Source organism: Hemicordylus capensis, chromosome 2, assembly GCF_027244095.1.
Source record: "Hemicordylus capensis ecotype Gifberg chromosome 2, rHemCap1.1.pri, whole genome shotgun sequence".
NCBI lineage: Eukaryota > Metazoa > Chordata > Lepidosauria > Squamata > Cordylidae > Hemicordylus > Hemicordylus capensis.
Window position 1 is genome coordinate 344,640,878 of NC_069658.1, and position 72,089 is coordinate 344,712,966.

A 72,089-nucleotide genomic window follows, 5' to 3' on the forward strand; every position below is an offset into this window, starting at 1 on the left:
CCTTACATACATAACAGCATACAGAACAGAAAGCTAATAAAAGCCCTATTCAGTCATTAGGAAACCTAGAGAAGCTGTACTCGCAGCATCCCCAAAAGTGCCCCCTGCAAAGCCCTGCTCCCTGCTCTCCATAGCTGCAGTGTTTGTCTCTGCAGATACACACTGTACCTGTGAAAAGATTGTTCCTGTGACCAGAATCTTGGCAGACATTCTGATCATCGGAAGAATCTACAAGGACGTGGTCTCTGCAGATGAACACTGCAGCCATCGGGGGCAGCAGAAGTCCAGAGCGTAAGGGAAGGGCTTACAGGCACGCTCTTGTCTTACAACATCCCTTACAATATCAACCCACACCCACACCCCTGCTAACTGAGCAAAGAGGCACTTTTTAAAAGTGGGGGTTCTCTTTATTTAGCAGGGGGAGAGCAACTGGCCCTATCCATCCCCAGCACAGCATCTCTCCAGTGGCTGTCGCTGGTGTCTATCTTATGTTTCTTTTTTTTAGATTGTGAGCCCTTTGGGGACAGGGAACCATTTTTAAAATTTTATTTGTATCTGTGTAAACCACTTTGGGAACTTTTTGTTGAAAAGTGGTATATAAATAGTATTTGTATTCTTGGGGGTGCTGTACATGAGTACAATGTTACAAATGGAAAATACTTAGTCATTTCAGAAAATATCCCCATGACATTTACAGGTCAAACTCAGCAAGAAGTTCAAAGTTTCACGAAGGCCCCAAGGATCTTTATCCAAGGAAAATTAATGTTCTCCATTAATACTTCAAAATTCAAAACATTTTTTGCATATCAAATTTGGTAATATTTTTGCAGATTTCATGCTGTTATAATTTGGGGATAGTAATAATAGAATTCAGAAAAGTAACTCACAAAGTGAGATCGACTTTGGAAAGGAAAGGCATCCTTCCACCATTCCAATTGGCATAATATGGGTAGTTGTGAACACCTCTTCTTCTGCTAATGGCTAAAACTCTGGAATGCTTCCCCTGGCCCTATGACAGGGAGGGGCCCTGTCTTCTCTCACTTTTGTTGCCCGACTGATCTGTCTGAGTCCCTGCATGGGGAATCTGGCCCCTTCCCTTCTAATTCCCAAATTGCAACAGACCCCTTCCGTAAGTACTTCCTGTCAAATAATACCTCCACTGAGTCACCTATCACAAAGCATATTTCCCATCATTAGATACAGAGCCAGAAACGAGATCTCCATGTTTATGCAGCGTGACTTGTGTGTGCATTCTGTCTTGGAGTTCAAAAATCTGCAGTGCTGCTTTTCTGACAAGGCTACAATAGCTGTATCGAAAGCAATGGCTTTGTGCTATAGACATTTTTTGCTGTAGGAAGGGCATAGGCAATCCAGCTCATTTGCAGCTAGGGAAGAGTTGTGGCTCCAAAAAGGGAGTGTGTGGAGTCAAATGCTATAAGAAATCTCAGGATGCCTCTCCAAAGTGACTTCTTTCCCCTCTCTCTCTGCTATTAGACAGGGAATGAGAGCTATTCTTACAACTCCTGCCCTCTTGCTCTTTCTATAACCTACACGCCGCCCACCCACCCCTGTCAAATCCACTTCATCATTCCAATTCTTGCTCTTTTACTCATTGCTTTTAAAAATCCACTTCTAAAGGGTGTAAATCTAAATTCTAAAACATCTGCACAACACACACTACAATAAAATTAAAATGTTTGTTACATTAAAAATATAAGCAGGATGGATAGTGTATAATATGATTTTATTGCTGTGAGAAGAAAATGTCCAGGGTTCACCTTTGCATTTAAACTGAAGTAATCAGGTTTTCTTCAGCTGAAACGGATGCCCGCTAACCTCTAAGAATTCTGAGCAATTTGCTGTGGTGGTGTCTTCATTTCATTGGTTAATTCTCCAAAAGTATCAAAAAACTCCTCCATTTCCCTCTGAAGCGTTTCATTTCGCCTCTCTGCCTCTTCGCGTGCCATCTCTGCATTGCGTATTTTAATTTCCACCAAATTATACCACTTCCGTTGCTGACCCAATTTTGAATGCAGATCCTTAATCTCTAACTGCAGTTCTTTGTTCCGTTGCTCTAGGCTGTTGGCAAAAAATAGACATGGTAGTTTTTGCAGTCCTCTTTCCCTGGCTGCATCTTGAGATACCGAGATTGTTGAAACCTAGTGCTTTCCAAGTACTTTTTTTTTTGGGGGGGGGGGGGAGGTTTCCAAGTAATATAAAATATGAGAGACATTTTCACACATTCATCACTTGTATAAGCACATAGAAGATTGGAAGAAAATTGATATATTGCCATTTCTTTTGAGCAGTATGCAGCAGGTCTGTGGTAGGTGATGAGTGACTGTGAAAAGTATGTAAACCTCCTTCTGTTGCCCTTCTTTTGCTCCAGAAAACCAACTCCCCCAAACATACATGTGAATTCAGTCTATCACCCAATACATGTGGATTTATATTGTAATATATTCATTTTTGTAGTTCTTTTTGGTGAAAAATCTTACTGTACATACACTCCTGACTTTAATGGACAAAATACAGAATTTTAATTGGTCCTTTTAAAAAGCATCTCTAAGAGGAACTCTAGCAAATTCTAATCTATGAGACATAACAATTATTTTCATTGTTAATGTAAATAATTCCAGTTCAAGCCAACCAGTAGATGTGCCTAGTACCTATAAACCAACCCCAACTCCTTCACATTGCAATTAACACCTAAGAAAGTCAAGGAGGAAAACTCCAAATGCAGATAATTCATAGACTGCACTTTTTACCTGAGAATCTTATCTTCATATTCTGCCTTTTGCCTGGCCATCTGCTGCTGTATACTGATGAAGTGGCACTGCAAGGGACTGTGATTTGTTGAGCGGTCATTCCTTGAGAGAAAACACTCACTACAGTTGCTCATTTGGCCTTGTTCCAAGCTGTCTTGAAGCCCCAAAATATTCATTGTTGCCTTGTTGGCTTCTGCAAACTCTTCTGTGCAAGTAGGCCCAGTAAAAAGTCTTGAAACTGGCGTTTCTTCAGTCCTCGAGCCATCTGGGCAGCTCTTCCAGGAGATCTCAGTAATCTTGTTTATATCCTTTTGGCTTATCGGCTTCATTCTAGGTGAGAGGTGGTTTTCGACTTTCTTTTCTTTTCTCACCCCGGATTATGAGACTTCTCATTCTATCACAGCTGTCCAAACCTTCTCAGATGCTTGGAAATAGTCCACTTTATTGGAGCCTGGATCTTGTTTCATCCCCAGAGTCTGTATTTGATACGGAATGGGCAACGCCTCAGGTTGCTGAGTTTCACATGTCCTCTTGCAGTAAGGGCTTGTTCTTATCCACCAGAGACACTGCCCTTTTATTACCCGTTCTTTTTTTCCATATGCAGCTTGACTGACATGGGTGGGTGAAAAACTGACTTGCCCATGAATTGCTTCTTTCTTTCTTTCTTTCTTTCTTCTGCTCTTGGCTGTTGAACTAAAAGAGGAAATAAAACTTGGATCATCTTCCACAAGTACAAGGTCTCCTATGTCTTTGGTACAGACAATGGAAGAAGTATGTTCAATCTGTTTGGAATTTACTGTTGTATGGCTGGCATAGGGGAGTTGCATAAATGGAAAACACTTCCTGAGTAGCTGGTAATGTCCACTGTAATTGTGCCTGCAAGGTGAGCAATGGTTCTGTTTTTCATTATTTTTATGATATTGCTAAGCTTTTGTCAAGACCAGTGGTCAGAACAAGACATATTTACAAAACAAAATAACGCAGAAGTGAAGAATAATCAAAACATGCACATGGGCTTGTTGCCACCAAAGCAAAAGAATCAGCCCTCTCTATTGCATTCCTCTCATTGTTGGCTAACAAATATGGAATTTTTTGCTTATTTGTACCAATGATGCTTCTCGGGGAGGAGGCAGAGTTCCAAATACTTGGATATTATTTTCTTGTAATTGGAGCACTGAAATAAATCCTCCACTACCCTTTCCCCACTTCTAGAAAAAGACTGCTCTGTAACGGCCATTCAAGACAGTTGTGTGCATCTGCTGGACCAGAGAAGTGTCAAAGCTTAATATCTGAAAAATTTTTATCAGATCTTTCTAAATGCAAAATAGAATGCAAAACAGTGGTGCATCAGCTGGTAATCTCCCAGTTTGACTATTACAATGCACTCTACGTGGTTAGAGTGCTGGACTAGGACCGAGGAGACCTGAGTTCAAATCCCCATTCAGCCATGATACTTGCTGGGTGACTCTGGGCCAGTCACTTCTCTCTCAGCCTAACCTTCTTCACAGGGTTGTTGTGAAAGAGAAACTTATGTATGTAGTACACCGCTCTGGGCTCCTTGGAGGAAGAGCGGGATATAAATGTAATAATAATAATAATAATACGTTGGGTTGCCTTGGTACATAGTCTGGAAACTTCAGTTAGTTCAGAATGCAGCAGCCAGATTGGTCTCTGGGGCAACCCGGAGAGACCATATTTTTCCTGTTTTGAAACAGTTACACTGGCTGCCAATATGTTCCGGGCGAGAGAGAACCAGCGTGATGTAGTGGTTAGAGTGCCGAACTAGGTCCGGGGAGACCCGAGTTCAAATCCCCATTCAGCCATGATACTAGCTGGGTGACTCTGGGCCAGTCACTTCTCTCTCAGCCTAGCCTACTTCACAGGGTTGTTGTGAAAGAGAAACTTAAATATGTAGTACACTGCTCTGGGCTCCTTGGAGGAAAAGTGGGATATAATAATAATAATAATAATAATAATAATTGAAGTTGTATGGAAAGTCCCAGTCAGAAATTGAATCACTGCTAAACACTGTCCGTATATTCAGTAGCGATATAGCAATGGAGTTTGGACTAGACAAGTGTGCTGTATTAATAATGAACAGAGGGGAAATAACAAAAACAGAAGAAATAGAACCGCCCAATGGAAGCAACATCAAGAACCTGTCAGAGAAAAAACATTACAAATACTTGGGCATTCTCCAGGCTGATAACATCGCACACACTGAAGTGAAAGGAAAAATGGGAAGTGAATACATCTGGAGAGTTAGAAAAATCCTCAAGTCCAAACTCAATGGCAGGAACACCATACAAGCCATAAACACCTGGGCTATACCTGTTATCAGATACACTGCAGGAATAATAGACTGGACCCAGGCAGAGCTAGAGACGCTAGATCATAAGACCAGGAAAATCATGACCATCAATCATGCTCTGCACCACCGCAGTGATGTAGATAGGCTCTACATCCCTCGCAGCTCAGGTGGAAGAGGAATGCTGCAAGTCCATCAAACAGTAGAGGAGGAGAAAAGAGGCCTTGAAGAATATATCAAGGACAGTGAAGAAAATGCACTTCAAATGGTCAATAACGAGAAACTATTCAACACCACTGAAACAAAGCAGGCCTACAAGAAAGAACAAGTCAAGAACCGAGCAGAAAAATGGAAAAATAAGCCACTGCATGGTCAATATTTGCACAATATAAGTGGAAAATCCGACATCACCAAGACCTGGCAATGGCTTAAGAATGGCAACTTCAAGAAAGAAACAGAGGGTTTAATACTGACTGCACAAGAACAGGCACTAAGAACAAATGCAATAAGAGCAAAAGTAGAAAAATCAACAAGACTGACTACAAACAAAGGCATGACAAGGTAGCAGGGATGATACACTGGAACATCTGCAAAAAATACAAGCTACCTGTAGCCAAGAATTGGTGGGACCATAAAATTGAAAAAGTTGAAGAAAATGAAGATGTTAAAATACTATGGGACTTCCGACTACAAACAGACAAACATCTGCCACACAATACACCAGATATAACTGTAGTCGAGAAGAAAGAAAAACAAGATAAAATAATCAACATAGCAATACCAGGGGATAGCAGAATAGAAGAAAAAGAAATAGAAAAAATCACCAAATACAAAGATCTACAAATTGAAATTGAAAGGCTGTGGCAGAAAAAAACCAAAATAATCCCAGTGGTAATTGGCGCCCTGGGTGCAGTTCCAAAAGACCTTGAAGAGCACCTCAACACCATAGGGGCCACAGAAATCACCATCAGCCAATTACAAAAAGCAACAACTTCTTCTTCTTCTTCTTCTTCTTCTTCTTCTTCTTATTATTATTATTATTATTATTATTATCATCATCATCATCATCATCATCATCATCATCTTGTTTACACAGTCAGACAGGTGTTATTGACTGGTTTGTTTTATCTAGACATCGAGTCCTTCCCAAGGACCTAGGCTGGCTGAATTTGATTGTCTATGTTGTTGTTATAAATATCGTTGCAGAATATAGGCTGTTCCCAGTAAAGCTGCTTTTTATATGTTTGGCCTGGCCTTCCAGGGTTTTAATTAGTTTTAATTGTTTTAATGCTCTAACCTGGTTTTCAGGGTTTTAATTGTTCTGATTGTTTGTTTGTTTGTTTGTTTGAAGATGTTTTAATTGTTAATTGGTGTTTATATTCTGTTTTAATTGTTGTTTTTAATGGTTTCTGTAAGTCGAGAAGAAAGAAAAACAAGTTAAAATAATCAATATAGCAATACCAGGGGATAGCAGAATAGAAGAAAAAGAAATAGAGCCTTTTCTGATGGGCGGTATAAAAATCAAATACATACATACATAAAGTGAAGGGTGAACCTAAATGCATAATATCATGGAGCAGCCTTCACTTCTGCTGACTTGGACAGATCAGGTTGTACATATATATCATTCAATCTATTTTTATATTGCACTGTAGCTGTCCCTGGCACAATACCACTAAAAAAATTTTTTAAAGTCTGTTTAACCAGCTTATTGACTTAAAAAAAATAATTCCAAAGCGGTGGATATGATTTTTAAAACACACACACACACACACACACACACACACACACACACACACACTCTCAACAATATTAAAAGAAAAGCAGAATAAATAACAGCAAATTGGATGGGTGGGGGGACTAATAATAAAATAAAATCAGACTTAAAGGTAAAGTGTGCCGTCAAGTCGGTTTCGACTCCTGGCACCCACAGAGCCCTGTGGTTTTTTTTGGTGGAATACAGGAGGGGTTTACTATTGCCTCCTCCCGTGCAGTATGAGATGATGCCTTTCAGCATCTTCCTTTATTGCTGCTGCCCAGTATAGTACCAGCAGGGATTTGAACCAGCAACCTTCAGTGGCGCAGCAGGGAAATGTTTGACTAAAATCAGACTTACTGTTATTTAAAAGCTCAGGCAAATCAAAAGGTCTTAACATGGCACCTAAAACTTGGCAATGAAGATGTCAGTTGGTCCTCTCTGGGAAGGGCACTCCATCACCTTGATCCTAGTCAAGAACTGAAAAGGTTCTCTTCCCAGTTCCCACCCACCCAGAGGCGTAACTAGGGAAAACGGCGCCCGGGGCAAGCACTGAAATGGCGCCCCCCCCCCACCATACTACATTATACTTAGGTTTTTCCTCACAAGCGCCCGCCGCCGCCGCCAAGCCAGGCCACTGACTGGCCGCCAGGCGCCAGCAAAGCAATGGGGGGGGGCGCGGGCGGCGCGGAAGGGACCGCTCGTGGGGGAGGGGGCGCCGATGCGCTCCCTTGACTGCTGCAGCGCTGCTGCACTGAGCAGGAAACATTTGTATTAACAAAAAAATTTTTAAAAAAATTTGTCATGGCGGCGCCCCCCATGTGACCAGAAAAGATGGCGCCCGGGGCACGTGCCCCCCCTGTCCCCCCTATAGTTACGCCTCTGCACCCACCTCACTCAGAAGATGGGGCATGCATATAAGGATTTTGGATTAAGACTTTATCGCCCTAGTGGGTTTGTATGGGATAATACAGGGATCCTCAACGTTGGGCCCCCAGATGTTCTTGGACTTCAACTCCCATAATCCCTAGCCAAAGGCCACTGGGCCTGGAGATTATGGGAGTTGAAGTCCAAAAACATCTGGGGGCCCAACGCTGAGGATTCCTGGGATAATATGTAAAAGAAAATCCATAAATATGAAATAGATGTTCTGTCTTCTGATGCCAAGAATCATACTTCCAAGTATTCTCCATGGCTTGTTCCTATCTATCAAAGAAATAGCTATTTCTACCAAATAGAAATAGCTTCATCAATTGAATAATAAACTACTTCTCCCCACCGCCCAATGTAGCTTGACATGGGTGGGTGGAACCACCAAGCAATCTGTCCTTCATCAATTGAATTTTGAACCAATAATGTATAAAAGCACACTCATCGTAATATATAACATGCCAGCTTCTGTCTTAAGGAGCAGACGAGGAGCTCTTCTGTGAACACAGAAAAGTGATCTTGGAATTCTGTTTTGAGAAGATTATGGTGTAAGGGCTTCATATTATTTTTTATCAGGTCTGGAACCATTACAAGTTTTTAAGGGTTCTTCCTAAAGAGAAATTTCAGAGAGTTTTCACATTCCTATTTTGATGGCATTTGGCAACACAATTTAGCATTTCAAGGATAGATAAAGCTTGCTTGTCCCCATTATGCTTCCAGAATACTGATAATCCAGTTAATTGTTTGGCCTTTTGATTCTTTCAGCTGAATTCTATGAAATAAATCCCCAAATAGGAACAAAAAGGGTTAGTTTGTTCAGTATCAGTTCTCCAGGTCTTCCATCAAAAACAGTAATCTTAGTCTTGGTCCTTTCTACAGTAATTTGGGGGTTTTGTAATAATTTCCCAGATCAACCAGCAAAAATCTCAAGCACTCTCGTGCAAAGGAAAACAGAACTATACCATCTGTGCCAAGCAAGAGTGAAATGACCATAAACCAGTGGTACATATGCTGGTAACCTCCAGGCTTGACTACTGTAATGCACAATTGGTCAGAACGCAGCAGCCAGTCTGGTCTCTGGAATAGCCTGAAGAGACCATATAACACCAATCTTAAGAGAACTGCACTGGCTGTCAATATTTTACTAAGCAAAATACAAAGTGCTGGTTATTACCTATAAAGCTCTTAATGAAAGCGCCTCCTTTGTTTGTTATGAACCCTCCTGCCTATTAAGATAATCTGGGGAGGTCCAGTTACAGTTACCACTGGCTTGTTTGGTGGCTACTGGGACTGGGCTCTCTCTGTGGTTGCCCCAGGGTGCTGGAATGCACTCCCTATCAAGATCATAGCTTCTCCATCTCTGGTTATTTTTAAGGAGACTCTTAAGATGCACCCGTTTTCTCAGGCTTTACATTAATTTTAAATGGTTTGTTTTATATTGTAAAATTATTTTAATCATTTTATCCTGTTTTATATTTGTGGTATTTTAACTGATGTACGCTTCCTAGGGATGCACATATCCCTATATGTATGCGTCCTTATATATCAGGCGGTATATAAATATGATAAAGTTTTAACCAGATAGAACAGCCAAAGTCAGTGTAAGATAACTTTTGCCTGCAACTCTTTCCTCTAGATCAGGGTTACTTAAACTTGTTGGACTACAACTCCCATCATCCACACCCACAAGTTGTTCTAGTAAGAACTAATTAGCCGACTTTCCTTTCACTGTCTCTACATCTGGACTAAATTTGGTGCAAATCGAGGTCTACAAATTAGATCTCTTGTGTCTCAAATGTTCATGTGTCTGCCATCTTGGATCGGGGTGGATGTCATCATTACAAACTGCACCATTGAGGTGTCCCTGTGTGTCACTCACTACCACTCTTCCAAATTTGGTTCAAATCAGACAGTCCTCAAGTTAGTGCACTTGCACCTCAAAAGTTTGTGCATCCGCCATCTTGGATTGGGGTGGATGACATCATCACAAACTACACCATTGGGGCATCCCTATGTGTCCATTCAGCTGTAGCAAATTTGGTTCAAATTGATTTGACTGCCCACAAGTGAGTGTACTTGCGCCTCAAATGTTTGTGTCCAACATCTTGAATTGAGGTGGATGACATCGTCATAGTCTTTGCTGTTGAGGTATGCCTATGTGTCCCTAGAGCTGTAGCAAATTTGGTTCAAATTGATTTTAATGTTGTTTTAGAATATTGCTTTAAAAAAATTTAAATTGTTGTGTTTTAAATTACTTGTTTTTGTTTTTGACTACTGTTTTAATGTTGTTTTTGTCTTCTTGTGAACCACCCAGAGACATAAGTTTTGGGTGGTAGAAAAATATGTTAAATAAATAAATAATTGGTTAAGCGGTTCAAAAGTTAGCTCACTTGCGCATCAAAGGTTTATGCTTCCACCATCTTGAATCAAGGTGGATGGCATCATCACAAATGACACCACTGAGGTGTCCCTGTGTATCACTCACTACAACTGTATGTAATTTGTTTCAAATCAGTTAGAGTCCACAAGTTAGCCCACACTTGCACCTCAGACCACGCATCCACCACCTTAGATTGGGGTAGATCTCATCATCACAAACTACACCATTGAGGTGTCCTAAATGTGTCCCTACAGCTGAAGCAAATTTGGTTCAGATTGGTTAAGCGGTTCACAAGTTAGCCCACTTGCGCCTTATAATTGTACGCATCTCCCATCTTGGATCGGGGTGGATGACATCATCACAAATTACACCATTGAGGCGTCCCTGTGTGTCACTCACTGCAACTGTACCTAATTTGGTTTAAATTGGTTAGATAGTCCACAAATCAGCTGGCTTGCACCTCAGATGTTCATGTGGCCACCATCTTGAATTGGAGTGGATGACATCATCATACACCATACCATTTGGGCATCCCTATATGTTCCTGTAGTTGTAACAATTTTGGTTCAAATCGGTTAAACAGTTCACAAGCGGGCTCACTTGTGCCTCAAAAGTGTACTTATCAGCTATCTTGGATTGCCATCTTGTAGGGGTGGATTACATAATCACAAACTATGCCATTGAGGTGTCCCAACAACTGTACCTGATTTGGTTCATATTGGTCCAGGTGTTGCACAGTTGATAGCAGGGGACACACGGACACACACAGAGAAAGTTGGGTGATCTCATAAGCCTACTGGAAAGTTGGCTAAAAAAGTCATACTTTTTATTGTAATAGGCCTACTAGTTTACCTTTATCCAGTGGTTTAGCTCTAGTCGGAGGAAGGTGTCTCCCAACCTCCCACCCACTCCATATTAATTTATCCATATATGCCAAAGGCATAAAATATAAAAATTATTCAGTAAATTGTAAAGAACCAAAAATTTGGGGGAAACTAGCTGAGATGTTTCAGGGGGGAGATTATATGAGCCCATTCGTTGTATCTCTGTGGCATTAATGATAATGCTTGGTGTTTAGGTCCTAGGCATCTCATAAATGGATGTTAGGTGTGCACTAGGGGGAACTTAAGCCTTATCTATATATAATCATCCACAGTTAGACAAAAGGGGTGATAAGAATCAATTTAAAGTTCTTGGTCTTCTGGGAAATACCTGAACCCTTTGTTTTATCAGGTGTCAAAAGAGATAAATGTTCCTAGTTCTCTAACTGCTAAAAGCTTGGTTCTACCATAAATTTAATAGACATATATCTAATAAACAGATGAGAATCTTTTCTGTACAAACCAATCAATTTGTTCAATTTGTTTAAATGCTGCCTTTCTACAGAACTGTGCTCAAGAAGCATTTAGATAATATTCCCAACTCCCCTCTAAGGGATTGGCTATTTCTGGATTTTTAAAGAAAGCCATCAATACATGCCCATGAAACACAAATAAATGTTTTCCCTGCCCTCATACTACCGGTAGTTGCTTGGTATAACTCACTCCTGAAGGTATCGAAGTGGTGAGGGTGTTTCTTCAACATAGAAGTGTCAGCTTCCTCCTGGATTTTTAGAATTCCAAATTGCCTAGTCTTGTTTCTTGAGTGAAAACAATGTATTAGGAATCCTCCATTGTTCTGAATCTTGTGTAGTGCATGTGTGGTTGGCTGCAGTTTTCACTCAATTAATAACTCTCATCTCCCTATTGTCGATGGACATGTGCGCAGTGATAAAACTTCAGGAGAGCAATCTTGAAGTAATTATATATGCTGAATTGAGACTGTTTCCTTTATATTTTTACCAATATTCAAAGTACATGTACACTTTGGTAAAACACTGCACTACAAGTATCGTGATGCTATGTGTAGTATTCCTTTATTTTTTCCTTTCGTTTTTATCAATGCAAATGTGCACATCAGTAATGTTAAGGGGAGGAAAACATGGGAATGAAGAAGAGGATTGAAAGCTGGTGCAAACTGTATATGTGCCAGTCTGGAATTAGTTCCAGACATTTTCTTAATGATGAAAGAATTAAGAAGGTCTAGAATTTAGGAAATCTGCTAGTCTCTACCTCTATGCTTCATATGTAATCTTGGCAGATGTCTGGAAGGCAGAGAGATAAATTGGATTTTGCCTTCGCAGCAAATGAGTAATTTCCAAGTAATATAAAGACACAACTGCAAAGAATGCCAGCTGTTGCTTGCACATATGGGAAAGGCTTTTCTCATTCTGGAGCAGAACTTCCTGCCAGACAGCCTTTTTCAGAAGAATTGTCAAAAGCAGCATTTTATTTTATTTTATTTTATTTTATTTCTTTTTTGAACATGTAGTGTGCTAATGGTTCCAGAAGAGCTTGCCACTTGGACTGCTATAAATATAACTTTGATATTCTAGCATGCCAAATGGATTTAGGATGGATTGGAAGTTAAAAGGGTGATATTTCCCCTCGTTTTGCAAAGTAGGCAGAAATATCTTGAAACATGCAATCCTCAAGGCTTTCTCCATACTTCAGAAAGCCTTGCAGAAAGAATGTAGCTCATGCATTAATGTGTGTCAACAGGGTCAAGGAAGCAGCAGAGGAGACGAAATAAATAGAAGCCTGATATACTGGAGAAATTCTGCTGAAATTAAGTGGTCATAAAATCAGTACAACTTCAAAGTCATATGTGTAACCCTCCTTGCAAAAGCAATGGTAGCAACAATGGCTGGAGCCTCATTCATTTTGGCACAAGCCCCTCCAAGACACCGCAAGATCTCCACAAGAGATGTTTCAAAAGATGTTCTTTCCCTCTCACAAAACTGCCCGCAGTTGGCATCACTGGGCACCAGCTGGGGCCCATGCCCTGCAGGGAGCCTGCTGCTGCTGCTTCATCTCCTAGCTGTCTTGACCTTCCTGCCCTTCTTATCCACAGAGAAAGGGCAGGCAAGCACATGAATAGTAGGGATGTGCACAAAACCGGTTTGCCTGTTCAGTTCGAATTTGAACCAGGTTCAAACCAGGAGGGGGAGGTTCGGTTTTGGTTTTGCTCGAACCCCCCTGGTTTGGTTCAAATTTGAACCATTTCAAACTGGTTTGAACCTCCAAAAGTGGATGCAGTGGTAGCTGGCACTCATGGATACCTACCACCCAAACCCCAATGCAATTGGACACTTGTATGATTTTTTATGAATTTTTGAAATTTATTTTATTTTATTCTCATAGAGTATAATGAGACCTGAACCAGCCCATTATTCCCTATTGTGGAGCACCCATGAGTGCCAACAACCATCCAAACCCCGAAGCAATTGAACACTCCTACGATTTTTTTAATGAATTTTTGAAATATTTTTAATTATTTTTCTCATAGGGTATCATGGGACCTGAACCAGCCCATTATGCCCAATTGTGGAGCACCCATGGGTGACAACAACCATCCAAACCCCAAAGCAATTTAACACTCCTACGATTTTTTATGAATTTTTGAAATATTTTAATTATTTTTCTCATAGGGTATCATGGGACCTGAACCAGCCCATTATGCCCTATTGTGGAGCACCTAGGGGTACAAACATGGGGTGGGTAGTAGGCACCCAGGAGTGCCTACCACCCACAAAACCTCAAGGCAATCGGACACTCCTCCTCTGGTAGCATATGAGATTTTCAATGACATAGCATAAATCCACTCTCATTTGCAACCAAAGAATCTACACTCAGAACACCTCAGAAACAACAAAACCCAGTATCCCATGGGTTAGCAACCCATGGGGGTGGTTGGCACCCTCTGTACACTACACCACCACTCGCTCTGGGCCACCCCAGCACCCCACAAGTGCAGTTATGGGGCTGCTGAAACCTCCATGATTCTTCGTGGAAAACAACTTTAAAGACGCATAAACTTCAAAAATCACTTAAAAATCATCCCTTTGCCCAATTCCTTTCAAATAATTTGGGTAGCTTCCTTGCCCCCCTTGGGAACTAACACCCACCACTCTCTAGTCTAGGCCATCTCCTCCCCCACCCCACCCCCCGCGAAATGAAGCTATACATTTGCTGCAATCCGCATTATTCCCTATGAAGAATTCAAAAATACTTTTAAAATTCACCAATAATTGGAGTGTCTGATTACCTTGAGGTTTTGTGGGTGGTAGGCACCCCTGGGTGCCTACCACCCACACCATGTTTGTGCCCCTAGGTGCTCCACAATAGGGGATAATGGGCTGGTTCAGGTCCCATTATACCCTATGAGAAAAATATTTCAAATATTCATAAAAAATCATAGGAGTGTTCAATTGCTTCAGGGTTTGGATGGCACTCATGGGTGCTCCACAACAGGGTATAATGGGGTGGTTTGAGTCCCATTATGTCCTATGAGAAAAAATATAAATAAATTTTAAAAATTCATAAAAAATCGTATGAGTGTCCGATTGCTTTATGGGTTTGGGTGGTAAGTATCCATGGGTGCCAACTACTACCGCACCCACTTTGGGAGGTTTGAACCAGTTCAAAATGAACCACCCCCCAGTTTGGTTCGAATTCAAACCTGCAGCTTGAATCTGATGGCTGGTTCGGTTCGAATTTGAACCATTGAACTGAACCAGTTCGAATTCAAACCGGTTTGCACATCCCGAATGAATAGCATCAAGGAGGAGCTCAGCAACCACACTCAGCTGCCAGCTCATAGTCCTAGACTTGGTTTTGGCCAGGTGGCTTTGCAGCTCTTTTCCCAGTGGTGGCGGCGGTGGCGGTGGTGGTGGGTGTGGGAGGGGAAGAAGCTGTGCAGGTGGGCTGAAGAGAATCAACCCCACCCCTGCTCCTACCTGCATCCATTATTTTGTAAGCAGAAAGACCTTCAACTGCAATGAAGTGTGGCAGCTGGACAGAAAAAAAACCAGACTGTTCAAGTGCAGCTCCCTGCTATGCATTGTGCAATACTGCAGGTAGTGTAGGGATGTGCACAAACCTCAGTTTGTGCACAGGTTCGGGGCCAAACCGGTTCAGACAATGTTCGAACCGGTTTGGCACCACTGGTGGGGGAACGGCGAGTTGGATCTTTAAAAAGGAGAGCAGATCCTTATCTGCGCTCGACAACATGCAGCTTCCGGTGGGACGGCAGCAGTCGTTCTCTGTGGGATGGTGGTGCTCATCCCAAGAACCTGCGCATAGCTCCTAAGGTAGTGCTTAATTGCTGCAGACTCGGAATTTTCCAGACATAAAAAAATTAACACCTGACCTGTCCCACTTAAGTGGAAAGATTAGCTGAGGAGAGTGAACATGAAGTACGTAGCTGATGTGCCTACTGCATTTTCAAGCTCTATGTAACTCAGTGTTTCAGCCTATTTTTCCTGAATACAGTCATATTATTAAGCGAGCATTCATTCATATATATATATATATATATATATATATATATATATGATATCAATGTTTGATATAGTTTTGTTGGTGTTCTTTAGTTTGTTTGCAAATTGGTGAAAATTGTAAACAAAGATTAATCATAATTGTGATTTATATTTAATTACATATATTTAATTTTTTTTTTAAAAAAAAATCCTGTTTTCTGAAATGGCTGCAGATATTCATTTAACAACATTTTGAAAACAAATAGAACTTAGCAACTGTGGGTTTGTGTCTTGAACATAAAGGGGGAAATGGTCTTAATCCAGGTAGGGGCAAACATGCATGGGAACAGGCTTCTAGGCATGTGTAATTAGGAGGGTAAGGAACTGCAGACATGACTTGGTGTGTGCACAGCACAGCAGCACCCTGCTTTTGGATAGGATCAGGAGCTTTACGGGAAGTACTCGCTTCACTTAGGGTTGCCAGCCTTCCAGGACATGCATGCTGTCCCCAGGAATTGGTGTCAGTTTCTAGGTGACTTGAAATCAATTGTTATTGGCTCAATACTGTTAAAAATACTGGGAGGGGGGAAGGGTAGAACTCTGGGAACAGCTTCATTGAGAGTTGCCAATCCTAGTTTTATTGCATGCAATTGAATCTGAGCCAATGTCTCTTGAAGCGAATTTTCAAAAATGTAGAACTTAATATTGGCACAGGATGCTGATGACAATTTGCAACTCAAGCTGTTATTTTAGTACTACTATGAATATTTATATATCGCTCTTAAAGAGGTTTACATATACAAATAAATAATACATAAATAAGATGGCCCCTTGTCCTCCAAAGCACCCACAATCTAAAAAGAAACATGGCAGCTACCAGCAACAGCCATTGAAGGGATGCTGCACTGGGGTTGGATAGGGGCAGTTGCTCTCCCCCTGCTACAAAATGTGAAATGTGCTGCAAACTGAATTGCTAGTCAAATGGTTACAACACTTGGCAACAGGGCATCAGAAAGGCAACACAACAAAGACATGAGACATACAATTAATAGAAAAATGTGTTGTTTGACTTTCAGCCCTACAAGGCCAACTTGCAGACCACTTCAATCTCTTTATTATCCTCAAAGTGAGAAGGTCTCTATTGTATTATCAAAATGTGAGCACAAGGTGTCACTATTGCCTTTTATTTCCTGCAAGTCAGTCTGTGAAGAGATCAGCTCTCACTGTTCAAAACGTAAACTTTCTCACTAAAGTTAATAGGAAGCTATTTGCTCTGTTGCTTCTAAAGTTTGATCATGCTGTTAACTTTTAGCTACACTTGTGGAAACAAAGGTTAATATGACACTATCCTAGCTGAAGCAGGCTCATATCCCATATTTGAAGCCCATACAAATCCCCCTCCAGAGGAATCTGCAACCCACTTCCAAATCCACTTACAATTAAATGCACCATTCTAATTGCTTTTTGGATGAGGTAAATTTCTGTCACTCATAACGGATAATTGTTGGTCCTGGCAAATCATCTTGGTATGCCCTACAGACTTCCCACTGAACATGTGCAATCTCCTGACCTCTTCCATCTTTGGAAGCAATGACCACCACCCTGCTTAATCAATCAAAATCAAATCTTCCTGACAGAGGACTACGGTTAATAATAATGCCAACAATTGGTGGGACCATAAAATTGAAAAAGTTGAAGAAAATGAAGACGCAAAAATATTATGGGACTTCCGACTACAAACAGACAAACATCTGCCACACAATACACCAGATATAACTGTAATCGAGAAGAAAGAAAAACAAGTTAAAATAATCAACATAGCAATACAAGGGGATAGCAGAATAGAAGAAAAAGAAATAGAAAAAAATCACAAAATACAAAGATCTACGAATTGAAATTGAAAGACTGTGGCAGAAGAAGACCAAAATAATCCCAGTAGTAACTGGTACCCTAGGTGCAATTCCAAAACACCTTAAAGAGCACCTCAACACCATAGGGGCCACAGAAATCACCATCAGCCAATTACAAAAAGCAACTTAACTGGGAACAGCCTATATTCTATGATGATATCTATAATAATAACAACAATGATATTGATAATAAAATTCTGGCATCCCACAATGTCTGGATAAACAAACCAGTCAATAACACCTGTCTGACTGTGTAAACAAGAAATAATAATAATTAATGTGGCAAACAGACTTGGGTAAAGTATAGAGAAATATATATAATGATTATTTGTTTCTTTGTTTATTTTATTACATTTCTATACCGCCCTAACCAAAGACTCTGGGCAGTGCACAAGTAAAAAACAAACACCATTTAAAACAAACTGCTTAAAACACTACAATATAAAAATAAGCTTAAAACAGTTCAAAGCCATTTAAAACCAATTAAAAATTGATCTCCTCCTCCTCCTCCAGTATGTGACAGGTATAACTAGTAATCCAGAATAGAACACACATTAGCAGCCCAGATACTGTAGAATACTGTACAATTTTATATGTGAGCTTTTGCAACAGGACTCGAACACCACAGTTACTCCTGTTCAAATATCAGTTCTTTAGGCTGCAATCCCAAACACACTTACTAGAGGGTAAACCCCATTGAATAGTGAGACTTGCTTCTGAGTAGGCATGCATAGGATTGTGCTGTTAGCTCTTGAAAAATTGGCCCAGACACCTCTCTACCCTTTCCCCCAGTGCACCAAAAGTGAATGAAGATGTGGATTTATTTGACAAATTTAGGGCCTGCTTTTCAGCAATTGTTCTGAAACTCAGTTAGAAAAAGCAGCAATAAATTTATAGCATCCATGCAGTATTATTTTCAATTGCAGCTCCTGGAGAAAAATCCAGTACCTTCATTCAAAGTCAAGGGGGTTGCTTCTCAAGGGGGTTGCTTCTAATTGGTTTTATTGTGTTTTAATAGTTTGATTTTAATTGTTAACTTGTTTTAATTGTTTTTATCATGCTGTAAAATGCCCTGAGCCATTTTGTAAGGGCGGTATTCAAATTAGATAGATAGATAGATAGATAGATAGATAGATAGATAATGCTGCCATGTAGAAAGGCAGTACATTCCGAACAGGTTTCACAAAAGTTCAGTCTCGCTTGTAGTTCTGCCTTCACCAAATCTACAGTCATTCGGTTTCTTTTTTTCAAAGACAAGCTTGTCATCTGGCTGAAAAGAATATGGGGCTTTTAACATTGACACTGTGTAGCTGCAATGCCTGGAGAGAAGCACCAGAAAAATTTATTTAAGCATTTCCCCCCAATCAAATTCCTGGATACATTTCATATCCAGGATGACATTTTCCCTATATCCTGGACAGGGCATCTGATTCCTGGATTTTCCAGGCCAATCCTGGACATGTGGCAACCCTAAGGGAACGATATGTGCCATCTCCAAAGATTTGAGGACTTTGCTCATCAGGGTGCTTCAGGGCCATTCGTGCCCCATTCAGAAACATCCTCTGCCTAAGAAAAGAGTTGTTCAGTTAGCATTCATAATTTTAACCACAAATTTATTACAATATTTTAGCAATTCTTTTTCTTCACAGTAAAGCATGTACATTATAGCTCATACTTCTTTCCCCTCTGTAGAAGTCTTGACAATTGCTGTGGTGCCAGACTCTTCACAGCTGTTGTGAGAGAGACAAGACAATCTCAAGACAATGGCTCGTTGTAATAATCCAGTTTCGTTTCGAATAAGAAGGGAAGCAGAGTGTGTTTGTGGCTTTTTCTATCTTGTTCAGTAAATGCTTCATAAAATTCAACTCTTTGTTTTATAAAGCTGCATCGTCCAATGCATTCCCGCTGGTAAATAGAGGCCTTCTTCATTCAGAACATGCATACTTGCTAGTTGGAAAGTTATAAAGAAGTCACCCTAAATACGCATTAGCTGACTTTAACACATGAGACTTAGGCTGATGGATTTTTTTTTTTTTAATATCCGGATTCACCCTTGTGCATCCAAAACCTATGTGTAATTAATATAAGCACAACTGCATGAGTATATGTTTAGGTACTGTCACAGTACAACATCCTATAGTATGTCTGATGGCCTATTCCCTCTCCTGCTGCTTAGAATTATGAACTTGTTTCATAGTGCTACTTCCTGTAAAACTGCCTGGTTTGCATCCCCTTCTTAGTTCACTCACTTCTTTTTCAAATAAAATTCAACAAAAATTCAGACACATCTCTACTAGTAGACCATAGTTCCAAATGATATTGTTAGTGAATGTTAATAATTATTTCAGTGCTGAGTCAAGTATTAATTGCAGGATAAGATGGGGGAGAGGATAAAACATAAATATGAAGAAAATATATTTCAAATATAGATTTGAAAAGATATTTAGATTGTGAATTCAGTTTTGATGGAAGCTGATTGTCATTGGAAACGTGGTGGGTCCCGCCCCACATTTTCTTATATAAACTTATATAAACTATATATAACTATAGCATAAAGCATTTATCATCATAAAGCATTTCTGTTTCAGTCAATTCTCCCTGCTCAGTGATATATCATTGCTGCCCGTGTAAGGTGTTAAGGAGCACACAAAGATGTGGCTATGCAAACACCTGTTCGCTCTTTTCCATATGGTGAGCTTTTGTGTCTCGCTGAGCATTTTGGATGAAGCCTATGAAAGGGACCAGCTGTCCCTGTATACAAGAGGCTTCCTTACAGGAGATAACAAGATGAAAATGAATCCTATTGCCAAATTTGAAGAGGGAAAAGCCTAATTTTGTTACTTCCATGACGATGCCAGCAGCATATCAGTTTCTGCTATGTGGCCTGGGCACCTGTGATAGTGATCAGAATGGCATAACAGTGGCTCTTTGTAGGAAGCTAGCAGTTTCTTCATTACTTTATTCCAGGGCTAAACTACACATAATGTTCGTAAAATGCTTGATTTTAATTCCCAAAATAGCAGCTGCAGTGGTGGGGATCTGGATTGGGACCACTGTCTAGTGGAAGGGTGGCTTTAACTCTTTGCCTTTGGCATGGCCCCAATTCAGACTCCCCTGTGGCTACAGTTTAGAGAAGAAAAAACAAACATGCCAGGGCTAATCGTGTTAGTAATGTGCCGTGTAGTTCTGCTCTTGCATCTCACATTCTCTTGCCTTTACTGCATACTTTTCAAATGCTTTTTTTCCTGCAGCAATGTATTTTTTCACTTCTAAAGCATAACCTGTCTTCTTGGGAGGCCTTCAGGAGAGCCTTAAAGTATCTTGGTATCTCTTCAGCCTGGTTTTCAATTATATCTAGTTTTAACCTTAATTGTAATGAAATTGAATCTGGTTTAAATGCTTATTCTGTTTGAGTGTTGTTGTTGTTTGTTGCTGCTGCTTTCACCGTAAACAGCCCTGAGCCACTTCAGGAAGGGCTGTTTATAAACTGAATAAATGAATGACCACAATCAGGGCCAGCCCTAAGATAAATGGCGTGCTGGACAAGGAGTGCTTTCAGCACTCCCCACCACTCCAGTTAGTTTATCCATGTTTCCAAGTTATGTGGCTTGAACAAGGCTGCAAACCTAGTAGCGTAACAGGCCTTAATTGCTGCCTCCAGCGTTTTGCAACAATGCCCATGAAAAGGGCCCAGAGTGCAAAGGCAGCTCTGGGGAGGAGGAGGGGTAAGTGCTGTACAGACAAATAGTTTGCCCCCCCACTACCCGCCTCCCATTTCTTTTCAGAAATCTAATATGTGGGAAACAGCTTGCCTACCTATCAATGGCCCCATTTTTGTGGTTGCCTCCACTGCCAGAGCTACCTCTCCAGCTCCCGTTCCGGGATCCCACTGAAGTCTCCCCGGTCTTCTGCAGCTGCTTCTTCAGTCTTTCTTTCCCTCTCTCCTGTTTCCAGCCCCAGCCCCTTCCCGTAAGAGAGAAATTAGGCAGAGAAAGCACTTTCCTGGTTCTGCATTTGTTCTCCACCTAGCTCACTGCAGACAGTACACTTGGCAAACAGTGATCTGACAAGCTCAGCCCGGCACCCGGACGACTGCCACACTCGCTAACCTCTGAGTAGGAGTGTGTACGGAACCGCCACACTGCGGTCCAGCACTGGGGTGGGGGGTTGCTTTAAGAGCGGCGGGAGGGTTTACTTACCCCTCCCGCCGCTTTCCTGCTTGGTGCCGTAAGTAGTAGAGTAATTGGGGCGGCAGGATCCCTCCCTGCCGCCCCTTCCCCGCTGCGGCTCTGCAAAGCTCGGCAAAGCTCCCAGTAATGCTTTGCGCGGCGCACGTAACGCCGAGCTTTGCAGAGCCGCAGCGGGAAAGGGGCGGCAGGGAGGGATCCTGCCGCCCCAATTACTCTACTACTTACGGCGCCAAGCAGGAAAGCGGCGGGAGGGGTAAGTAAACCTGTTGGTTATTTTGGACTTTCAATACTATCAACCATGGTATCATTCTGGATCGCTTGGGAGATTTGGGACTAGGTGGCACTGCTTTGCAGTGGTTCCATTTCTATCTCTCCAGTAGATTCCAGATGGTGTCTCTTGGAGATAGTTGCTCTCTGAAATGAGAGCTATTGTATGGCGTCCCTCAGGGCTCTAGCCTATCTCCAATGCTTTTTAACATCTGCTTGAAACCGCTGGGTGAGATCATCAGGAAATCTGGAGCAGGGTGTTATCAATATGCTGATGACACCCAAATCTATTTCTCCATGACATCATCAGTAAATGGCATAGCCCCTGTAAATGCCTGCCTACAGGCAGTAGTGGACTGGATGAGGGATAATAAATTGAAGCCGAAACCATGCAATATGGAGGTACTCTTGGAAAGAGGTCATATTTCAAGGGCCATGATAGATCTTCCTGTTCTGGATGGGGTTGCACTCCTTGCAAAGGAACAGGTACGTAGCTTCTGGACCCAGACCTCACTCTGGTTTCTCAGGCTGAGGCTATGGCCAGGAGTGCTTTCTATCAACTTTGGTTGATACGATAGCTGTGTACATTCCTTGAAGACAATTATTTCAGAACTGCAGTACACTCTCCGGTAACCTCTAGGCTTGATTACTGCAATGTGCTCTACATGGGGTTGCCTTTGTTTGAAGTTCACAAACTTCAGTTGGTTCAAAATGCAGTGGCTAGATTGGTCTCTGGGGTTTCTCAGAGATACCATATCATGCCTGTTTTAAAGTAACTGCTTTGGCTGCCAATAGGTTTCTGGGTAAAATAGAAAATGCTGGTTTAGTGATCAGCCACCCCTCCCCTAAAGAGTTAATCGGAGGTGAACCCTGTTCTGACTGTCAGGCTGGTGAACTCCAGGGCTCAGTCAATCAGCACACCAGGTGGGTGGGACTTAGAGAGCCGTTGAGAGGAAGAAGGAGTTCTTTTTTTGTTAGAAGAAACTGGCTGAGGTTGCAGAGGAGGACATGTGTCCTTGAAGGTTGGCTGCAAGAAAATGTCTCTGCAAGTCCTGGAAAGCCAGGAGGTCAGGAAGCTTGAGTTCTCAACAGAGTTGGGTGAGTGCAAGAAAAGGAAGCTTTGGCTTTGGCTTCGGGAAGTTAGTTTAGGGGAAAGTTTGTTTAGTCAGACTTTGTGTTAAGACTTTCGGTTTCTTTTGTGTGTGGTTTGTATATCCCTGATATTGAACTATGATTGCTTACCTGTACAGTAAGCTTTAAAGTGTGCTTTCTCATTTTCCTACATACCTGTTCTTTGCAACTGGGTAACCATGGTTTTTAAAGTGTGCCACCCCAACATCATTTGGGGTGCTTTTTAAAGTATTCTTGCAACCTACTGAATATTTTTAAATGTTGAGAAAGCCTCAGACGGAAGCAGTCTGTAGCATTTGAATAAAACCGTTTTACTTTTTGTTATTTTCTTTTGCAAGCCTCTCCAAGTGGGTTTTTTAACTTGGGGGGGTGGGGGTGAAAGGAGTTTTTCACTCTGGTGCAAACACACCTCAAGCAGTCAACAGCTATCAGTTTCTCACCACATGTAGGAATACATGTGGAAGATTTTTGTACTTTTCCAATAGTAAAAGAAAGAGAGTTTTCCCTGGGAATTCCACCCCAAGCCCAGGGAGGTACAAGCAATGTAATAAGGGGTGGGTGGGTGATGGCAGCCATTTTTGAACCTACCAACACATACAGGAAAGTTTTAGGAGAAGCCTTGCCAGAAAGCTCAGCAGGGATGATTCAGCATGTTTCTTCCCTCACGTGAGCTTGCTCTGAGACAAAGGCTTTAAACCGCTACAGCTGGTAATTACCTTTAAAGCCCTAAGTGGCTTAGGACCAGGTTACCTGGGAGCACATTAAGATCTTCAAGAGAGGTCCATCTCCATATACCGCCAGCTCATCTGGTGGTGACTCAGGAGCAGGCCTTCTCTACAGTTGCTCCTGGGCTGTAAAATGTGCTCCCTATAGACATCTGTGGCTTAACATCTTTACTAAGCTCTAAAAGAGCCCTTAAGACACACTTTTTTAGCCAGGCTTTTAGTAATCTCTGAATGTTTTAAATTTTTAAATTGTTTAATAGTGGTTTTATTCTGTTTCTGTTGTGTTTTATTTTTGTGAACCACGTAGAGCATTCAGAGTCAGGCGGTATATTAGATAGATAGGTAGTTAGGTATATAGATAGGTAGGTAGGCAGGTAGATAGGTAGATAAGTAGGGGGTCTCTGTGCCCCCTGGGAGTGGGACACACTGGCTCTGCCTGATTAAATTCTTCAGCACTTGGCATTAATCTGTTATCTAAACTTCAGTAAGATGGGGTGATTCCTTGCTGTGATGACAGTCTCATGCACTGCAGTTGCCTGCATTTTATGTGAACAAACATTTGCACTTGCCACACGCGCATCCATCCCTGCCCTCTTGCCAACCACTTCACATATTGAGCTCCAGCCTATGAAAACTCCTCAACAATACTGTTTTAGTCTTCATGGTGTTGTAAGACTCTATACTCTTTTTGCTTGCAGACTACTGTATTTGCTTTTTGGGAAGGTTAATGTATTGCTCTGGATGTCATTTTGTTCCTTGCAGTCTACACCCTGCCTAGAAGGCACCTTCAAGGCCAACTTTCCGATTTCAAACTGGGGGAAATGCACTTCCTTTAACAGGGGACTCTTTCTGTGCTTTTGATTTAGGTTGAATGTGCTAAACTGAGATTACAGGAAGCTGCCAAGCAGACATGCCCTTAGGCAGCTTGTCATATTAACTAACATAAGAGTTATCGTTGTTTCCTCATAGGACATGGGGATAATCTTTCTAGCAATCGTCTGGAAGAAGGCACTGTTTTTGTTTTGTTGTTTGTTTTAGGGGTATTTCCAAACAGAGGGTTATTTTTGTGGGGTTCATTGGTTTTGTACAAATGGTTGGTTTTGTCCCACTGCTTGTGGGAGTTATTCTTGGGCATCTGCACCTAGCAGAATGAACTAGCACCAGAACTGCTATTTCTTATCTGCTGCAAGGTAGGCATTGTGGCCACCTCCTACTGTCCCTCCCATTTCGCTGTTTAATGTGCACATGTGCAGGAACACATTTTACTTTTTAATTTACATTTTGTTGTACACGTTCATTTACTGCATTTCTGGCATACTGACCTTCAGTAGCATTTCTTTCCCACCACAAATTTTGTCAAAATTCCCATGGTCCTTCAATTAAAAACAATCAAATGTCTATTTGTTTCCTGGACTTCACTGCAGATGTCTTAATAAATTACTTCCTGAAAATCCCACTTAATTGTTTTCTTTTCCTCCTACTGATTGTCACCCACTAATGACTTGGCTGCAATCCTATACACACTTTCCTGGGATTAAGACGCATTTAAATTAATGGGGCATACTTGTGAGTAAACATGCCCTGCTGGGACCACACTTCAATCCCTTTTATTTTTAATCCTAAATCCCTGTTCTTTCATTCTTTTCATTCAGGTAATGGAAAAAACGAAAGGATAGGTAGGGAGAATGTGCTCTGTAATGTAAATACGGCATATTTACACTGGAGCAGTGGATCATTAGGTGTATCTGAGGAAGAGGTCATGAAGATGGCTGGACTCAATTGTCTTCACCTCTTTCCCCAGTACTTTAGAGCCATGGACAAGAATGGGAAACCACTAAAAAGCTTATAGTGGGTCAGTGTCTTGACTGAACGGGATAAAAACTAGTTGCATGGTGGTAGAGCTTTGTGAAGCCATTATACTGAAGTATTTTTGGCCAGATGGCTTAAAGGGGTTTGATCCAGCTATGCTTTAAAAAGGTTTAAGACTTTGCTTTTGGGCATTTAAATCTTATCCTCCCAATTGTTGATATTGGAAGAATGACAGGTAACAATGCTGCAAATGCATACTCCTTTGATTGGCAAAAATAGGGGTGCTTCACACAATTGGTATGAAGCGCCGGGAGGGTCAGTGCAGGGAGAGCAGATTGGCTGCTCAGACAAGCAGCTGCTCCAGTCAGGCGCTCCTGTCCCCAGCTGCAGCTCTATCCGGAGCTCCGGGGATCGGAGGAAGGGGAGCACCGCTGTGCCCCAACCCCCCAAGCCCCAGTGCACAAGAGCACGGTGCCTTCCTGAGGTCTCCCCCCCACCCCGATTATGGTCGGTGGTCTCCCCCCACACCAGCACGATCGAAAAAACAAGGTTAACAGAGTGCTTGCTCTGTTAACCTCATTTAAGGGGAGGGATTGTAAGATGGGCTAGCCGCCAGGGAACCAACAGATGCCCACAAGCCCGGTGGTTCCTACAACTGATCAAAAATGGGCTGGTCTCTGGTAGCCCATTTTTGATCAATCATGTGAATAGCTTCATGGTCTCCTAATTCTTTGTCACACTGTATCAATGGCAACATCAACAATAATTTGGAGGGAGACCACAGATGACAGAGACAGTTTCTTTAACTAAAGACTGGATAAGGGCACTATTACATAAGAACACAATTTTTTTTTAAAAGGAGCAAAAGAGTGTAACACCAATCAAAAGGCCTGGAGAGGTGTGTGTGGACTTCACAAATTGGGGAGTGCAAGGAACTGCTCCGGGTGGTTCGGCTCAATTCAAATTTTAACTGAATTAAAACCGAACCACTGGTCCATGAGCTGGTTAATTAGAACCATTCAGCGGTTCGGTTGGTGCACTAGATCTGGGTTGACCCAATTGACCCAGTAAGGGATTCCCCTTTACAAGCAAAGGCGGAAACACTATGGGCTGAAAAGGGTGGGCAGGGGGGAGGTCACCTTACACACCACAGCAGCAACAGCTACTCGGTGCCAACAGCTCCTCAGCAGCGGCACACCTAGACCACACTGGAGGTTCCCCTAGTCCCCACCTGGCATCTCCCCCTCAGCATGGGGCAGCAGCGGCCCAATTCGGAACCACACTGATGAGAAGGGAGTGCCAGTCCCGGGCTACCACCACTAAGGACTGGCAGCAGCGCCTAAAATGAGCTCCTGTCCACCCTTTTGAACCCCATATAGTTCCACCTCTCCCACCTATGGAAGTAACCATTCTATTACAGGTTGTTTGATGGCTGTCCATATCTTTTCCTTTTCATGCAAAATTTTTGGACTGTGCAAAAGTTCAAGAAAGTACAGTCCTGAAAAAAATACCGCCCCCTCCCCACTATGAGTTAGATGACTAATCATGACCAAAAAATCCAGGAGGAGCTGTACATTGTCTGAAGCACCAGCAACATTGCCCATAGAAATCAGTGAAAAAGATGGAATATATCACTGTGCAAAAGACTCCTCCTCTTATAGGCCAACCCATCCCCTCTCCCTGGTACTTGGAGGTGGAGGAAGAGACCCTGGTAAGTCCTGAGCACTTGATTAAATTGCTCCTTACTAAATGTCACTCAGACAGAACAGTCATAATGTTGAATCATTACCATATCTTTGCCTGTGTAATAATAGCACTGGAGAGGAGGGAAGATAGCAGTCAATAGTAAAATCAATAGTGTATTCAAAGTTTCACATCTTCTGCCCAGGGCTGATCAAGAGCCAGCAGCTGTAACAGCAAAAATACTATTAATTAAGGGAAGCATTTACTATTCATGGGAAATGATTGGCAAACTAAGAAAACCCCTCAATTTCTCATTAATTGAGGGAGTTAATAAAGGCAAAAAAAGAAAATTATTTAGCCCAGATTCATGTTTCATGCACAATCCTGAATACTGCCAAATTTAGAATTTTGCACTTTGAAGAAACAGGCTGGATAGGGTGTACTTCCAGACAACGACGATATATTTTATTCTGAAAGGTTTCTACCCACTTTTTTCTGAAGATTCAGGGCAACTTACTTAGCATCAAAGAAATCTAATTAACAACAATCTATGAAACCCAAAATACAATCACAGCCCTAAAACTTACAACTGCAACGGAACACTAAAAACAATCAAATAATCAGAGAATCACCAGGACACAGAAAACCCAGGACAGAAGTTGCCTAAACACAGCAGAAATCATAATCAGCTTAGAAAAGCTTATTTGAACAGCCAGACATCTTAAGGTGGACAAGGGTTAGGGTCAGACAGATCTCTAATGGGAGGGAGTTCCAGCATAGTGAGAGAGCTATAACTGAAAATGTGTCTCTGTGTGTCCCCATCAGTTGGATCTCTTTGGGGGGCAGAATGCATAATAGGGCCTGTCTTCCAGATCTTATAAGGCAGGCAGTTACATATGGGAGAAGGTGGCCAGGCTCAATCCATTTTGCCCTTTAAAGGTAATACCCACCAGCACTTTTGATTGCATGGAGCAACAAACCTTTTCTGCTCACCCTATGCAAGCACTAGCTGCTTGCAGTGGATCACCTTGTTAAGGCTATAGCTATGCTGGGAAACTTTACCCGCTCATCTTTCCCCTACTTAATTACAGCATGACACCTATTGCTGGATCACTATCTGGTGAAGATTGAACTGAGGGTGGACTCACAACACCTCTGCAAGGGTGGGGGACCAGTTAGGATGGTCCACCCCCCACCCCACCCCCGGAGGCTTATGGATCCTGATGGATTCCTGTCGGCTCTGAGGGAGTTTCCTGCTGAGAGAGTGGACGATCCTGTTGACTCCCTGGTCTCCCTTTGGTATGAGGGGATGGGTCGGGCAATTGACACAGTCGTGCCTAGGCACCCTCTCCCAACCCGCGAAGCCCAAGCGACTCCCTGGTATACGTATGAGTTGCAACCAAAGAAGCAGGCTGGTAGACGGCTAGAGTGTTGTTGGAGGAAAACTCTGAATGACTGTGACTGAACATGGGCTAGAGCCCATTTTATGTATGTATGTATGTATGTATGTATGTATGTATGTATGTATGTATCTATTTGATTTATATACTGCCCTTCCAAAATGGCTCAGGGCGGTTTACAATTAAAACAAACCACTAAAACAATAAAGAGCTAAAAACAAATTAAAAACAATATAACAACAATTAACAATTTTAAAACATTTTAAAACAACAATTAAACAATTACAGTGATTAAAAGCCCCCAAATCGGGTTAGAATATTAAAACAGATTTTAAAACCCTGGAAAGCCAGGCCAAAGAAATACGTTTTAAGGGCTCTCCTGAAGGCTAATAGAGAATTCAAATTGCGGATTTCCGCAGGGAGCGCATTCCAAGGCCCCGGAGCAGCTATAGAGAAGGCCCACCTCCGAGTTGCCACCAAACGAACTTGTGGTAACTGGAGATGAACCTCCTCAGATGACCTTAATGTGCCGTGGGGACCACTCAGAAGAAGGCGCTCTCTAAGGTAACTCGGGCCTAAGCTGTTCAGGGCTTTAAAGGTAATAACCAGCACTTTGTATTTTGCCTGGAAACATATCAGCAGCCAGTGCAATTGTTTCAGAATAGGCGTAATATGGTCTCTCTGGGTTGCCCCAGAGACCAATCTGGATGCCGCATTCTGAACTAATTGAAGTATCCAAACTACGTACAAAGTCAGCCCCACGTAGAGCACATTGCAATAGTCAAGCCAGGAGGTTACCAGCTGGTGCACCACTGTTTTGAGGTAATCCTCCTCAAGGAATGGGCGCAGCTGTCGAATCAACCGAAGCTGATAGAAAGGACTCCTGGCCATGGCCTCCACCTGAGAAACCAGGGTGAGGCCTGGGTCCAGGAGTACTCTCAAGCTGCGCACCTGCTCCTTCTGGGGGAGTGTAACCCCATCCAGCACAGGAAGATCTAACTCACCCCTCAGATTCTGAGCCACCACAATGAGCACTTCTGTCTTGCTTGGATTCAGCTTCAATTTGTTATCCCTCATCCAGCCCATTACTGCCTGTAGACAGGCATTTAGAGAATGAGTGCCATTTCCTGAAGATGAAAGGGAGAAGTAGATTTGGGTGTCATCAGCATACTGATAACACCCAGCACCAAACCTCCTGATGACCTCACCCAGAGGTTTCATGTAGATGTTAAAAAGCATTGGTGACAGAATGGACCCCTGAGGGACTCCATATAACAGCTCCTGCTTTGAGGAGCGACTGTCACCAAGCTCCACCATCTGGGATCTACCCGAGAGATTGGAACGTAACCACTGCAGAGCAGTGCCCCCTATTCCCAACTCCCCCAGGCGAGCCAGAAGGATACCATGGTTGATGGTATCGAATGCTGCCGAGAGATCCAAAAGGACCAACAGAGTCATACTCCCTCTGTCGATTCCCCGGTAAAGGTAATCTATTAAGCCGACAAAGGCTGTCTCAACCCCATAGCCCGTTCTAAAGCCAGTTTGAAATGGGTCTAGATAATCAGTTTCCTCCAAAACTGCCTGGAGCTGGTTAGCCACCACCCTCTCGATTACCTTGACCAGCCAGGGGAGATTGGAGATTGGCCTATAACTATCCATCACTGAGGGATTCAGGGAAGGCTTCTTAAGAAGTGGTGTAACTATTGCCTCCTTCAAACAGGGAGGCACCCTACCCTCCCTCTGCGATGCACTTATGATATTAACTAGGCCGTCTCCAACAATCTCTCCGCTAGATCGAAGCAGAAGGAGCAGAAATTATACTCCTCACCACCCGGGATAACTCTGCCGTACGTGAACCCGCAGACACAATCTGTGCCGACCAAAAACACTTTTTTGCTGTGCGCACTGCCATTGCGTAGGTCTTCAGATGGGTTCTATGCTGCATCCTATCAGATTCGAGCCGAGTTCTCCTCCACTTGGATTCCAATCACCTACCAAACCGCTTCATCCCCCTCAACTCCTCCATGTACCAGGGACCCATCTTAGAAGCAGGCCTGGAGGGACGCTTAGGAGCAATAATATCTACTGCCCTGGTGAGTTCTCTATTCCAGGTTCCCACCAGGGCATCGACAGAATCACCGGCCGCACCAACATCGAAACCCTCCAAGGCCTTTTGGAAACCTGCTGAGTCCAGAAGCCTTTTGGGGCGGACCATCCTAATAAGTCCATCACCCCTGCAGGGGTGGATTGTGACCATGATACCAACCTTAACCAGGTAGTGGTCTGTCCATGACAATGGGGAAACCACAGGATCCCGCACCCATGGAACACCCCCCGTGATCCGAACAGAAGACTAAATCCAGTGTGTGGCCGGCAACATGAGTTGGTTCAAAAATTAATTGGGATAGGCCCATAGTTGTCATGGCCACTATGAACTCCTGAGCCGCACCAGACAAGCCAGTCCCAAAGTGGATATTGAAGTCCCCCAGCACCAAGAGCCTGGGAGACTCCAATACCAACTCCGCGACCAGCTCCGTCAGCACATTTAGGGAGTCAGTTGGGCAGCGGGGTTCCCAGCCTCAGAAATACACACTCAGTATAAGTCAACTGTCTCACAGGGGCCCTGGTTAGGGAGATAGAGTTTTTATGGACCACAGCCACTCCACCACCACCCCCGCCCACTTCCCCTAACCTGCTCCACAACAGAGTAACCTGGAGGGAGAAGCTGAGCCCACACTGGGCCACTCACCTCCCCCAGGTCTCAGTTATACATGCCAGGTCAGCTCCCTCATCCATGATCAAATCATGAACAATTTTGGTCTTATTTTGAACTGACCTGGCATTACAAAGGAGCAGGGTCAGGCTCTGTGGGTAGTTGGTGCTGCTCTCCAAGGCCTGAGAGTTGTCAGAACAGTTGGAAGTAGAAATAGTTACTAGATTACTAATTTCTCTTCCCCTGTAATGCCAGCGCCAATTCTTCTATTCCCCACCACTACAGCAATAGCTGCCCCAAGACTGCCAGGCGCACCCCCTGCATCACCCCCCTCAGGAGAGCCCAAACACATCTCATCAACTAGGCCTGGCACAACTCAGGGCAATGAAAACAGCACTTTGACCCCAAAAACCACCCACCCACAGAACAACCATCCCCCAGCCGTCAGTCCTACCCCCAAAGGCCAGCCCCTTTGGCGGCCGCCTACAGGCAGGCCGCTGACCACGCCACCGGCATGTCTTCAGCAATATTTATGAGCCTCTAAAACTTCCCAGCAGCCCTTTCTGCCACAAAGGACTGCTGGCTGACACAGGTGTTAATTGTCAGGCTTTCTGAAGGCAGCAGGCTGGCAGACAGCTCCTCGTCCGGGCAAGATGAAAAAACAAACCCAGAGGGGCCAGATGTTAAGTCCGAGCAGGTGGGGGGAGGAGGAATGATAGTCAGACCCTCAAACCTTCTCCTATTAGGGCCTACTCTATGGTGGTGATGATGGCAAAGAAATCCTACTTTTCTGCCACCATTGCGTCAGCTCAATGTCATCCAGCGGAGCTTTTTCGAGTGGTTCGGGGCCTCCTAGGTGAGGACCCCAAAGACCATCAAACAGAACACTTGGTAGCCCACTGTGACCAATTTGCTTTACATTTTGCAGATAAAACCGCTCATATCTGTTCTGACTTGGATGCCAAGATTTTTGTGACACTGGAACTGAATGTTGCTGATGCACCATCTGGTCTTGTTATATTGGATGGTTTTCAGACTGTGTTGCCTGAGGAGGTGGACAGGCTGCTTGGGAGGTTGAGGCCTACCACATGTGTCCTCAATCCTTGCCCTTCATGGTTGGTGAAGGCTTGTAGGGAGGGACTGGGTCCATGGGTAGCGGGGGTGGTGAATGCCTCTTTAGAGCAGGGGGTGGTCCCCCTTTGCCTGAAGGAGGCAGTCATTAGGCCCCTCCTTAAAAAGCCCCATTGGACCCAGATGACTTAAATAACTTTTGACTAGTTTCAAACCTCCCCTTCTTGGGCAAGGTGTTGGAGAGCACTGTGGCATCTCAGCTCCAGGCAGCCCTGGATGAATCTGATTACTTAGATCCTTTCCAGTCTGGCTTCCGACCTGGATATGGGACTGAAACTGCCTTGGTCACCCTGGTGGATGACCTACTCCAGGAGATCGACAAAGGGAGTGTGACTCTGTTGATCCTCCTGGACCTCTCGGCTGCTTTCAATACCACTGACCATGGTATCCTTCTGGGACGTCTCTCTGGGTTGGGACTTGGGGACACGGTTATAAGCTGGCTCCATTCCTACCTAGGGGGTCATACTCAGAAGGTGGTGCTGGGGAATGCCTGCTCCACCCCTTGGCCTTTGGCCTATGTGGTGCCACAAGGATCTATTCTGTCCCCCATGCTGTTTAACACTTACATGAAGCCCCTGGGAGAGGTCATCCATAGGTGTGGGCTGCGGTGCCATCAATATGCTGATGACACCCAACTCTACCTATCTTTTAAGTCAGCAGACACCAGGGAGGCAGTGGATGCTCTGAACCAGGGCTTTAAGGCTGTTCTGGACTGGATGGGGGCAAACAAGCTGAAACTCAATCCAGATAAGACGGAAATGCTCTGGGTTGGTAGAACTGATCATCCAAGTATTGAGGTAAATCTGGTCTCGGAAGGGGTCACGCTCCCCCTGAAAGACAAAGTCCGCAGCCTGGGGGTGCTTCTGTACCCAACGCTGTCCTTGGAGGCACAGGTGGCGGCGGTGTGCAGAAGTGCCTTTTACCAACTACGGCTGGTACGCCAGCTGCAACCCTACTTGGAGAAGTCAGACCTGACCTCAGTCACTCATGCATTGGTAACATACAGATTGGACTATTGCAATGTGCTCTACGTGGGGCTGCCCTTGAAGACTGTTCGAAAGCTTCAGTGGGTTCAGAATGCTGCCGCAAGGATGCTCATGGGTGCAAGTCGCTTCACGAGTATTACACTCATCCTGCATCAGCTTCATTGGCTACCGATCCGCTTCCAGGCTAATTTCAAGGTGCTAGTATTGACCTTTAAAGCCCTACATGGCTTGGGGCTGGGATACCTGTCAGACCACATTCGAATCTGCCAGGACCCTCCGATCATCATCTCAGGCCCTGCCACTAACAGAGATCTGGTTGGCAGGGACTAGAGACAGGGCCTTTTTGGTTGTGGCCCCTCGGCTTCGGAATGCCCTCCCTGAAGAGCTTCGCCATGCTCCCTCCCTTGGTCTTTTTAAAAAACACCCTAAAACACACCTGTTCAAGGAGCCTTTTTAATATCATCATTATTTTGTTATATCTGGTAGGTTCTTTAGCTTCTTTAACTTTTTATAATTTTCAGTTTTAGTTTGAAATGAATTGTTTTTAATCTGACTTTTTTTCCTTTTTTAATTTTTCTAAAATTTTATTACTTGTATCTGTGTCTATCTTATTGTTGTAAGCTTCCCCGAGCAGTATTGCCCTGGAGGAGTGGGGTATAATATTTTAAATAAATAAAAATAAATAAATATTGCTGAGGGGAGCTTAAAACCCTGCAGCTTTTCCTGTAAAGAGAGTCCCTCCCACCTCTACTGCTGCTGCTCTGGGGAAGAATAACAACTTTCCCTTTAGAGAGTCTTCCCTAAAGGGAGTGTCCTTACCTGCTGCTTGGGGTCCTTCTGCCATGCTTTCCCCCCAGTAAGAGCAGACATACCAGTGCTGCTTCCTGGAGGGAGAAGGCAATTAAAAAGGAGCTTGTCAATTTCACTGAAGTTTTACCTTGAAAAAGCAGTGTACAGGATTCTTTGGATCCCATAGCCAATGTCAGGGAAATCATAGCAGTGCCAGTTAGAGTTGCCACATTCATCAGAGAGAATGGTGTTTTAAGGCCTCTTCCTTGCATGTCTTCCTGCTACTCCACACAGGAAATACTGCCTGTTGGCTGAGGTGCTGCATCAGGCAATGAGTGTTCTAGACGTGGGACCCACAGGACATCAGAGGTGCACCTAGGTAATTTTGAAGCCTGGACCTAAAGGTCTTGGAGGCCTCCCACCCTCCCCTGAAAATTAAGCATTATCGTGTTCGGCTGAGCGACCACACCACCCGGGACAGACTAAAGAGGATTTGGGGGTCCCCAGGGACTGTGGAGGCCTTAGTCTTGGGCCTGGAAGTCCAGGGGTAAGAACGCCTCTGCAGGTCATTGTGTGATCTGTTGGCCAATATGTGTAGGATCAGAGTGTTAATGTGAAATAGACATTGAGGCTATTCTCACAAGCAGCCAAGCCCAGGCTTAAGAAGCCAAGCCTGGGCTTGGCTGCCCGTGAGAACTGCTAGGATCTGCACAGATCTCAGCGGTGCTGTGGCACTAAACCCAGCACTGCAGCTCGGTTTAAAACCGAGCTCTCCTTAACCCGGCTCCGGAGACCGTGTGTCAGCATGAGCTGGCACATGACATGTATTGGGCACAAGCCTGACATAGAGATGGGAGCCTAGAGCACAGAGAAGGCACCTAGAGCACTCAGTGCGTGGCACATTCACTGGGGGATTCACAGCGGCCAGGGAAATGACTCTGTTTACCAGCAGGAGCAGTGTGGACAGTCATCCACACTGCTCCCAGCAGCGCTGGTCATGTGGGTGTGCGGCTTGCGCACCCTAGGGGCTGCAATGGGTCATCTAGTGTAAGGTAGGTTGGACCCTGCCTGCATGAGCACAGTCATGTGAATAGTCCCGTTATTTCTTTTTCAGAAATCTAACATGTGGGACAAAGCTATTCCCTACCGAAATGTATTTTGCCTTTTCTGTGCCCTCTCCAATATTTTTTTTCGGGCATCACCATGACCCACCCTAAAGCTGTAAACAGGAGATACCTATAACTGAATACTAATTATTTGACATCTGTATCCAAACTCAGCATATATGCTTTTGATTCCTATGGGTACACCAAAGTACATTTTTATGAACCTTCCCTTATCACAAGATTTTGGATTTTCACTTGGCTATTTGAATAAAGGTTGTTACAATGCATTTGTATCCTTTCACAGTCACAGAACTTTGCATCACAGCAACTGTAACATCTGGGGGGAAAGCACTTATTCTATTTAGTACCGCAAGCAACAGACTGTCTAGGGCAGGAGTAGGCAACCTTGGTTCTCCAGCTGATGTCTGAACTAACTGTTGTTGAACAGTTTATTGTGGCTGAGGATGATGGGAGTTGTACTTGGAGAGCCAAGGTTGCCTAGCTCTGCTCTAGAGTCTACAGGCTGCTCTCATGAATGGTACAAACAAATCACGCTGGCAAACTTCACACTTCATCTGCTCTGACTAAGATATGGGGTGGATAGGGAGGGATGATTAGGAAGACAGAAGGCAGAGAGGCTTTTAAGCCCTGTGTTGATAAGCACTTGGCTTCAGATTCAAAGCAAACACTTGCATTTGTAAATCAGGGCTCTTAATGACAGAACACCATGTTCTAGCATTTGCAGGTCCTTGGATCCTGGCCAAAGCTCATGGATATAGTTGGAAAACCTTTCGATTAAAACAAACAGCCTTCAGATCTGAAGCTCTGTGAATTAAAGAGTCTTTGATGAAATGGACTAGGTTCCCCATGACATGCTCCATGAACATTTCAGATAATGCAGCCTAATGCAGAAAAGTTGTTTTGCATCTATTTTGTACAACCACCACCACTTGACTGTAGTAGGAAATAAATCATGCTGCTTCATGACTAAACAAATAACCAGTGCTTTTGTCCCCTAGAGAGCTAGTGCAAAAGAGATCGATTCCATCCACCATACCTGATGGAATATATAACTAAACTGCATCCAATAAGCTTCAATCACCAATGGACTGTTTTATCCTATGACTAAGTAGTTCCATGCTGCTTTGGACCAGCGGAGAAAGAGGAGCTTGACCAGCTCCTCCCACCTGCTACAACCCATGATTGGGTGGCACTATCCTCCCCACTCACGTGGCAATGTAGGTCTAGCCAGTTACCCTTCAGGGCAAGTGGGATTCTTTCCCTCACTTTTGACTCATGTTGGCTTGTCGTTGAGAGGATTCCCAAGATATGTTTCAGTTGTGTAGTGAATGTGCAGATAGGTTTCAGTCTACTAGAGTACTTTGAATCTGCCACACTGTTGTATTTGCTGACTTTATTTAGTGTATTTGTTGCTCATTGAAAATGCTTTGTTAAGAGCTCTATGCCTGCAGTTATTCTGTGCAAATATTACACAAGACCTTACAGCCTACTCAGAATTGTATAGGCGGTGGGCAGGAGGAGTCATTGAGCCAAAGTCGCCCCCTTTGAGCTCAAATTTGGTCACAACTGCTGTGGCTGCCAGGAGAAGGCCAGGAGAAGGTACATAGGTTTAGGGGAACTGGAAGGCACCCTGAGCCACTGATTGATGATGGAGGGGTTTCCTTAGAGCAGCCCCTCAGGGTCACTGAGCTTGGGGAAAGGGGAATGTAGTTCCTTGAGGACTTCCTAAGTGGTGATGAAGAGAGCAGAAATTCCTCAAGAAGATCTCAAGAAGATATGGCTACAAAGTGCGGTGGTCAGGGCAGACACTGATAGTATGGAGCCAGGGTGGACTTGCCTTAAGCTTTGGGATATGGGTGGTGTCAATGAGTTGCATCATCATAGGCCAATTAGCTACCCCCAGGAGTTAAAATAACTAGTTAGTGATCCTTGTTGCCAATTGCCCTGTTGTTAATTAATACAGTTGAAGGTCTTATCTCATCTAGTACAAGGGTCTCACATCTTCACAACTGTGTTCATGGCCGGGAACAAAGATGTGCTGGAGAGCCCTTTGGCCAAGAAGGATCCACTTCCTTTCTCTTTGTATACATTTAGTTTAAACAAGATGCATTACTTCTTCATACCAACTCATTTTGGCCCAAAGAATTGATAGCTTGATAGCTTGTTCATAGGTAGTCACTTTTACTACACAGAGTCCAATATGCTTTTGTGTTTTCATCTGCTTTCGTATTCTTGCCATACTATCATTTACAAACCCCCTGGAACTCATCACCATTCTTAGCAAACAGCTGTAAATAATGCAGCATTATTGGCTCTTAAATACCTTTGAGCTATTTTTCATGGAAATGCCTGGCTTCCAGCCAAATTAAAGTTAATGATACAATATGAAACTTGAAATCAGCTACTGAACCTAATGCCAAGTTTAAATGGAAGGGGGAAGGGGTGATACAAAAGGGTGCAAGGGGAGAAAGATTGCATCCCCTCCTGCCAAGACAACAAGAACAGGGCTTCCCCACTCCAGAGCAGTCAATCATGCCTAACTGACGAGGGGTAAAAGGTCAATGGCGTGCGTGCCCCATCCACATTTTGGCCCAACTAGTCAAGTGCAACAACTATGCGTGACTAGCAATATCTCATGTAAAAAACAACAACAAACCATAGACATATCAATTAAGCAAAAATCAATAGAGTTACATAAATTAATCTGAGTGTGCCTATAGCTGGATTGGGGAGAAAATCTTATAGTGCAGCTCTGATGGGCAATAAAACTATAGCCCAGCATGGCAAGGCGGGGAACATCATCCTGACGCTCAGACTTATGATGTCATAATATGATTCCTGATGAGCTGGGATCACACAAGAAGGAAGCACTTTACTTTCAAATAGTACAGAAAGTGCAGCAGATGAGGGCTATGGACAAACACCCAAATCACACAAAAGTTGACGGTAGGAATTTCCCCCCTTACAATTTCCCCCTTTTCATTGACTTGAAACGAAGAAGAAAAAAACATTATGAAAACATTTACATACTTTGAAAATCTCCAGCAGCAAAATTTTAACCAACTTTTTTGTGTGTGTCTAAAGGCCAGCTCATCTTATAATTTTTTATTTATTTTTATTCCATGACCAGACTGTCAGCTCAGAAACTAAGAGCTCAAAGGTTTTGGGGTGGGTTTTTTTGGTATGCCGACTCCTAAGCTTATAGAGGCATCCTATTTAGAGAGCATGGGGACTCAGGCAGGCCCACTCCTTGTTTCAGATGTCATGTGGTAATGTGGTTATTCCTAAGGAACACCCACATCTCTGGACCATCCGTGTGTTCTTCACAGGAGCCAAAAGACTATATGCGCAAACAATAAAAAGAATCATTTTGCTTGCTATGCTATGCATACTGAAGGCACAAATTCCCTTACTTGAATGGAAGAGTGACTGATTAGTGTTGATTACCTTGCTAATGCTGCTAACAACAACAACAACAACAACAACAGCTGATATGATTCACAGCCCTCTGGTGAGGGAAGGAGGGCTGTAGAGGGATGCAGCAGCAGGTCCACAAGGAGCCATCAGCATCCCTGCATTAAAGTCTCCTTTGTGTAGCAGACCAGGCGTGGAGCTAGATGGGGGAGTCATTTTTCACGTCTCTAACCGACCCTGCAAAGGTCCCTTGCACTTGTATGACTATGTGCCTGAGGCTGCACAGCCCTTCAAGCCTTGCTGTGAAACCTCTGCTTCCTCCTCCTGGCCACCAAATGGCATCCCTGCTTGGTGGGGAAAGGCACTTTTGAGCTTGGAACTTCTGCAATGAAAATAGTTCCTTTCTTATGCACCACATGCACTAGTATGAATACATATGTAGGAATGGCCAGGATCAAAAAGTATTGTGTGAATCGACTTGATACATTTTCTTTCTGTATCTGAAAAGTGCTCATACAATGGTGTGATCAATGCTGTACCATGCATAAATGAATGGGAAGTCTATTTGCATGGAATTATCTGTCTGGTAGGTGGCAGGAAGCCTGGCGTGGCAAGATTGCTGGGCTACCTACTGTCATAATCTAACCTGGAAAACTGTGGTGTTGGCCCAGCTGGCTGGCTGGGAGATTGCCAAGGAAGCCATTCACAGATGTTGCGAGCTAACTCTGAAAAGGAGTATGCAGAATTGCAGATTAGTAAGCAAGTGCATCTTCCTCTTATAGTTGTATTTCTTCAAAAATCTGACACTTATGGGCATAGTATAGTTATGTCCATAATAATTAATATAGTATTTCCTGATGCTACTTAGAAGTGACTCAATCCCCAAAGGACACCTGGTATCTAAAAGCATCCTTGGTAGATATATGTGCCTCACATATATGTGGCATCAAAAGGTATCAGGATGCATAGCTCTGCTCTGCATATGTTTTGCACTGTCTTCTGTAGGTATAGGAGGAGGCATCATTGTCCAATAAGGACATCATCTCACCCACTTTGCATTTCTTCTTCTCTCATACCACCAAGACTCCAACTGTCTGTTATGAATTTCTGTCACTCTATTCTTTTCCTAACCGGTGTGTGCATGGGTGGGGTGGTGGGCAGGGAAGGGACTTCAATGCAAATGTTGCCTTAGACTGTGAATGCCAGTTTGCATGTCTGATGGGTCATAGGGCATGTGTGGCCACCCCCGTATTTGCACGGAGGGAGCAGTTTCTTTGAGCAGGGTAGATGTGGCTGCTCTAGTTTTGGTGAAGGCAGAAGCTTATTGTTCAGCTACTGCTGTCACTGTTGGAACCAAGATGCTCGCATATACATAATCCCTGTGGAGGCACTGCTTCATGCAAATGACGCTTCCAGGTGAGACCAGTCCTGCAAGCTCCTGAGGAGATCATGTGGGAGCTGCCTCATGTGGGAGCCTGCTCCAACTATGCCCTAGGAAAGAGTTTTCTCCCCATGTCAGTTTGGGCTTTTCTTTTCTTTTTAATTTTACATTTATATCCCGCTATTCCTCCATGGAACCCAGAGCAGTATACATGGTTATGTCTCTCCTCACAACATCCCTGTGAAGTAGGTTAGGCTGAGACAGAAGTGACTGTCCCAGAGTCACCCAGTGAGTTTCATGGCTGAGTGGGGATTTGAACTCCGATCTCCCCGGTCTTAATCCAACACTCTAATCACTATGCCACACTGGCTCCCCATTTTTCTCCCCATGTCAGTTTGGGCTTTTGACTATGAGGCGATGGTTGTCTGCTCCTGCAGTGTGTTCCTTAAGTCTGTGGGTCTGATCTGGACTGCAAAGGCTGATTTGAGGGGACTGGTAAGCAGGTGGTCATGTCTAGTGGCAAAGGATGGGACCAAATGGCCTTTGGCCCCTTCAACCTCAAGTGTTTTGATTCACCAATCAGCACAGCCCAATGCAAAAGCTAAGCCATGCCCCTGTCCCCTAGTTGAAAAACATCTAATGCTTACAACTCTCTCTCGCTCTCCCCCCACCCCACCCCCATTCTGTTGTTGTTGTTGCTGCTGCTTACTGCTGTTATTATTTTCAAAAAGATCAGTGGGGTAAGCTGGGGGGTCTGCTCAGGCAAGTCAGAGTATATTTATGTGATTCCAAAACAAACAGTATAGTGGAAGGAAAATTCTAAAATCAACATTTTCCCAGAAGATTATCAGCAGCTGATTCATAAATAACTTAGCACTTAATGCACAGACTCACTATGTTCCATATGAAAAGGACAGAACTCATTCCAAAACCACTACACTGGGCATCCTGGATGGGCTTAATAATCATTTTGTCAGCTAAACATGAATAATGTCGTTTAAAAGGGGAGAACTGCTTCTCTGGCAGATGTGACAGTTTGGCTGAGCGGCATGATAGTTTTATGATCCCAAATCTGTTTTCTCAGGCCTTGACAGCCTTAAACAGCGAAGCAAGGCCTACATCTTTCATTTCTTATAGGAGCAGAGGGAGATAATTGTTATCTGCTATAAAGGTTTTACAGCACAGCTGACAGATAAACTACCTTTCTCTGTGCTAGGATCTCATTAAACCAGCATTTTTACAGTGCAAACAACATAATTCAGAAATTCTCTCTACTTCTCATAATATTTTTATACCTAGAGTATTTACACATAGAACGGATCGTTCCTTATGTTTTTTCTTAATGTGTGGACATGTAGACGTGTGTGACTAGCTATTGTTATTTATTATTATTAATCAGCACCATCCATATATGTGTCACTTTACAAAGAATGAGTGGATCAGTCCCTACCCTGAGAGGTTTACAGTTTAGATACTGACACAAGCTAGCACATGCTTAATTCTTTTTCTCTGCTGTCTTCTACTTGTGTACCTATGGGATTTATTTGTAGTGGCGAGAGAAAAATCACCATGACCCACCTGTGAGACATAAGCTCAATAGCATGTATTGAACAGAGTTTACCTCAACTATCTAGTTAATATATTTTAAGGTATATTAGGCCTTCTGACTCTAACAGGGCAATTCAAAGCGGTCCGGTGGACTCCTCTCTGCACATATTGGTTAGGATTTACCTATAGGAACCATTTCATTTCAGTAATAAAAAGTAGCCTCCGGCTTTGTCTTCTTGTTTGAGGGTTAGTTTGTTTGATGCATTTATATACTGCCTTACATAATAGGGCAGCTTACACTTTAAATAGCAAGTAAAACCTAAAAATCATATAAAACAGGTTTAAATTACCATAAATAAAACTTTAAAACATCATAAACTAAAAGCCTGAGGAAACAGGTATGTTTCCAAAAGTCGTTTAAAAGCAACCAGAAATGGGAGATTCTGATTTAATTTGGGAGTGTATTCCAGAGCCTCAGGGCAACTCTAGATAACAAAGAGCTTCCATTATAACCCTAAACCACCTTAGGTGGCACAGTGGAGAAATACTTGACTAACAAGCAGAAGGTTGCCGGTTCAAATCCCTGCTGGTACTATATCGGGCACCCGTGATATAGGAAAATGCTGAAAGGCATCATCTCATACTTTGCAGAAGGAGGCAATGGTAAATCCCTCCTGTATTCTACCAGTGACAACCACAAGGCTCTGTGGTCTCCAGGAGTCAAAATTGACTTGACAGCACACTTTATCTTTTTATTATAACTCTGTTCATGCTTCCTCAGAAGTGCATCCAATTGAGCTCAGTTCCGCTTACTTCCAATGAAGGATCATAGCCCCAGTCTTATTGATCCAACTCTGCTCATGTCAATTAGCTGTATAAATCCACCAGATGGGTATACAGATCCTCCATACTTTTCAATAATACATCCAGCAAATCAATGAGGCCCAGATGAGCATTGCAATATGCACATATGCATCCACATCCACTGTTGCAACATGAAGCCTGATTCAATATGTAGATCCCATCACTTTTACACAAGATAAGGGTCACTCTTCAATACATGGCAATTGGTTGGGCTGCCTTCCCCACAGTGTAAAATCAGTGGATTGGGAACCATTGCAAAGGCTTGTATAAAGTAACTTCTGTTAAGGGTTGTGATTTTTACCCCCCGATTAATTAGCAGAGCACTAAAGATGCTACCCACTCTAGTTACAGAATAGTTTGCAGAGTTTAGTTGTTGCAGCTATTTAGAGAAGACACATGGAGAGTCTTGTAGAATAAAATACTAAAATACTAAATAGATTTAGTGGTGAAGTACACCTTTGGATAGGAAAGACTTAATCCTAATCTATAGGACTACATAATGAATAGGTAGGGAGAGAGAGATGTTTCCATCTGCTCTCTAAGAGGAAAAGAAGGGATTCTGACTCTCAACAGGAAATACCTGAAGAGTCTTATCAGGGGAGCCATAGAGTAGAGACCGGTAGAACAGCTAGGGAGACCCTCACTCACTATCTCTACTCCCAGTGCCGCTAGTGGTCATTAGGATAGTTGGTGCAAAAGGTTGATGCACTGGAACTCCAACAACTTCTGGAGTATGTTTATATGCAAGAGACCAATGAAAAACACCGTCGATCTAAAGCAAACACACACTGGATCTGCATTATCCCATGACAGAGAATTGTACTTCTCTGGAAATCCATCACATACACCAATGATTCCCAACCTGGATTCCTCCAGATGTTGCTGAACTACAACTCCCAGCATAAAGGTAAAGTGTGCTGTCAAGTCAATTTCAACTCCTGGCACCCACAGAGTATTGTGGTTTTCCTTGGTAGAATACAGGAGAGGTTTACCATTGCCTCCTCCCACGCAGTATGAGATGATCGTCCTATATTGCTGCTGCGCTATATAGGTGTTTCCCATAGTCTGGGAAACATACCAGTGGGGATTCGAACCGGCAACCTTCTACTTGTTAGTCAAGCATTTCCCTGCTGCGCCACTTAAGGTGGTCAGCTCCCAGTAAAACCAGCTACAATTTATTATGGCTGGGGATGTTGGGAGTTGTAGTTCAGCAACATCTGGAGGAACCCAGGTTGGGAATCACAGACATACACAGAATCCCTGAGAAGCACTGTCTGAAATACTAAATTCAGCCTCAGTTTTATCTGTAAAATGGGAATAGTGTCTTGTTTGTTTTCACAGGGCCATTGTGAGAACAAACAACAAGGTAAAGATACTGATGCACTTTCTCTATTAAAAAGCCTTATATAAAGAGTGTTCTAAGCAAGTGGCTGTGGAGAAAACCTGCTATTATCATTTCACTGGGAACAAATTAAATGCTAGGAGGACACTGGCTATAAAAATTCACTTTTCACTGTTTGAGAGCCCAATATCCAAAGGAGCAAAACATTTTCTGTTTCTCACAGCATTTCAGCCAAGCTTCAGATTAAGACTTAATTGTAGGCAGCCATTTACCCAGCTTGAGAAAAGTTGCTTCTGTGGAAAGGGCCATTTATTGCTGCCTTCTGATAAAGCAAGTGGTGTTATTTAAATAAACTGTAATGGATGTTCTTTACTTCTTGCTTTTGTCTATTAGATACAACTTAACTGGAGGGCACCAACAAAATGGAGAAGGCCTTTATTTTTATGTAATGCCTATAAAGGCAACAGAATTGTCAGGGTGTGATTTGTTATGTGCCAGCTGTCACAAAAGAATGGGAGCTGTGGAGAGGGGGTGAACAAATGATTTACATTATGATTAACTGAATTTCATTCATAGGGAAAAGGGTTACTTTAATAGGAGTTGGCTCTAATGCAGCTTGCTATTGTACATTATCCCCACCCCCAGTAGCTAGGATATATACAAGGAGGCTTATGCACACAGATCTCTCATTGGCCTGGGAAAAATGCCTGCGAAGCAGGGTGGGTAGGTACGGTTCTTGGGCACATCTGTTTACTGGGGTTTCTCTTGAAGCTCCAGTGAAGGTGGTTGGTGCTGGGTGGTCAGACCGCACTTAAAATTTGTTAGGCATTGGAAGGTTTAATGACAGTCCTCTTTTGCTCCAAATACCTGACCGATGGGTAGGCAAGCACATGCTGGTGAATGGGCAGAGGACATATTGCAGAGCAGTGTTTCTCAACAGCCGGTCCGCGGACCGGCAGCGGTCCGCGGAGGCTTGAGTGCCGGTCCGCGACTAGGAAGGCAGGGCTCCAAACTGAATACGCTTGTTTTTCTATCCGCTTTTCTCTCCGCTGTAAAAGTTTTTCTCTCCCCGGAAATTCCGAGGCTCCTGGAACGTCAGTGGCCAATAGGGGTGGAGCAGGGGCGGGGCTTGTGCCGAGGCGGGAAGATAGCCCAGTCAGTGAGTGAGTGAGCGGAGAAATTGGGTGGTTGCTGGAAGGTGGTTTTTTGAGATCTTTGAAGGTGAGCTGCTTAAACTTACTGGGCTAAAAATAAGTGAGGTGCTGAGGCTGTGAGTGTTTGCTTTGACCAACTGCAGGGGGGGTATATTTAGGAGGGCGGGAGGGTTTACTTACCCCTCCCTGCCGCTTTCTCGCTTGTCGCCCACATGGCCAGATCAAGGCCCAGAATCGGCAGTCTGGGCCCAAATCGGCCCAGACTGCCGCCGCCACCGACCGCCCACCCAGCTGCCCCCACAGAAGCTAAAGAAGCCGCCGCCGCCCCCACACGACCGAAGACGGCGAAATAGGCCCAAACTACTGCCTGCCCCAAACAACTGCCGCGGCTGCAGCCGCCGCCCAGCCGCCCCCACAAAGGCCCAATTTCAGGCCAAAGAAGCTGCCGCCACCGCCCCCACATGGCCGAAGACGGGCCAAATCGGCCCAAAACTACTTGAAGAAGCTGCCACTGAGATTGCAGTTTTTCCCCCTCTGTGCTGCCAGGGGGATGCTTGGCGCCTGACTGTGCCTGTGCCGCCGCCGTCGACTGCTTCTCCTGCTCTTCAACTATCGGGGACTCACGCGAGGGAGTGGAGAGCAGAGCATTGAGGATAAATAAGCCAGTAGTGCTGTGCATGGCCACAGAGTTGGGATGCTGCACAGAAACACTGACCTGCAAACGGAGGCAGTCCCCGGATCCCATCCCATCCCCCCCCCCCCGGGAAAATGGCCCTGTTCCAAGTTTCTTCGCTCCGCACTCGACAAAAGTTGCTCCCAAAGTGCCACTCCTTAATCTGGCTTTCCCTGGCGCAGACTCCTCACCCTGACTCCGCTCTTTGCGGCCTTTCCTCCCTCGGCCCTGCCCAGTCCCTGCCTCTTGTTGCTCCCTCGCCTCTCTGCCCTCAAACCCCACTCCGACCTGCTAGCCTCTCCCTTTCGCCCGCCCTCGCTCGCTCTTACTCCTCCTAGCCGCTTCTTCTGTTCCAGCCCTTTCTCTGTTTTGGCGACGCCTCGCTTCCCTCTTCTTCCGCTACAACTCTGAGTCTCCTGCAACTTTTCTTTTGCAGTCCCACGTTACGTGGGCTTAAATAAGCCAGCAGTGCTGTGCATGGCCACAGAGTTGGGATGCTGCACAGAAGCACTGGCCTGCAAACAGAGGCAGTCCCCGGATCCCATCCCATCCGCCCCCCGCGAAAATGGCCCCGTTCCATCTCCGAGCCGCGCGGTCTGAGGGCTGCGCCGACCTGCTGCGCCTCATAAAGGAGCTTGCTAGATATGAAGAAATGGAGGATCAAGTAGTACTGACTGGGAAAGATCTGCTTGCTTGAGGATGGCTTTGGAGAACACCCTTTCTACCACTGTCTTGTTGCAGAAGTACCAAAAGTTTGTCATCTCTTTGCCATTCACAAATACAGCCCCAATATTGCTTTTGGGAGAAAGTAATGCAAGCATTCAAATAGTGCTTGAATGTGTTCTATTTTAATGATTCTTTTTTTATATGCATGTACTAAGAGTCTCCTTGGAATTTGGGAATGCATACTTTCCAGTAAGCAGACATGGCTCTTATTTATGGCTACATGGAAAGGAAGAATATTGTTGGTTTTCATACCAAGGTTTTATTTTGAATATCTCATTATCAGACTTCTTCCTCTGCTCCTAAAATATTTGAATATAATGTTCACATTAACATTGTGTGCATTTTGATATGTAAATAGTATGTAAATAAAATACAGTTTATTGTTTAACAAATTTTATTTTATGACATTATTTAATTTCTTAATTAATTTCTTGTGTAAATAGTATGTAAATAAAATAGTTTGTTTAACAAATTTTATTTTATGACATTATTTTAATTGCAAGTTAATTGCAAGTAGATGCAAGTTTTGGACCGGTATAAAGTCTTAGATATATAAAATAAAATTAAACTTGAAACCCCTCTACTAACTGCTGGTCCGGGAAACTGCACACAAAGAATGTAGCGGTCCTTGACACTCTGCACAAATGATTTAGCGGTCCTTGAGTCCAAAAAGGTTGAGAAACACTGTTGCAGAGGACAGAGGCACTTCTAAAGAGACACTGGCTGACATCCAGACTAACTTCTTGAATAGTCCTACTTAGGGAGTCTAAAGGACTACTTAATTTCAGCAGGAGTAGAAATTTAGTCTGGATGTTGGCCACACTGTCCACTGAATCAGGATTTAGACCAAGAAAGGTTTTGTACTTAACAACTAGCACCTTCAGCTGAGATCAGAAAACCAAGTAGTAGGCAGTGAAGTTGACTGAGAACTAGTTTGCTTTGTTTCTTTTTTCCTGTTTCTCACTGGGAGGTAGCTGCTACATTTGGCACCAACTGAAGTTTCCATACAATCTTCAAGAACAGCCCTTCATAAACTGCTTTGCCCTGGAATTAGGATTAGGAAGCATGGATGATGCTTGCCAGAGATCCAAAACTTTAAAAAGTTACTCATTTGAAGAACGTGTTTGTCCTTGCAGTTCTGGGAAGATTGAAACTACACATTCCAACTCAAGCTTATTTCTCCTGAAACTAATCCTTATCCAGGCTCTGATAAATTTTACTTAACTATTCTTTTAGTGGATCAGATTGAAGCCAGGTTGTATAATGTTGCTAAATATTGTTTTATTGCTAGTAAAATTTGATTAGAGGTTATCAAATAGTTATTTATTAGTGGCTTTTCTGGATCCAAATACATATAATGCAGCTGGTCAGATATTTTAGTATATATTATTATTATTATTTCTTGTTTACACAGTCAGACAGGTGTTATTGACTGGTTTGTTTCATCCAGACATCGAGTCCTTCCCAAGGACCTGGGATGGCTGGATTTTATTGTCAATTGTTATAGATATCGTCGCAGAATATAGGCTGTTCCCAGTAAAGCTGCTTTTTGTAAATGGCTGATGGTGATTTCTGTGGCCCCTATGGTGTTGAGGTGCTCTTCAAGGTCTTTTGGGACTGCACCCAGGGCGCCAATTACCACTGGGATTATTTTGGTCTTTTTCTGCCACAGCCTTTCAATTTCAATTTGTAGATCTTTGTATTTGGTGATTTTTTCTATTTCTTTTTCTTCTATTCTGCTATCCCCTGGTATTGCTATGTAGATTATTTTGACTTGTTTTTCTTTCTTCTTGACTACAGTTATATCTGGTGTATTGTGTGGCAGATGTTTGTCTGTTTGTAGTCGGAAGTCCCATAATATTTTTACATTTTCTTCAACTTTTTCAATTTTATTGTCCCATCAATGTTTGGCTACATCTAGCTTGTATTTTTTGCAGATGTTCCAGTGTATCATCCCTGCTACTTTGTCATGCCTTTGTTTGTCGTCAGTCTGTGCGATCTTTTTACAACAGCTAATTAGGTGGTCCATGGTTTCATCTGCTTCTTTACAAAGGCGGCACTTTTTGTTTGTGGTGGATTTTTCGACTTTTGCTCTTATTGCATTTGTTCTTAGTGCCTGTTCTTGTGCAGCCAGTATTAAACCCTCTGTTTCTTTCTTCAAGTTGCCATTCTTAAGCCATTGCCAGGTCTTGGTGATGTCTGATTTTCCACTTATATTGTGCAAATATTGACCATGCAGTGGCTTATTTTTCCATTTTTCTGCTCGGTTCTTGACTTGTTCTTTCTTGTAGGCCTGCTTTCTTTCATTGGTGTTGAATAGTTCCGCATTATTGACCATTTGAAGTGCATCTTCTTCACTGTCCTTGATATATTCTTCAAGGCCTCTTTTCTCCTCCTCTACTGTTTGATGGACTTGCAGCATTCCTCTTCCACCTGAGCTGCAAGGGAGGTATAGCCTATCGACATCACTGCAGGGGTGCAGAGCATGATTGATGGTCATGATTTTCCTGGTCTTATGATCTAGCGTCTCTAGCTCTGCCTGGGTCCAGTCTATTATTCCTGCAGTGTATCTGATAACAGGTATAGCCCAAGTGTTTATGGCTTGTATGGTGTTCCCGCCATTGAGTTTGGACTTGAGGATTTTTCTAACTCTCCTGATGTATTCACTTCCCATTTTTCTTTTAACTTCAGTGTGTGCGATGTTATCAGCCTGGAGAATGCCCAAGTATTTGTAAGGTTCTTTCTCTTCCAGTTTCTTGATCTTGCTTCCATTGGGCAGTTCTATTCCTTCTGTTTTTCTTATTTTCCCTCTGTTCATTATTAATGCAGCACACTTGTCTAGTCCAAACTCCATTGCTATATCGCTACTGAATATACGGACAGTGTTTAGCAATGATTCGATTTCTGACTGGGACTTTCCATACAACTTCAGATCGTCTATGTACAGCAGATGGTTGATTTGACTTGATGTTTTAGATGTTTGGTATCCGAGGCCTGTTTTTGTTAGTATTTGTGAAAGTGAGGTCATCGCGATTACAAACAACAGAGGGGATAGTGAGTCTTCTTGAAAAATGCCTCTTCTAATGCTAACCTTCCCAAGTGTCTCGCCAGTGATTGTTAACTGTGTACTCCACATGCTCATTGCTTTTTTATAAATATCTGAATGTTTTTGCTGACACCAGTTGTTTCTAAACATTTTAGTATCCATGTGTGAGGCAATGAATTGAAGGCTTTCTTGTAGTCAATCCATGCAACACTTAGATTGGTTTTTCTTCTCTTGCAATTTTCTAAAATCATTTTGTCAATCAGCAGCTGATCTTTTGTGCCTCTGGTGTTCGGGCAATTTCCTTTCTGTTCAACTGGAAGCTGTTTGTTAGTTAATAAGTGTTGCATCACTTCATCTGCTATTATTCCAGTTAATAATTTGAACATGGTTGGCAGACAGATTATCAGTCTATAATTACTTGGAACTGCACCTTTTGCTGGGTCTTTCATGATGAGATGAGTTTTCCCAGTTGTTAGCCATTGTTCAATATCACCTCCTTGCAAAATGTGATTGAACTGTTTTGAGAGTTGTTTATGAAGGCTTGTTAGGTGTTTAAGCCAAAAGCCGTGCAGTTCATCGTCGCCTGGAGCAGTCCAATTTTTAATTTTCTTTGCTCTTTCACTTATTAATTCTGGTGTTATTATTAGATCTTGCATTTGTTGGTTACATTTTTTGACCTCTTTCATCCAGCCTGCTTTTTTATTATATTCTATTGGATTGTCCCATAATTTCCCCCAGGATTGCACTGTTTCTTCTTTATTTGGTGTTTCTAGGTTTCTTGCAGTTCCTCCTTCTATACTTTGGTAGAAACGTCTCTGATTCAACTAGAATTGGAGATTCTGCCTGAGTTGTGTAGTTCTGGCTTCATATCTGCTAATCTTCTTTGACACTGCTGTTATTTGCTGCTTCATTATTTCCAGGACTTCTCTAATTTTCCTTGAATCTAGGTGGTATTTTTGGATCAGATACTGTTTAGTCTTTTCATTCTTCAGCTTCTTGTCTTTCATATCTTTCAATTTACTAGCATCTGATCTAAGCCTGGAGATTTTATTTTCTAATCTAATCTTCCATTTAGGTGATGTACTACTTTCTTTTTTTACAGGTCCATTGATCTTATATCCGAGCTCTTGTGTTGTTATTGTTGCTGCACTGTACATTAGTTGGTTTGTTTCTTGCAAATTATTGGTTGTTATTTCTGCAAGTGCAGCATTGACATCTTTTAATGCCTGAGCTAGTTGTTTTTTGGCAACTGTTTTTAGAGCTGGAAGTCGAACCCTGGTGGTTGTTTGGTTCATGTGCTCAGTTATTTTTTGCTTTAGTTCTTGTTGCTTTTCTGTTAAACGGCATTCGGGTTTTTGAGGTGAAGGCAAAGGGGAGGTTGCCTGGTTTTGATTTTGAAACAGTTCAGCAACAGTGGCATCCTCTATTTCCAACACCTCCTCCACCTGCGCCTGAGCCACTGCTTCAGTTGGTGGTAATTCTTCTTCCATGTCTTGAGCCTGTGTTGCTCTTTGCAGTTCTTCCAGCTCAACTCCTGTGAATACTTTATTTCTTAGTATGAATCTTCTCTGGTCTGCTAGCCTTTGTTCTGTTATTTCTGTATCTGGATGCTTCTCTTTCCAAATTTGGTACATTCTTTTTAAATAACCTCTTCTCGTTGGACTAGACTTGTAATAGCAGATCATTATTTCCTTGTTGGCATTTTTCATATATTTTTTTGGTTAAGCGACGTTTCTTCCAGTAACCTTGCAGTCTTCAGCCCTGGTTGCTCAACTGAAGATCCTGAGTCCTGTTGCCCACTTGCCACCAGATGTCCAGGGACTCCAGCACCTGGCGCGGTCCTTGTTGGCCTGGGCGACCACCGATCCGGTATAGATTGATTAAAGTTACGTCTCACCATATTGTTGATGGGAGAGGCACTCTTTGTCTGGCTCCTCTGGTGAGACCTGTCCAGTATGGTTGGACCTCTGGCATAGCTCTCACCTTCCTCAGAGCACGCAAGCCCCACAACCACGCCAAGGTAGTGCCTCACTGGGGGTATTATTATTATTATTATTATTATTATTATTATTATTATTATTATTACTTTAAATTTATATAATAGTTAATAAAGTAACTCAATTGTATTTCCTGAATTGTTCGTATTGGTTCTCTGGTCATTGACCAAAATAAAGATTACCATATCTCATCTCATCTCATCTAAAAAAAGTTGCTGTCTGCAAATCAAATGAACTTAGGGTCTTGATCACATCCACCATCTGGGACTTCTGGACTATTATCTGCTCTAAAAGAGGCAAGGAGATCACACCAATGGTGGGTAAGCCCCCAGACCTCAGCCCAGACCCTGCAGACCCCACCATCTTTTCCCTCTTGCTCAGATTCAGAACCAGCCTTTTGTCCAGTTGAGCACAGCTGCCAGGTTCTGGTTTAGGGATTGAGATGCTGCTGTTCTATCTATTAAGCTGGATGGCCAAGAAGAATGAGCAGAAAGTGAATGAAACCTCGGGACTCTTCCAGCACCCCACAGCCAACAGAAAAGAAGTTGGGTTTCAAATGCAAATGGCTGGAGGCCCAGCATATTCTTCCAAACAGATGCATATTGAAATTTAAAAAATGATTTAGCTTACAAATGACTGACAATGTACACATTCACAATGCAACCACAAAGGAAGATGTCTCAAAAATATGGAAAGCTAAACCTTGCAGGTGGTTACACAAATAGCACTGACCCTTGGCTCTAGTTTCTTGCCAAACAGTGGGATTTGGGCTTAAGACAAAACCCACATATGCTCTCTGTGTTATGAAAGGAACCAGCATGATACATTTGCATTTACTAAGCTTATATGAATGTGAAAAGATCAATTAAAATCCAAAGAGATTTTAAACCTTACCTCTGTGGAAGGCCTGTTTCCAAAGCTGCATATTGGATTGCAGATTTGTCCCCAATCTGGTAGTGAATAGATAATTTTGTCATTTCCCTGCTGTTATCTTTGCTGTCCTTGAGAGATTTGCCTTCATGAATATTTTACCTCAGTGTCCAAAGAAGAGATTGACTGAAAAGGAGATCACAGATAATCCAATGGCTGCTCCACATGACATTTCCCCTACATAATCCACATTTACACACACACCCAAAAGTAGGCACGGCCCCTTGTGACACTTGCCTCAAGTGTTTATTGTGTTTTGAATACATGGGCCAGGAAGCCAGTGGCTTTGTGACTGACATGTTTTCAGGCAAAATACTTGTTCCACTTTTCATAAGCAACAGTGTACACATTCCCACTGTGTGCCAAGATGATCTCTGAATTGGAAAATATCATATCTGAAGAGACCCTACACCAAGACAAGCTGCGGGAAGCCTTCAGTAAAAACAGAAATATCTGAAAGAACAATAAACCTGATCTCACAGCATGACTGGATTATGTTAATTCTTGTGGTACTTATGATCAGGTACTTACATAACTTTGTTGTACAATGTTATGTTCACTTATATAAACAGGTGGTTAATTTGTTTCAAAATATCCCTCTATTTATCTGAAATAAAATGTATGAAAGTCTGCCTGGTTTAAAAAAAAAACACCAATGGTTAGGCTATGTTGTAGCTTAGATGTGTCAGGAAAGGCCCAAGATTGTCTCATACCTCCAAAAGCTGCCATAGTTTAGTGCAGGAAAAACCTGTCTCAACATCTCTTTCAACCCTAGGCAAACCATGGCAGTTTGGTCATGGTGAAAATTATGCTGTTCTTAACATGATATGAATCTCATGGGGTCCTTGTATGAGCAACCAAATACAACTCAAATCAAACTTTTATGCAGACATACGGTTAAAGCAATGAAGGCAATGCTTACACATTAGGTTTTAAAAGTGTCTAGAAGTTAAGGGAAGAAAGAAAATGGAAAATACCTATAAAGAACGGAGAGGTTTAAGAGGTGTTGAAAGCAGGGGCACAGACTTTTAAGTTCTCTGGGGAGGGGGGGCACTGGACCAAGTCTGGGAAGGGTACAGGTTTATTCGTTTATATTAGCATGCAGATTACGTGGCTCACCACCCATAATCTTATACTATATCCCCTGTAGACTGCACCAAAGAGTAGCTAAACAGAGAGAACCCTAATAAGAAAAAATGCATGCAGTGTACACATTCCTAGAATTCATCTCCACTGAATGTGCGTCTATCTAGATGGCAATGTATTCCAACACAAGTTCCCATAGGAGATTGTACAGGGCATCTGCACATTTTTTAAACATGTTGCACAATTGCTTAGTGCCATCTGCTGAAAGTCTGTGAAAAACCACTGCCTTTTTCAAAAAAGGGAATATTGAAAAAGCACGGTTTTTCATGGATTGTCAACAGATGGCCAACAGATGGTGCAAAGAAATGACATGCCATGTTTAAATGTTCTGCAGATACCCTGTAGAATCTCCCATCAGAATCTGTATTCACGTTGGAATACCTTGCTATCAAGACAGACCTTGAGGCTATTCACATGCACATGCAAAACCAGGCTAAGGGAGCCCAGCCCAGTTCTGCATGCTCATGTGAACCGCTGGGATCGGGCCCAATCCCAGGGCCACCCAGCAGCAAACCTGCCCAAATAGCCTCCCTCTAAAATGCGGTTAAGGGAGCGAGAGCTCCCTTAATCTCATTCTCTTGATTGTGTGTCAGCCGTGGATGCTTTGCAGCCACAGCTGGCACATGCAAGGGGAGGGGGGATCCCAATAATGCACTGTGTACTTGCGTCGGGAGATGGGGCAGTGCATGCTGGTGTGTCCCGGCACCTCAACCCCCCAGAGATGCTGGGAGCGCAGCCGATCTGCCTGCCCAGGGAAGGGAGGCCAATCATCTGCTGGGAGGGTAAGTGAAGCCCGCTCTCCCCTCAGACCACCCTGGAGCTCTTCTCAGTGATCGTGAGAAGAGTTCCCTTGTATTCCCTGATATTGATTTTATTGACTGGAGCCAGGTGAGAGGCGGAGGCGATTCCCCGCCGTGTGGGCTGCTGGGCGGCACGGAAGTCCGGCTCAGTTTACCTTAAAGAAGCCGCCTGCTGCCCCCCCCCCGGAGGCGCGTTCATGAGCCGCGCCTGTTCCTGACACATCTTGCAAATATAGCTCCTTGTTTTACAGCTGCTTCCCTCATAAATACAAAGCAATCTTATGTCTGTTAAGCTAAGCTGTATTGAGAAACTACTCCATTTTTCTCCTGCTTTCCCTTTTCACCACGCCCCACACACTAAAGGATCCCCACTGGGACAAGCGTCTAATTAACAAAACATAAAGGATTCCCAGTTAGAATACAACACTCTTCTTTCTCAACATGAACCTGCAGTCTACTAAGATATCCAGCTACTTTGATGCTCATTGTAGCAATGTCCATGCAATACATTGTCCAGTTTTATCCATCTTTCCTCCCCTCCCCAAGGCTCCTCCTCCACTCCATTGTTTCTTCATGAACAAGGATTGCTACTTGAAGATCCTGCTGCCTTTATCTTGAAGCAAGATAGCAGTGAGCCTCTTAGGAACTGATGAAGGTGCCAGCTTCTGACCCTGTTGATGCTACATTAGAAATCCAGAGGGGGCCTGAGCCTTACCAATCTCTCTCTGCAAAGTTTACATTATTGGTTGAGAGCAAAGGTGGGTATAGGTCATAACCTAGAAAGTGTTGAGCCCTTTTAAGGTTCATTGATTTAAATGGGAAAATGTAAACATGGAAATCAGTAGGCTTAAATTTGCCTAGATCATGCCCGTGTAGGTTTGCCAACTCTAACTTAAGCTATTTCCTGGATATCCTCCCCTTCCTGAGAAACATGGCAGCTACTCCTGTAATATGTTTTGTTCAATCCTTCTGTTTCCCAAGCATTTATCTTCCTGTTGGACTCCTGGGGTTAATTAATTTGGACGAAGAAAATTGAATGACTTATGATGTTGTTACAGAGGAGCACTCAGTGATACTGAAACACAACCTGATATTCCTAGTGCCAGGGAAAGGCTAGGGGCAAGTTTAATAGGTTAATTACTTTTATAGACTTGACAAACATTTTAAAAAATGTTCCTTCTAATCTGTAATTAGTGCTACTCTTGTTCCACCCATGCATGGGAGTATTTGCTGAATAATTAACAGTCCAGACGATGCAGACTCTGGGTATGTTTTAGACAATAAAAGAAGTTTTGAACATGTATGAGAAAGGAAAGAGATAATTCAATCGAGAAGCACCTGATTCAAGACTGCCAAGAAGGACATACACCATATAAACCCAATGGAGCTATCTGACCACCATGTTCATGAAACAGACAGAAGAATACACCTCCAGCTGCCCTTGTACTGGTGCTATAGAGTAGGAAAAAAACAGTGCTGCTTATTAGCATTTGTTGCAAGCTGTACTGAAATTCATATTGATTCATTTAAAACATGTGTATGCCACTATTTATTTTTTAAAAAGCAACTTCTAGGGCTGCTTACAGAAACCATATCAATAAAGCACAGATCAAACCCATTTAAAACAGTAGGGGAAAACAACAGAAATCTGAGCAGTAAAACAGGCAATATTCTTATACTTTGCCACCAACCAGCACAGAGGAGATACAGGAAAGTTTGAGCAAATAAAATAGTGTTCACTTGGTGTCAGTTGAGCCTCTTTGCGGAGAACAAGCTATAAACTAAGTATTACATCTGAAAGGCCCTTTCTCTGGTCACCACTTGCCTCACCTCAGAATGTGGAGGAACCTACAGGGGGTGGGGTGGGCTCTAAATATGGAACTGTTCATACAAAGTCAGAACATTGATCCATCTAGTTCAGTACTGTCTTCACACTGGCAGTGGTTCTCCATGGCTTCAATCAGAGTTATTTCCTAGCCCAACCTGGAAATGCCAAGAATGGAACCTGGAGCCCTCTGCATTCAAAGCATGTGGTTTTTCAATGAGCGACAACCCCTTGCCTGCTTGATCTTAGCATTCTGGCCGGCTCAAGTGGGAAAAGGTGACCCTTCAGATCCCCAGATCCCCAGGGAGTTATTCACACATAGCTCCTTCAGGGGTATCTGAAGAGTGAATCTGCTTCACAGCGGATTTGCAGATGTTTAATTGGGAGATTAAATGGACCATTCACATAGAGTCAGCTCCTCTCTGCAATCCCTGCTGATCTTTTCCTTGTATGCATTCCCACAGGCTGCTCCAGGATTTTTCTCCAACCAATCACATCCCAGAGGAAGTGAAGAGAGACCGCCCCCACTTTTGGGGTGGGGGGTTGGTTTGACAGTTGGTTACGGAAGACTGGAAAGACAAGTTGCCAAGCAGCTGGATCAAACAACAGAATGCTTAACCTGAACCTGTCTAATCTGACCCTAATCTTTGCTGATTTTTATAACCAACTTGTCTTTGTGATTGCCTTCATCACCTCATGTTCCCCCCCCCCACACACCCGAGGCCATTTAAGAGGCCATGTAAGTTTAAAGTAGAAATCATTGCTTTCTCTGTGTGATGAAGCAAAATGCAGCCTCAGGGTATCAGCTCAGACACAAAAGGCTCAGGTTACATTGAACCTGTAGTCTCCATTCTGCATAGGTAAATTCCTCCCTCCCCCTCACCTTCTGGACTCTCTCCACAGAATTTCACCAATCTGCCACAACCTGCCCCCAGCACTCGCAATTGCATCACTCAGAGCAGACCTTACCCAACACAACACAACTCCCCTACATTGAGTTTTGAAAAAAGCCAAATTACTCTGATGACCAGTGCACACATCGCTGGAGGGGCATACCAGAAAGCTCGGTTTAAAAAGAAAAAGAAAAAGCTGCCGCAAATAGAGGATTTTTTTACCCTGGACATAATGCAGACTGTGTAGCAGTAATTTGGTGAAAAGCAGAGTCGGGTGTGCCCTCGTCCTTGATAGCTCGCAGAGACTTTGGGGTAAATGCAGCTGATATGTGGACTCACACCCTCCATTACGGAGGGGATGTGATCTAAAAGCCATGTGTGTAAAGCTCCAAGCGGGATCAAACTTTAAAGATACACACCAGTGCTTTGAATTATGCCTGGAAATGCATAATTCGCATGTAGGCAACCCTAAACAAACACAGAAAACCTATAGGTGGTAGGAAGGGATTACATAAAGTGATTTGGCGACGTACATTTTGGGCAGGATATAAATATGTCAAACAAACAAACAAACAAACAATGTATTATTAAAACCCTTGGGAATGATTTGGCTGGGATATATATTATTATTAAACACCTTGTTTTAATAATACATATAATACAATATAGCCTACTGATTTCAGCTTTTACTATTGGAACTCCGAATACTGCCTGGAAGTCTGAATGTATGTTGAATTTGTGTAAAAATGAGCTAGAAAAGATCATGCCAGGCTTCCATTTTATCACAGTTTTGTCTTGCAACTCAAACCCCAAACCCATCTGTTCATAAGCTCTGCATAAGAAGCAGCTTCATAGGTACACTGTTATAAATGAGAAACAATGCACTGCTTTTTTTTTTTTTAAGTAAAGTAAAATCCTCTGAGGAAATGCAACAACAAGAAAAATCAATTGTTTCAAACATCAGTTTAATTTGCAACTGATTCATTATTAAGCACTCAAAATAAAATCTTAAAATAAGAAATAATTTTGTTAAAACATTACTCTTCATGGTATTAAATAATACTGAGGAGTTTGGCATTCTCTCATTAATATAAGAGAATTGCTGCTGTTTAGCCATTATTAGTCATAATAACTGGCAAAATAGATGAGAGATCATTAAATTATTATTTAAAAATAAGTTTTTTATCTGAAAGACTAGGCATAATTCACAAATCAAAACAGACTGGTTGCTTACTTACAGATAAAGAGGGGAGCTTAGTTATAACTGCAAATTATGCTTTTAATGTGCAAGATATATATTGGTATATAGACCAAGAGATTGTTGGTTTAATGTATATCAGGTTTTTGTTTTGTTTTTCTCTTGTTGCTCATAGCGGGAGGTGTAACTAGGATGCTGCTTCTTATGCACCATGAATGGTTCTGCTCAGGAAACATCAATAATCTGTTTCTCCCCTCTGAATTCTGCTTTATTGCCTTGTATTCTTTTCACTCTTCTTCTGAAAAGTTTACAGTAGGCCAGGCATGCATGATTTCGGATACCCCAGCCAAATGAAGCTCACCAACCTTAGGAGTGGGCAAGATGGGAAGTTGCCATGTCATCTACCTGAAGGGGGTGCTGTGCTGAACTTGGTAGCTTGCTGTTTGCTGAGTGAAATTTGTGCGGTGGGGGGCACCAAAGGCACTCCTCACCCAGGTGCTATTTATCCAAGGGCCAACCGTGCTATCAGGCAGTTGATGGAAGCTCATCAGGATATAGCCTCCTGTTTTTGCAGGCTGTCTGGAAACTACTACAACAGGAGGCTATAAAACATTTGGCAGGCCACAATACATGGCTGGTACACTGTGTTTGGCTTAGCAGTTCACACATTGTATAGGTCTGCATTAGTAGTATTTTTCATAGAATTAGTATTCTTAACAGCCACTCCAAATAACCTGCCAATGATGCATTTAGTATCTCAAGAATACAACTATTTCACAAATGATAAACTAGCTATCTTTAGCATGAATCAATGGCTTGTCCTCAATTTACTGAAAACTATGACAGAATATTAATATTTACTTTGGAATGAAGGGGTTTATGGCTATTTTCAGCAGGAACAATAACAAAGGGATAGCCACATTTTTCAAAAATAAAAATAAAGACTCCAAACCTCTCCTATGACTGGCAGCTTGATGAGTGTGGCAATGCAAAAGACCTGTCCTCATGAAATGTCTGCCACAGGCTCATCTCTCTGTAGCCAAAGCCTCCTGGTCAGGGGCGTAACTATAGTAGGGCAAGGGGAGACAGTTTTCTGGGGGCCCACTGCCTTGGGGCCCCCCAGGCAAGTCACATGACTTACTCCCCCAGATGCACACCCTCCCAGGCTTCCTTCAGTTGTATTCATCCTCTGAAATTGATGTGAGTGTTAAGACCTGGAGCTACCAGAACAGCATGTCTTTCTCTAGTACCATTAAATGACTTGCATCGTCCACAATTTACAAAACCTTTAAAAAAATAATTTAGAATGATGTTCTTTGGGCCCACTCCAACCTTGCTATGCTCCTGCTCCTGGTCCCTCAGGGGAAGAGAAGATCATGACTGTTGTGTGTAAATTGGGTTTGGATTTGTGTGGAGCTGGGCAGTGTGGTGATGCCATATTGGCGGTTTCATCAGGAAACAGGCAGGACTCGTGAGTCTGTCTCCGGCCAGTGATCACTGGGCTTTGTAGATCACTGGCCAGGAGGATCTCAAGGTCAAATGAGCCTGACCATGTCTGCAGCACAATATATAACCCTCTCCCTTTAATTTTCCTGGCAACAATATAATAGTTTTTATTTTACAAGGAATAAATATATAGAATCTTCAGTAGAACAGACAGATTATTTCAGCACAACAAAAACAGATTTGACAAGTGAAACAGCTTGTCCTTTGGTTTGCAATTTGGAGACTACTATAAAATTTCCTTTTGGGGGGAAGGTATTAATATTTCTTGTCAGCCATGATGCATAAATTAAACACCTGCTCTGGCAAGCTGAGTCCCTTTGTTATTGTTCACACCAGATATTTGAACTTTTATACTGAAAATGTGCCCTTTTTCTGTTTTCCCTTTAATGGAGACTTCAGGCTTATGAAAAGCTCTTTAAAAACGTGTTTGGTTTTTTTGGGGGGAAGGGGGTCTGGAAACCAGTGAAAAACAATATCACCGGAACCACTAAACAGCATGCCACATCCAATTTGAAATTAAGCAGTCCCCAGGAATATGTCCAAGTGGTAACTTGCATTTTAACCTGTTATTTTGAATTCCTATTTAACTAGCAATCTGGCAATCTGAACACTGGGCTTGTGCCTGAAGCCACTCTTGGAAACATGTTGATCTGTTTTAGGAAAGCTGAGCAATGACAATAGTTAAATAACAACAAGATGTGCTCTGACATGGTGATGGCTGATCACCTTTCATTTAGCTGATTCTTTTCTAATGGCCAGAAATGATTAGCAAAGATTTCACAAGCACGCTCTAGTGGCGAGAGATGTTTGATAAAGCAAGAATCTCTCCCCACCTTTTGATGAAAAATTTAAAAGCCACAGTGGGGTTATACTTTTATTAGAACCTAAATTGCCACCTAATGGCGCAGTGGGGAAATGACTTGACTAGCAAGCCAGAGGTTCCTGGTTCAAATCCCCACTGAAACACCTATATTGGGCAGCAGCGATATTGGAAAATGCTGAAAGGCATCATCTTATACTGCATGGGAGAAGGCAATGCTAAACCCCTCCTGTATTCTACCAAAGACAACCACAGGGCAATGTGGTCGCCAGGAGTCGACACTGACTCAACAGCACACTGTACTACTTTAAAATGTCACTAAGTTATGAGCAAGCTTTAAAGTTCTCCAGAATTCTTCTTCAGACTGAGCAAAACAGGAAGCGAATTACGGGGAAGAAAAGCCTGGGTATGGTTACCCTGGGTTTTTCTTTTAATGGATTAATGTGGAGCGTCTCACCACTTAGGGAAGAACATACAAACACAAAATTGTTTTAAGAGGCATACTCTTCCATAGCCAAAGGCCTACTTCACCAATTATTCAGTACATTTTTTATACATTGACATATTTTTTACAGAGGTATATATCTAAACTTTTCTTATTCCACCTCTCCTGCACTCAAGTCAAATCAATAAGATACAATATTGTACCTGAACTGTGATCCAGAGACTTTCTTTTGTTATGGACTTTGCTGGGTGAGCTTACTGGGCTTCTTCTCGTTTTTCACTCAGCAGCAGCTCTAAGTGTTGTTGGTGAGGGAGGCTGCCTTTTGGAGCTCCCAGTTTCAGGAGCTACATCGCATTGCTGGAAGTGTGAGGACTCTTCTACATGTACAAGAGTCAAAAGCCTCAGTCTGAAGGGAGTTGCCAAGCCCACTGCAAGTTAAACATCATCTCCTGCACACACACACACACACACACACAGACACACTGTGAGAACCACAGTATTTTTAACACATGGGTTCTTGAGGGCACAAAGAGCAACTGAACTTACATTCAACTGAATGTAAGAATAAAAAACAGGTATGTTTATGCAGATATGCATTAGAAGAAACATTTCAACATGCAACTTAACATATTCCCATCCCACATTTTTCTTTCCCCACTCCCCACTCTGTCTCCAGGCATAGGTCATAATCATATTCGACCACCTGGCAGCAGTGACCACACTGGATTTGAGGGCCCCCAGGGGGTGTGGAGGCCCTGGATTTCCTGAAGTCCAGGGATAATAGTACCACTGGCACCAGCATGCAAAGAGGCTGGTTCAGTAACTAGCTGGCAGCCCTGCCTTGAGTCAAGAGACGAAGTTGCTGGCCTGGCTGAGGACAGCAGGCTGGGTGACCCATGGGGGAGGACGACAGAGGATTGTGTGTGTGGTAAGCCTAGCCAGGAGATGAATTTGCTGTTAAGCAGCAAGGGCCTTGAGAACTCTATCCACCCCCAGCACAATACTTCCAGCAACTGTTGCTGGTGTCTATCTTATGTTTCTTTTTAGATGGTGAGCCCTTTGGGGACAGGGATCCATCTTCTTTATTTATTATTACTCTGTGTAAACCACCCCAAGCCATTTTTGGAAGGGCGGTATAGAAATCGAATAAACAAACAAACAAATAGCAGACTGAGCAGACCTGGTCATTAGCTTGACAGTGGTGAGCTGTATTAATTTTAAAAATCAAAATATGCATATATAATACCAATAAACATATACAAATTTTATGCAAAGTGGAGACTTTTGGGGGGAGTATCCTCTATTTCTACTTCTTTGGTGATGGATATCAAATGTTTTTACCATCTGGACCTGGCAACCCTAACTCTGGTTTAAGCTGTTCCTGAAGATGCCCGCTCTGCTCACCCCCCAATCACCAATATTTCCCACAATATCAAGCCATTAAAGCCTCCACTTAGGGGTGGGCAAACAGGTTCAAATCTGAACTGGTTCAATATTGAACTGGTTCGGTCCAAAGGTTTGAGGTCGAGCTGAACCACCCCCCACCCCGGTTCAGCTTGATCCTGGACCGAACACACACCCACACACCCAGTTCAAGGGTTCATTTTTTAATTCCCCCCTTTAAAAAACTTACTGCCTCCAGGGGGCTTCTCCAAGGTGGCGGGGAGGTCCACGGAGGTTCCCCCTCACCCCGCCGGCCTTCCTTTTTGTAAAAACCACCCAGTTTGGGCATCTTCGGCTTTTTCCGGACCTATTCCCCAATGCAGCAGCCATTTTGGAAGCTGCCGCGCCTGCGCAGTAGGACCCTGTGTGGCCAGGTCATGACCCAGACATATTTGTTTGTTTGTTTGTTTGTCTGATTGATTGATTGATTGATTTATATACCGCCCTTCCAAAAATAGCTCAGGGTGGGTTACATAAAAACAAAAACAATTAAAATCAAAACTAAATCGAACCATTAAAATAATTTAAACAATAAAATCATTAACATTAATGATTTAAGTGCACCCTCCCCCACTCTTAAAGCGGCACCCCCGACACCTTCGAACCACCCCACCATGGTTCTGTGCACATCCCTAATATAAACTCTATAGAAAGGATGGGGGAGAGAACTGGGGGTGGAGTAGCACTGTATATTAAAGAAAGGATAGAATCTCACAAGCTAGAAAATCTAGGAAGACCAGAATCCTCCACAGAAACTCTGTGGGTGACAAAACAAGGCCTGAAAGGAAATGTGCTACTAGGGACATGCTGCCCACCTGATCAGAGCACTGACAGTCAGAGATCCACCTAGGTAATTTTGGAGTCTGAACCTAAAGGACTTTGGAGCCCCACACCACCGCCCGCTGCAAGTTAAGCAACATTTCTTAATATGTACGTTCTTGAGGGCACAAACCACACCACCCAGGACAGACTAAAAAGGATTTGGGGGGCCTCAGGGGATGTGGAGGCCCTGGACTCCAGCCTCAAAGTCCAGGTATAAGAGCACCTGTGCTGACAGTGATTGGGAGTTGCATAAGGAAATCAGAGAGGAAAGAGAGAAAGAGCTGTAATAATGGGTGACTTCAATTACCCACACACAGATTGGATAAATTCAGAGTCAGGTAATGACAAAGAGGCCAAATTTCTAGATATGCTGAATGATTGTGCCCTAGAAGAGTTGGTCATGGAACCAACCAAAGAAAAGGCGACCTTGGGCTTAATCCTGAATTGTGTACAGGACCTGGTATGAGATGTCATGGAACCTTTAGGGAACTTCTCTAAAATGAGGAGTTTGGTGAAAAGAAAACTGAAAGGGAAAATCAGGAGAGTAACTTTGCTCCAGAATGCATGGAGTTTACTTAAAACCACAATACTAGAATCCCAGTTGGAATGTATACCAAAAAGGAGGAAAGGTGCCAGCAAGACCGGGAGGATGCCAGCATGGCTAACAAGTAAAGTCAAGGAAAGTAAAAAGGGGAAGAAGACTTTCTTCAAAAATTGGAAGGCCTGCCCAAATGAAGAATACAAATACAATGGAAATCTAGATGCTGCTTTTCAATAAAAGTTCCCAAAGCGGTTTCCATAGAAATAAATAGTTGAATAAAATGGCTCCCTTTCCCCAAAGGGCTCACAGTCTAAAAAGAAACATAAGACAGACACCAGTAACAGCCACTGGAAGCATGCTGTGCCGAGGATGGATAGCAGAATTGTGTCCTTGATGTCCATATAATACGTAAAGAAAAATATTATATATTGTTATATTTTCCACTGTATTGTAGCATGCAAAGCCATGTTACCTTAGAAATAAATCTCCAACATATTTCACTCTGAAAACCGTACAAGAAAACATTGCAGTATAGCAGCCAGGCTGATACATATGCACACACACACACACACCACACATACATGGCATGGAAATGTAATTTTAATGGATTCTTGTGAGATAATGATGGCAGTATGACAATTAATTTTTTTTCTCCTTAGATGAAGTATTGCTCTTCACATTTGATTTTAAGATAAAGGGAAGGAGGGGTTGGTTTTTAAACAGTATCATGTCTGAAGGATCAAATGAATATTCAGAGAAGAGAGGAAATTAATCAAGTAGTGTCATTTTTCTAACTTTTCAGCATGATTATCTTTATGCAGCCTTTTCAGTAGCAACAAATGAAATATAACCTGTCAAAAGCCAGTTTTAATCAATCACAGGAGACAATAGATACACTTCTGTAGCATTAAGTATGCAAGCAACATATACCGCACCCTTGGGAAAGTACATTTATACCATTAGACACCAGGCAACATTATGGCACTTTAGAGTCCCTTTACTCATTCATAGGGAGAAGAAGATAGGATGGTTCCTACAAGACAGCTGCTTTGACTATGTCAAAGAGCACAGAGGATGTGGAAGGTCCATACTTGAGATGAGATCAAGCAATGGTCCTGTTTTTAATCTCTTTGGGGAAATGAATCCTGGTGAACAAATAAGCTGTTATTTCCAGAAGGGTATCTTCTAGAATCACTGGGCAGTTAACCTAAAACAAACAACCTTATTTGTTGCTTCAGGTATTAACTAAGTTCTTCACAATGTGGGGCTGATATTCTCAGAATTTTGTATCACAAGTTATTTACAGGAACTTGATCAGTCTTTAAATTTAGCAAGAAAATAACTGATTTTCAGAGCTTCTGTTCCTCAATAAATAAATAAATAAGAAGAGAAGAGAAGAGAAGAGAAGAGAAGAGAAGAGAAGAGAACTCATAGCAGCCAAAGTTATTTGATAAAATAGCCAGTATTTGTAGCCAGTACTTGTTTTCATATTTCTAAATCCATGGCCATATCCAAAAACCTCTGGGTTTGATCAAGTTATTACTTAGTTCAACAATGAAATCCAAAAGCCCACTCTGAAAAGGGGGGCCATGAGCTACAACAATGTTGTAGGATGGGAATTTGGATGCAGATGAACATATATCCAAGAACCAGAGACTGAAAGAGTTTGGGAAGATAGAAGAGGAGGATATCAGTTCTGGACTTGGGAATGTGAGTAGTTAAGGTCAAGGAATAAAAATGACAGAATCACACAGTTGGAGAAGGTGACCCAAAGGATCATCAAGCCAATTCCAGCCCTGCTAGAGTTCAGACAGTTTATTTCTAAAGCATCTGCAAGAAATGTTTGCTCATCCTTTCCTTTAAAACTTCTAAAGGAGCCGTGCCTAGCTTATCGTGTTCCACCACTGAATCGCTGATGTACTGAGGATTTATGTGCATGTGCTGAATCTAAATGTACTTTGCTGTGGTCCATTGCATCTTTTTTTCTCAGTCACTGGCTGACATATACCGAGTCAGACCCTTGGTCCATCTAGCTCAGTATTGTCTACACAGACAGTCAGCAGCTTTTCCAAGGTTGAAGGAAAGAGTCTCTCTCAGCCCTGTCTGGAGATGCCAGGGAGGGAACTTCAAACCTTCTGCATGCAAGCATGCAGGTACTCTTCCTACAATGGCCCCATCCATCTTACAGTGATCACATGTAGTCTCCCATTCAAATGCAAACCAAGGTGGACCCTGCTAAGCATAGGGGACAATTCATGCTTGCTAATGCTGTGTGCATGCAGCCAAAGCCTGCATACCCACAGTGGTTGCACTCCTGCTTCACCAGTGCAAGCGTCATTCCATGGGGAGTGATTTTTCACTGGTCTCACCTTTCCCAGAAGTTCTGTATACATCCTACAAATCTGTCCCCGATGGTCACACAGCTCTGAGGGACATACATGTGTGTTGCTCAGAGTGCCTCCAGAGGAAGGGGAAATCAGCAAAAATTGCCACCCCTGTGCATGACCACCCATGCTGCTGAAGCTCACTTCAGGCATACATCTTTTGGCTGTGTGCATGTAGCATTAGTTGGGATAGCAGCACTGATTACTTTGAATAATTGCTACTCGCTACTGCCTTCTCTCCAACTTTTAGAAGGTCATGAAAAAAGTTTTTCACTAAAGGAACAAAAAAGAAGATTTAGAAAGTAAACTGTGTTTGTTACATATTTTTAAAAAAATGATCCCAATGATGCAGCATTTACCTTTAACGTCCGGAAAATTAGAGTTATTCTGCTGAGAGTTAGTTAGATTTTGTTTTCATTCTGCTGGCTACTTGAACAATGGGAATATGTGTTTGGTGACACTTTCCATGGGGCGATGGAGAAAGAGAGCTTCCTTAAAAAGTGAGGTAACTAATTCAGTCCATAAAAAAAAAAATTGGTCAAGAGGAAATTTCAGCCATTTTTTAACTCAAGAATATGGGGACGGGATGGTCTAAGGGAATAAGAGTCTCAATTTAAATAACCATCACCACTTGGTGCACAACAGATGGTTATTTTCTCTGAGATAAAGCTCATTGGAAGGGTCAAATAGCTTGTATTAACACAGAATAATGAGGGACTCTCACTAGTCCCAACACATGCTGTGATTTCTACATATTTCCAGTGACATTCCCAGCTGTTTCCTTTCCTCCCCCTGCCCCCGTCCCTGGACAGAGTGGATGTGTTCCAAGATCTGTCTTTAGACAGACAATCTCACCTCTCCTTCTAGTACTAAAGGAAAGAATATCAAACCTTTCAGCAAGTGTGTCAGATATGCAAACAACTGTTGTTAAAACCCTCTGGTGTTCTAAAATGTGAACAGAATGAGCTTCATAGCAATGCCAAGAAGCACAGGTCTGACTATGCCTTTACTTGTTTGCATCTGGCTGGCATCCAAGACCCTGTTGTCTCTATTCCAGCAGTGTCTTCCTGAACATCCTTTTTGGGAAGGTAAATTAAATAGCAAAGAGAGAGAGAGAGAGAGAGACCTAGTTGGCTAGAACTAACACGTTACTGCACCGCTCTGCTCACTCTCCATGTGTATAAGTATGCAAAAGGTATTCTTTTTAATACCACATTTTAAGCAGCGCTGGACACATTAATCTACTAGAAATTTAATCACAGACTAAAATTAGTAAGAGGAAAAAAGAAAGCCCAAATAAAAAAACAGTTAGCACTTACAAGCAGCATCTCAAATTATACAAGCAGCATCTCAAATTTATATATATATATATATATATATGATTTCTAAACTAGCTCATCATTATTGCACATGCACAATTCCTCTTAAGAATGCATGTGCATTCTTGCAATGCTGCTTGGGCATTGAAGTGGGGGCAGATAACCCCCATAAATAACCATGTTACACTCCCATTCCTTCTGTTCATGTCATGCATGATTCATTTGTTTGACACTATTTTTAAAAAATGGTTGGTTTGTTATTGTTAATAAGGCATTGATTTCCTCTCCCCACCCACCCCAACAGATAGATTCATGATTTCCTTTTTTCTTTTTTCTTTTTTAGGTCATATTTACACGATGCATACAATTGGGATGTACATGAATTTTTGTTCCATGATAGGGCTGGCCTGGTACTGATGTATATATTGGCTGACATGATGAAGAAAATTACTTAAAGTAGTCGCATTGAGATTAAAAGGAGAAGTTAGGCAATGCTTTTAATTTCAAGGGTTTGCTTTGAGTAATTGTCTTCATCATGTCAGCCACTGAAAGTGCTTTTGACATGTCGGAATATGGTTATGGAATAATAAATACATCTATATCCATATACAGCTAGCCAGCTATAGATATAGTTATATATAGATTTATTATCCCATAGTCATATTACATGTCAAAAGCATTTTCATATTTAACACAAGAAGTAATGACATCTTGGAAAATATGGTCCTTATTTCCCAAACACTCAATAGTTTGGAAGTAAAGTCATCTGAAATGTTCCTTAAAGGTCTGTGGAAGAGAGCTGACATTTGGGAATGAATCAATAGAGCAAAGTTAAAAGTATCAATGCCAATAGTTATCTTTGGTCAACTTCATCAGGAAATGGCATAAGTTCCCTAAATGCCTACCTGGAGGTGGTAATGGGCTGGGTGAAGGATAACAAACTGAAGTTGAATCCAAATATGACAGACGTACTGTTTGGGGGGGTGGGGGGTGGGGGTCAAGACCCGAGAGATGGTTTAGATCTGCCTGTTCTGGATGGGGTTACACTTCCCCCAAAAGAACAAGTACTAGCTTGGATCCAAAACTCTCTCTGGTTTCTCAGTCTGAAGCAGTGTTCAGGAGCACTTTTTAAACACCTTCAACTGATAGGACAGCTATGCCAATTTCAGGTGGTAAATGGCCTTAAAACAGTGGTGCATGTGCTGGTAACCTCCAGGCTTGACCACTATAATGCACTCTACATGGGGCTGCTGCTGTACATAGTCCAGAAACTACAACTGGTCAAAATGCAGCAGTCAGACTGGTGTCTGGGACAGCCTGAAAGGACCATATAACATTGAAACACTTATTTTAAAAGAATTGCACTGGCTGCTGCTATGTTTCTGAATGAAATACAAAGTGCTGGTTATTACTTATAAAGCCCTGAATGGTTTGGGTCCAGGGTACTTAAGAGAGCACCTCCTTTGTCATGAACCCTGCTGCCTATTAAGATCATCTGGGAGGTCTGGTTACAGTTGCCACCAACTTGTTTGGTAGTGACTCAGGACTGGGCCTTCTCTGTGGCTGCCCCAGGGCTTTGGAAGATGCTCCCTGTCAAAATAAGAGCATCTGCACCTCTGATTGCTTTTAAAAAGACCCCCAACACACTTGTTTTCTCAGGTTTTTAATTAAAATTAATTTTCAACTATTCTATTGTTTTTATTCTGTGAAGTTGTTTTAATTTTTTTAATTCTGTTTTATATTTGTTTTTATAGTTTTATTCTGTTTTCTGTTTTCTGTTTTATATTTGTTATATTTTGGATTCTATATACCACCTAGAGGTACACATATTGCACAGTATATAACTATGGTAAATAAAATAAAATAAAATAAAATAATTGTTGGGAACCATATTGAACCAGTTCCTCAAAAGACTGTTGGTGCTTTTGCCAGTTGCCCTTGTGCAGAAAGGACTTAGATTATCATCAGTGAGAGCCTGTATCTATAATATCAGTTACTGTAGACATATTTCCTTAAAGGAAAATAAATTCCTTGTCAAGCAATGTTTTGAGGTTTTAAACAAACATATGGAAAACTAACTTTTATGTTTGCTCCAATCATATTCTCTTCCATCTTTAGATATGTCCTCCCTGAATACTTCTGGGAAGCTCAGAGAGTGGATTATCTGATGTGATGCCAGGGCAGATAGGAAGTCTGTCATTATAACCACCAGATTCTCCCTGTGGTATGGCAAGCTGAAAACAGATCACCGGAGAGTCTGACATTTGGTTAACAAAATCTGCACCAGGCATTTACAGTCCTACAATTTCAAACTATGCCAACAGCAGTGATTCATGGTAGATTATGGCCACCTTCAGACCACACTGCACACACACACCCCACACCTCATTTGGACAATATGGAGAGCTGCTTGCAGAGAGGAAGGGGAACTGGTTGCTGGGGCTTCCTTCTTTAATGGACAGCCCCAGCAGCCAATGGCAGCCAGAATGAGGGAGGAGCTCCCTCCCTCAAATCCAGTTTCATGGGGCTGAAACTGAGGTGCCATTGTTTGGATGTAATGCTGGTGTCGCAGAAATGGAGTTTGTGGTGGTGAAACTCCATTCTGAATCAAAGGTTCTGACTGGAGTTCAGGGTGGGAAGCTGCAGGTCTCTTTCCACCTCAAACTAAGGTTGCCAGCCTTTGGATGTGTGGGTATGGAAACCAGAGGTGACGGGACTAGGGATGTGCACAGAACCAGCTGGACCAGTTTGGTTCGAGTCCAGACTGGGCTCTAACCTGACTGGTCCAGTTTGCTCTACCATCCCCTTGACGCCCCCTGGTTCGGTTGGGTCTGGGTGGGGGGGCGGTTTCACGATTTTTAAAAAATAATTATTTTTAATGTCTCTTCTTTGGGGGAGTTTCTTGGGGTGGAGGGTGGATCTGCAGAGGTTCCCATGCCCCCTGCCAGCCTCCGTTATCACCACCAGTTGCCCCTGCGACCAGTTTTTCAGCCCGTTTGGATCTTCTAACTTTGGCACGGTAGCCATTTTTTATGCCACTGCACCTGTGCAATTGGCCTCTGAGAGGCCTGGCATGACCCAGGCCTCTCAGAGGCCAATTGTGCAGGCATGGTGGCATCCAAAATGGCCATCACACCAAAGTTTGAAGACCCAAACTGGCCAAAAAACCGGCCCAATGGGCCACTGGTGGTGATAACAGAGGCTGGTGGGGAAGGGTGGAACCTCCGCAGACACACACACACACACACACACACACACACACACACACACAGTCCCCAAGGAACTCTCCCGAAGGGGATATGGTAAAAAAAAATTTTTTTTAATTTTAAAAAAATTGTGAACCCGCCAAATAGTGGGGGGGGGGTGTTTATGTTTATGTTGGGGGGTGTTTATGGTCAGACTGAACAGGGGGTGGTTCGGATTGACCCCGGACTGTCCAACCAAACTGGCTCGTCAAGCCAGTTTGCACATCCCTAGAAGGGATCTCTGGTTTCTTGTTATGTCTGAATTCAGCATATATAAAATTATTTTGATGCAAAGGATTTGTACTTGTGGCCATTCTCAAATAGAATATTTGTCCTATTATTTGCTCCACTGCCCTCTATATCTAACAGTGCAGAGTGCAAGAGAAACATCTCAAAAAGGTGTTATAGTTTCACTAGTTTGACTCCGAGAAAGAAAAAGTATTTTTCTTGTTATCAGATCAAGATGCTCGTACATCCCAGTGTGTAGTGTCATATGCCTTGGCATCCCTCCAGATACAAGCTAATTATTCGAAGACTATGGCTATTCACTGTAAGGGGGATCTTTTTATTTAAAAGTTCAAGTTCTGTACCGAGTTGTATGTGACTGAGTTTGGCTGATTGTTGTTTTATTTGGTGCAATGGCTTATGGCTAAGCATAATGAAGAAAGGTTTCAAACACTAGTTTAGACAAGTATTTGGCATGCATGTAGAGGGGCCGTTCAGATGAACAGTTCCCTCATGCAATAAAGGGATATATCTGGAGGGCATTGGGTTGACTGCAAAGGATGTCACGATGGGTGCTCTTTCAGCACAACTCTTTCCTAATCACGCTGGTAAAATACTGTACAATCTGACCCTGTGACATTTAGTTTTTGATGTGGAGGGGATTTTTTTTTTTTAATGGAAGAGCATTGAGCCATATGAGCTCCCACCTGCAGTCATAGACACAGGCTTACCACTTCAATGAGACCCAGACAAAAGTGGATATGGCAAGCTATTTCACAGCATTGTCAGTCTAACACATCGGTTTATAGAAACACACAAATGTAGTTTCAAGGTCCATAGTTAAAAGGATACAATGGTGATTGGCACCTGTGTAATTGAATAAATTGGCCTGTGCACATTCCTTGAATGTGGTCTAATTTTCGACTATGTCATGAAATGATGGAACCTAAAACTGACTGACACAAGCAATTTCCTACTTGGAGGCAATTCTAGTCAAAACCAACCAGCAGTGAGTCCTGCTGAATATAACTGTTTCTGGA

The 72,089-nt window shown here is 42.8% G+C and overlaps 1 protein-coding gene and 1 long non-coding RNA gene across 3 annotated transcripts; one reads left to right on the forward strand and one right to left on the reverse strand.

Annotated features, from left to right (window-relative positions):
• Positions 1-372: 372 nt before the first annotated feature.
• LOC128347338 (rho GTPase-activating protein 24-like) lies at positions 373-52,414 on the reverse strand. The gene is made up of 3 exons (XM_053301811.1): positions 52,402-52,414; positions 2,769-3,461; positions 373-2,079 (listed from the first exon to the last, which is right to left on the reverse strand). Exons 2-3 carry the CDS (start codon positions 3,095-3,097, stop codon positions 1,839-1,841), a joined length of 570 nt encoding a protein of 189 aa, XP_053157786.1. The 5' UTR covers positions 3,098-3,461; positions 52,402-52,414; the 3' UTR covers positions 373-1,838.
• Positions 44,852-46,856, forward strand: LOC128347339 (uncharacterized). Of its 2 annotated transcripts, none has more exons than XR_008317518.1 (2): positions 44,852-45,132; positions 45,612-46,856. It is a non-coding gene; the product is annotated as an uncharacterized LOC128347339 (long non-coding RNA). The 2 variants fall into 2 exon arrangements; XR_008317517.1 differs by having other exon boundaries at positions 46,175-46,856.
• Positions 52,415-72,089: the final 19,675 nt, after the last annotated feature.

Bases quoted from the DNA above. Each gene is read 5' to 3' on its own strand.
- LOC128347338 (XM_053301811.1), bottom strand. From the start codon at position 3,097: ATGAAGCCGATAAGCCAAAAGGATATAAACAAGATTACTGAGATCTCC. The intron at 2,080-2,768 runs GTAAAAAGTGCA...TTTTGCCAACAG, and splicing joins TATGAAGATAAGATTCTCAG to CCTAGAGCAACGGAACAAAG.